The sequence below is a fragment of the Heptranchias perlo genome, chromosome 3 (genome assembly GCF_035084215.1).
Source record: "Heptranchias perlo isolate sHepPer1 chromosome 3, sHepPer1.hap1, whole genome shotgun sequence".
Taxonomy (NCBI): Eukaryota; Metazoa; Chordata; class Chondrichthyes; order Hexanchiformes; family Hexanchidae; genus Heptranchias; species Heptranchias perlo.
This window is the reverse complement of record NC_090327.1, coordinates 27,772,801-27,844,889: the sequence shown is the minus strand read 5'-3', so window position 1 is coordinate 27,844,889 and position 72,089 is coordinate 27,772,801.

Sequence of the window (72,089 nt, the reverse complement as noted above, 5' to 3'; positions counted from 1 at the left end):
CAAGGTGAGGACTGGAGTGGCAGAGGCTAGTAAATAAAAGTTGGGGATCGAAGGCTGGAGCAGCGGAGGCGGTAAATCTTCAGGATAAATTCAGTGGGATTGAAAAAAAAATCAAGGAGAGATGTCACAGGGCAGGACAGCAGGTAGAATTGATTGGTGAGTATTACTGTTTTTTTTTCTCTCTAAGTTAGGGCAGGGGTTTAACTAAGAGCTTAAATTAATAACTTAAACTAGATAAATTAATTAGTTAATAAAACTAAGAATAGCGAGAGATTAAAAACTCTAATGAAGTAAATAAATTCTGGTTCGACAAGCGATGGCAGGGCAGGTAGTATGTTGTAACTGCAGCATGTGGGAGTTTGTGGAGAGCAGTGTGATCCCCGGCAACCACATCTGCAGCTCGAGGAACTTCAGCTCAGAGTTGTTGAGCAGGAGTCCGAGCTGCAGACATTGCAATGCATCCGGGAGGAGGTGAGTTACCTGGACACTTTGATCCAGGAGGCAGTCACACCCCTTAGATTAGGTAGTAGTTTAGATTCGTTCAGTGGTCAGGGACAGAAGGGTGTGACTGTGAGTCAGGCAGGTATGGGGACCCAGGATCTAGTGATGGAGGAGCCTCAGCCCTTGACCTTGTTCAACAGGTATGAGATACTTGCTACCTGTATGGATGAGAACAAAGACTGCAGGGAGGATGGCAACCTGACCATGGCACTGTGGTACAGGAGGCCATTCAAGTGGGGGGAGTAAAAAGGAATGTGGTAGTGGTAGGGGATAGTATAGTCAGGGGATAGACACTGTTCTCTGCAGCCGCGACCGAGAGTCCAGAAGGCTGTGTTGGCTGCCCGGTGCCAGGGTTAAGGACATTTCCTCGCGGCTGGAAAAAAACTTGAAGCATGAGGAGGAGGATTCAGTTGCCGTGGTCCACGTAGGAACTAAGAATGAGGTTCTGCTGAGACAGTTTGAGGAGCTAGGGTCTAAATTAATAAGCAGAACCTCAAAGGTAATAAATAACCTCTAGATTACTACCTGATCCACGTGCGAATTGGCATAGGGACAAACAGATCAGAGAATTAAATGGGTGGCTCAAAGAGTGGTGTGGGAGACAGGGGTTTTGATTAATGTGGCACTAGCACCAGTACTGGGAAAAGAGGGAGCTGTTCCATTGGGACGGGCTCCACTTAAACCAGGCTGCAACCAATGTCCTGGCAAATCGAATAACTAGGACTGCAGACAGGGCTTTAAACTCAAAAGGGGAGGGGAGGGGTTAGGTGAGGGGAAATTTAGAAATCTAATGAGAAAAGTTAAGACAATAGAACAGTGTAGTGATTTGGGTAAAGATAAGCAGAGTGTGGCAGGAAGGGACAGAGAGTTTATCAATAATAGTGCAACAACAAGTAAGGTCTAAGCAGGAAAAAAAATGGTAAAAAGTCAAAATTAAAGGTTCTTTATCTGAATGCATGGAGCATTCGTAACAAGTTAAATGAATTAATTGTATAAATAGAGATAAATGGGTTTGAACTAATAGCCATTACAGAGACATGGTTGCAAAATGACCAAGGTTGGGAACTAAATATTCCAGAGTACATGACATTTAATAAAGACAGGCAGAATGGAAAGAGAGGGGGTGTAGCCCTAATAATAAAGGATGACATAGAATCATAGAATCATAGAAAATTTACGGCACAGAAGGAGGCCATTCAGGCAATCGTGTCCGCGCCGGCTGAGAAACGAGCCACCCAGCTAAATCCCACTTTTCTCCATTTGGTCTGTAGCCCTGCAGGTCATAAGGACAGTGGTGAGAAAGGATCTTGGCTCGGAAGATCAGGAAGTAGAATCAATATGGGTAGAAATTAAAAATAACAAGGGGCAGAAAATACTGGTGGGAGTAGTTTATGGGCCCCCTAATAGTAGTAATACTGTTGGACAGAGTATTTACCATGAAATAATAGGAGCTGTTAACAAAGGAAATGCAGTCATCATGGGGGACTTTAATCTGCATATAGACTGGGCAAATCAAATTGGCAAAGGTAGTTTGTAAGACGAGTTCATGGAATGTATTTGAGGTGGTTTCCTAGAACAATACATCATGGAACCAACCAGGGAACAGGCTATTTTAAATCTTGTATTATGTGATGTGATAGGGTTAATTAGTAATCTTGCAGTAAAAGAATCTCTGGGGAAGAGTGATCATAATATGATAAAATTTCACATTCAGTTTGAAGTCAGAGAATAGAGTCTTAAACTTAAATAAAGCCAATTACATAGGTATGAGGGGCGAATTGTCAAAGGTAGATTGGGAAATTAAATTGAAAGGTTTGACAGTTGAAAAGCAATGGCAAACATTTAAAGAAATATTTTAATATTCTCAATAAGTATACATTCCATTGTGAAATAAAAACTCCACGGGAAAAGTGATCCACCCGTGGCTAACTAAAAAAGTTAAGGTGAGTATTACATTGAAAGAAGAGGCCTATAATGTTGCCAAGAAGAGTGATAAGCCTGGGGATTGGGAGAGTTTTAAAAACCCACAAACGGCGACCAAAAAATTGATAAAAAGGGAGAAAATAGATTATTAAAGTAAACTAGCAAGAAATATAAAAACGGATTGTAAGAGCTTCTAACGAGTATGTAAAAAGGAAGAGAGTAGCAAAAGTAAACGTTGGTCCCTTAGAGGCTGAGACAGGAGAAATTATGATGGGGAATCAGGAAATGGCAGATGCCTTAAGCAAATATTTTGTATCTGTCTTCACAGTAGAAGATACAAAAAGCATATCAAAAATAGTGGGGAAGCAAGGGATAAATGAAAGTGAGGAACTTAAAACAATTAATATCACTAGAAAAAAAGCACTGGACAAACTAATAGGACTAAAATCCAACAAATCCCCTGGACCTGATGGCCCACATCCTAGGATTCTAAAAGAGGTGGCTGCAGAGATAGCGGATACATTGGTTATGATCTTCTAAAATTTTGTAGATTTTGGAACGGTCCCAGTGGACTGGAAGGTAGCAAATGTTACCCCGCTATTCAAGAAGGGAGGGAGAGAGAAAACAGAGAACTACAGAGTCAACATGATTTTATGAAAGGGAAATCATGTTTGACGAATTTATTAGAGTTTTTTGAGGATGTAACTAGTAGGGTAGATAAACGGGAACGAGTGGATGTAGTATATTTGGATTTTCAAAAGACATTTGATAAGGTGCCACATAAAAGGTTGTTACACACAAGGTAAGGGCTCATGGAGTTGGGGGTAATATATTAGCATGGATAGAGGATTGGTTAAAGGACAGAAAACAGAGAGTATGGATAAACAGATCATTTTCAGGTTGGCAGGCTGTAACTTGTGGAGTGCCGCAAGGATTGGTGCTTGGGCCTCAGCTATTTACAATCTATATTAATGACTTAGATGAAAGGACCGAGTGTAATGTATCCAAATTTGTTGACTATACAAAGCTAGGTGGAAGAGTAAACCGTGAGGAGGACGCAAAGAGTCATAGAGTCATAGAGTTATACAGCACGGATAGAGGCCCTTCGGCCCATCGTGTCCGCGCCGGCCATCAAGCCCTGTCTACTCTAATCCCATATTCCAGCATTTGGTCCGTAGCCTTGTATGCTATGGCATTTCAAGTGCTCATCCAAATGCTTCTTGAATGTTGTGAGGGTTCCTGCCTCCACAACCCTTTCAGGCAGTGAGTTCCAGACTCCAACCACCCTCTGGGTGAAAAAGTTCTTTCTCAAATCCCCTCTAAACCTCCCGCCTTTTACCTTGAATCTATGTCCCCTTGTTATAGAACCCTCAACTAAGGGAAAAAGCTCCTTAGTATCTATCCTATCTGTGCCCCTCATAATTTTGTACACCTCAATCATGTCCCCCCTCAGCCTCCTCTGCTCCAAGGAAAACAAACCCAATCTTCCCAGTCTCTCTTCATAGCTGAAGCGCTCCAGCCCTGGTAACATCCTGGTGAATCTCCTCTGCACCCTCTCCAAAGCGATCACATCCTTCCTGTAGTGTGGCGACCAGAACTGCACACAGTACTCCAGCTGTGGCCTAACCAGTGTTTTATACAGCTCCATCATAACCTCCTTGCCCTTATATTCTATGCCTCGGCTAATAAAGGCAAGTATCCCATATGCCTTCTTTACCACCTTATCTACCTGTTCCGCCACCTTCAGGGATCTGTGAACTTGCACACCAAGATCCCTCTGACCCTCTGTCTTGCCTAGGGTCCTCCCATTCATTGTGTATTCCCTTGCCTTGTTAGTCCCTCCAAAGTGCATCACCTCGCACTTTTCCGGGTTAAATTCCATTTGCCACTGTTCCGCCCATCTGACCAACCCATCTATATCGTCCTGCAGACTGAGGCTATCCTCCTCGCTATTTACCACCCTACCAATTTTTGTATCATCAGTGAACTTACTGATCATACCTTTTACATTCATATCCAAGTCATTAATGTAGACCACAAACAGCAAGGGACCCAGCACCGATCCCTGTGGTACCCCACTAGCCACAGGCTGCCAGTCACAAAAACAACCTTCGACCATCACCCTCTGCCTTCTGCCACTAAGCCAGTTTTGTATCCAAAGTGCCAAGGCACCCTGGATTCCATGGGCTCGTACCTTCTTGACCAGTCTCCTGTGGGGGACTTTATCGAAGGCCTTACTGAAATCCATGTCTGCAAAGGGATATAGACAGATTAAGTGAGTGGGCAAGAAGGGGCAGATGGAGTATAAAGTGGGGAAATGTGAGATTATTCACTTTGGTGAGAAGGATAGAAAAACAAAATATTTTTTAAATGGTGAGAAATGATTAAATGTTGGTGTTCAGAGAGACTTGGGTGTCCTCGTACAAGAAACACAAAAAGTTAGTATGCAGGTACAGCAGGCAATTAGAAAAGCAAATGGTATGTTGGCCTTTATTGCAAGGCTTTGGAGTACAAGAGTAGGGAAGTCTTACTGCAGTTGTACAGGGCTTTAGTGAGACCCTACCTGGAGTACTGCATGCAGTTTTGGTCTCCTTATCTAAGTAAGGATATACTTGCTTTGAAGGCGGTACAACAAAGGTTCACTAGATTAATTCCTTGGATGAGAGTGTTGTCCTATGAGGAGAGGTTGAGTAGAATTGGGCCTATTCGCTCTGGAGTTTAGAAGAATAAGAAGTGATCTCATTGAAACATATAAGATTATGAGGGGGCTTCACAGGGTAGATGCTGAGAGATTGTTTCCCCTGGCTAGAGAGTCTAGAACTAGGGGGCATAGTCTCAGGGTAAGGGGTCGGCCATTCAAGACTGAGTTGAGGAGGAATTTCTTCATACAGAGGGTTATGAATATTTGGAATTCTCTACCCCAAAGGGTTGTTGATGCCGAGTCATTGAATATATTCAAGGCTGAGATGGATAGATTTTTGGACTCGAGGGGAGTCAAGGGATATGGGGATCGGGCAGGAAAGTGCAGTTGAGGTCGAAGATCAGCCATGATCTGATTGAATGGAGGAGCAGGCTTGAGGAGCCATATGGCCTACTCCTGCTCCTATTTCTTATGTTCTTAAGTCATAACATTTCAAAGTGATTCATTGAATGTGACGTGTATAAGATGTTTCTGAGAGATGTGATAAAGCACTCTATAAATACAAGTCTCTTGTACTCCAAACCCTTGCAATAAAGGGAAATTAGTCGAATACTTGTGCACTTTTAAAATTCTGCTTCACACCAGTTGAAGTTAAATCAGCTGGATATGGTCTCAAACCTCAGGTGTGAATTTCTATGGGTGGAGGAGAGGGGATCACCTATTTGTCCGCTCTAACTTTGGCGGAGATGTAGAAACCCAGGGAAAACAGCATAAACGCTCAATTCCTATTCCTTCTGCGGCTCTTCCACAAAAATTACAGTGAATTAACAGGAGAACCCCCCCCTCACAGCAATTCACCTCCCTGACATCTAAGAGTGCTTGGTGTAATTCCACAACCATCTCATATCTCACAGCTTGCAATGATGCAAAACCGAAACCACTTTGTATTGACACAAATTGGTTTGTATATTTGGCCAAAGACATGGAGATAGAGTCGACAGCTCTTTCTGCAATGTAGCAACACAACCAGCTCATTTCTGCAAGCGAGTGAGTCATATGGTAACAGTTAATGCTGAAACTCAGGTTACTTGTGCTGTCATTTCATGCTTTACGATATAATTTCACGCTTCCTGGGAAAAGGATTGAGACTGACCAAACTCATTTGAGTGAGGTTTTTTTTTCTCTTCTCCCTATCTTTGTCTTTTTCTTACTTTTGCCAGTTCTGTTTGTCCAGGGTGATCCTCCAAGATTGTCACAACCTTTCCTGTTGATACATCCGAGATTCGGTGGACTGCAGTCAAGTAGGGGGTTTAATTCCTTCTTCAAATAAATAAGTTAGCGGCTGTACTAATAGTTATTGTGTCTGTCTTCACGGAAGAAGACACAAAAAACCTCCCAGAAATATTAGAGAACCAAGGGTCTGCGAGAATGAGGAACTGAAGGAAATTAGAATTAGTAAAAAAATAGTACTATAGAAATTAATGGGACTGAAAGTCGATAAATCCCAAGGACCTGATGATCTACATCCCAGGGTTTTGAAAGAGGTGGCTATAGAGATAGTGGATGCATTGGTTGTCATCTCCCAAAATTCTATAGATTCTGGAATGGTTCCTGCCGATTGGAGGGTAGCAAATGTAACTCCACTATTTAAGAAAGGAGGGAGAGAGAAAACAGGGAACTACAGACCTGTTAGCCTGACATCAGCAGTAGGGAAAATGCTAGAATCTATTATAAAGGATGTAATAATAGGATACTTAGAAAATAATAATAGGATTTGGCAGAGTCAACATGGATTTATGAAATGGAAATCATGTTTGACAAACCTACTGGAATTCTTTGAGGATGTAACTATTAGAATAGATAAGGGAGAAAAAGTGGATGTGGTGTATTTGGATTTTCAGAGGCTTTCAATAAGATCCCACAAAGTTAGAGCGCATGGAATTGGGGGTAATATACTGGCATGGATTGAGAATTGTTTAACAGACAGAAAACAGAGAGTAGGAATAAACGGGTCTTTTTCATGTTGGCAGATTGTGACAAGTGGGGTACCGCAGGGATCGATGCTTGGGCCCTAGCTATTCATAATCTAAATCAATGATTTGGATGAGGGGACCAAATGTGATATTTCCAAGTTTGCTGATGACACAAAACTAGGTGGGAATGTGAGTTGTGAGGAGGATGCAAAAAGGCTTCAAGGGGATATAGACAGGCTAAATGAGTAGGCAAGAAGATGGCAGATGGAATATAATGTGGAAAAATGTGAAGTTATCCACTTTGGTAGGAAAAACAGAAATGCAGAGTATTTTTTAAATGGTAAGAGATTGGGAAATGTTGATGTTCAAAGGGACCTGGGTGTCCTTGTACATGAGTCACTGAAAGCTAACATGCAGGTGCAGCAAGCAATTAGGAAGGCAAATGGTACGTTGGCCTTTATTAAAAGAGGATTTGAGTACGGGAATAAAGATGTCTTACTGCAATTATATAGGGCCTTAGTGAGACCGCACCTGGAGTATTGTGTACAATTTTGGTCTCCTTACCTAAGGAAGGATATACTTGCCATAGAGGGAATGCAACGAAGGTTCACCAGACTGATTCCTGGGATGGAGGGATTGTCGTATGAAGAGAGATTGAGTCTCTAGAGTTTAGACGAATGAGAGGTGATCTCATTGAAACATACAAAATTCTTACAGGACTCAACAGGGTAGATGCAAGGAGGATGTTTTCCCTGGCTGGGGAATCTAGAACCAGGGGTCACAGTCTCAGAATAAGGGGTAGGCCATTTTGGACTGAGAAGAGGAGAAATTTCTTCACTCAGGGGGTGGTGAATCTTTGGAATTCTCTACCCCAGAGGGCTGTGGAGGCTCAGTCATTGAGTACATTCAAAACAGAGATTGATAGATTTCTAGATATTAAAGGCATCAAGGGATATGGGGATAGTGCAGGAAAATGGCATTGAGGTAGAAGATCAGCCATGGTCTTGTTGAATGGCGGAGGCAGGCTCGAGGGGCCGTATGGCCTACTCCTGCTCCTATTTCTCATGTTCTTATGTTCTTAGTGTGCTCATTAAACCGTTGTGCCAAAAATAGCGTAGAGAGGAAATTAAATACCCGAAAGGGGAAAGGGATGTCTAAACAGAGGACTTTCTGACTAAAGTTCTTCCACATTTTATATTGAAAGTATACGCGTGGGGGCGCAGATTTGTTTGTTTCTTTCTGAGTGTACTGCAGTAATCACAGTAAAATCGATGGGGGAAGAGCGCACGGCCGTGAAGAAGCCAGCGGATTTTCCACTCGTTAATGTTAATGCCTTAATGATGTGCGCTCCTCCCTGCCCACTTTTCCTGTATTCACTGCACCCACATGATCCAGTAAATCCAGGTGCAGGAACGGGACAATTTACCTCAATCTTATGAAAATATTAATTGATGTCCCCTTCCAAAAAAAGGTAAATTTATCTTTACCTGAACATCGACCCTCCAGCCCGCTTCTCCTCATTGATAAACTGCTCTCATGTCATTGCCGAGGGAACTCTCCACATCCACTGAAAGATGGCATATCTCTTGTTAATGGTAAAATGGTATCATGTAGGTGCACCATGAATTATTCTGTTGATAAGGGTATCATTGTGTTTAACTGGGTGACGTAGCTAATGAGTAAATAGTAAATGGTTAGTATTCAAGGTTGAAGCAACTTCTCTTATGTTTGTATTATGAACCACCCCTGCCCTACCCCTCTCTTAACCCCCCCAACATAATATTTGGGGTTTGCTGCCATGTGCAGGCCCAGTAATTCTCGCAATTGTTTGAAGTTAGTGGGAAGTTTAAAACATTGGCAATTGTAATGAGTATGTTGTTTAGGGAAACAGGTACAGGCTGCATTGTTGCATTCAACCATTGGTATATACATCAGAAGGTAAATTTTATAAATGTACCTCCCAGCATTAGGGATGCCAACTCTGGTTGGACCACCCCGCCCAGTCAAACAGCCTTTTCCCCCCATTTTCAATATTTTTGTAACTAATGAACAAAAGTGTTCAAAGAAAATGAAAAAAAAATACACTTTTTTAATGCCCCTATGGCTTTTCACCCTGCTTCCAGGAGATTAATCTGGGAGTCACACAAAGTAAATGGTCACTGCATGTTCACCTTATGGCATCCAATCATTGAAATCCTCCAATCATTCACATTGTATTGACGATAGATTGGGGGACTTCTGTGAACTCTTTTTCACAGTTGACCTGGTGTTTGAGGGAACAGGTATGTCTGGGCTGTTCAGATCTTAGAGGAGCAGTCATGAGGTTTTGGTGAGGTCTTGGAAGGCAGGTCATGGAAAGGAGCAGGCAAGCCACCTTTAAGAGCACTGGAGTGTGACTTATTGGATAGCTCTTTCATAGAACCAACATAGGCACGATGGGCCAAATGGCCTCCTGTGCTGTATAATTCTATGATTCAATGTAAAATTACTGCTAAAGCAGAGTCCACATACTCAAATAGTTGAGACGGGCCTGGGATTAAGCAGTAAAGTCCAGAGCCTGTGACTATTGAAGAGAGTGACCCGTGAAGTCCTGAGTTGTGGTTGGAAGGGAGTGAACTACAAAGTCTGCGTCTGATGTTGGGAGGGAGAACATGGCAGGCTGTGTAATATCATAGCAGACTTGGAGGAAGCTGGGTGCAAAGTCATTGTTGAAAAGGAGCGACCAAGGTAGCTGGGAGCAGAGGTATTGCTACATCGATTACGGAGCCCAGATGTAGGCATTAGGACTGGAACACTAGTCCTGGGAGTTTAACATATTGTGTGGAGTATCCATAGGTTATTGAAGGGAAGGAACAAGGTCTGTGCAGGAATGGAGTGGGGCTTGTTGATGGAGCAAAGAAGGAGCAGGGCCCAACTGGAACACTTGGGCAACCTGGTAGGAGCATAGTAGAACCTGAGGTGCAGCACTAAGAATGGACATATGGAAAACTGAGGAGGGCAGAGTGGGATTTCAGGTGGCTTTAAGAGGGAGCATGGGGGTTGGGTGGGGAGTTGCAGATTAGAGCAAGGCTCTTTATAGAGCAATGAAGTAAGAGTTGGGATCAGGAGTGGGTTGAGAGATCTAAAGGATCAGGTGGGAGATCAGGTGGGAAGATGGATCAGAAGCTATAAGAATCAGGGGGAAGTGGGGTGAATGAGAAGGCTCAGGTGTGGAGGAGACATGCATGAGAATTACTGACTATAGATGAAGAGTGGATAAGACCCAAGTGAAGAAGCTCAGGAGAAAACTGTAAATTATTCAGTGAGTGGTTAAAGGAACTTGCAGTTTTTTCATTACTTTGCTAATTGTTTAAAAATGTCCCTGCATTTAAAAATAGCTTGCAGCACTTTGTTATGTCTGTTCTATATTTAAATTCAGGAACTAAAATCTCCATATGTGCTAATGAGGTGAAAGAAATTTGAATTGAGCTGGGACATATTTGAACATTTGAACATGAGCCAATCAGAAGAAATGTAGGTTTTTTGTTTATAACTAAGTGTGTCAGAACTGTGGTCAGAGAGTATAGTGTGATGGACAGCAAATATAAGGTCCATCTCTGCCCAGACGCTAAACAGGAGTAACAGCAGAATCACCTGGATTTCCTGTCTTGGGTCATTTCAATAGTCCAGGTACAGCCCTGGTGCATGCCTGACTCCTGGCTGGGCCTAGCACTGGTGATAGGGACAGGACAATCTGGGCAGCTGCATCAGAGATGGGTCTCTGTGGACTCTCCAGTCGCTGGGCATTTGGGCCCAGGCTGCAGCATTATCATCTCTAGACACCATAGAGGTTGGGAACACTCCCTCCTGCCTCATTGCTGCAGATATTTTAACTGTAGTTAAAGGATCTCCAGGCTCCTCGCGTTAACCATTGAGTTTGGAATGTTATGTTTTTTATTGTTTAGAGATTTTTGAATGAGCATTTGAGGACAATGATGGAATTCTAATGCATTCATGCCGCTAATTGCTTTGGTTGCAAACTAATTATTTGTGTGAAGTATCAAATGACGTGTGTAGTTGCAAAACATTTCAGTGCTTGATAAGCTGCTTTGCCTGGTTATTTAAATCTTAGATTGATAAGGATTTCATTAGAGAACTATGTAATGCCTGTGTCGACTAAATGCTTTGAAATAAATCAGACTCTTTGGGGGCAATTTTGACTTTGTGCGATAGTGTAAAATGGGCACTAGTGAAACAACAGCCCGTCTTACATCTTTCCTGATTTTCATTTCCATTGAAGTCACCGGGAGCTAAGCAAATGAGCTGAGACCAACTGGAAAACATGTTTAATGGTCTTAAAAACAGATCTTGGAGCAATAGATTATGCTGTTGTCAGGTCACCAGCACCATTATTTTTCAGGCTAAGTGGCAACAGCATTAAAACTGGCGTTAATCAAGGAAAATCACGATGTGGAGATGCCGGTGATGGACTGGGGTTGACAATTGTAAACATTTTTACAACACCAAGTTATAGTCCAACAAATTTATTTTAAATTCCACAAGCTTTCGGAGGTTTCCTCCTTCCTCAGGTGAACGGTGTGGAAATGAAATTTTCGAATCCTTCGCATTTGACAATCACAGAACAATGCCTGGTGATTACTGCCCGTTGCCAAGGCAATCACAGTGAGCAGACAGAAAGGTGTCACCTAAAAGGCCACCGAATATACAAACCTCCCCAAAAAAAAGAGAGAGAGAGAGAAGGAAGACAGTAAATGACCCGTTATATTAAAAACAGATAACATTTGTTCGCTGGTGGGGTTACGTGTAGTGTGACATGAACCCAAGATCCCGGTTGAGGCCGTCCTCATGGGTGCGGAACTTGGCTATCAATTTCTGCTCGACGATTTTGCGTTGTCGTATGTCTCGAAGGCCGCCTTGGAGTATGCTTACCCGAAGGTCGGTGGCTGAATGTCCATGACTGCTGAAGTGTTCCCCAACAGCGAGAGAACCCTCCTGTTTGGCGATAGTTGCGCGGTGTCCGTTCATCCGTTGTCGCAGCGTCTGCATGGTCTCGCCAATGTACCATGCTCTGGGGCATCCTTTCCTGCAACGTATGAGGTAGACAACATTGGCCGAGTCACAGGAGATTCTCCTCAGAATCAGTTTCTTTTTTGGACACCATGTACTACTCCTCAGAATCAGTTTCTTTCTTGGACACACGAATCTCCATCAAAGACGGGCACCTCAGCAACTCACTCTACCGCAAGCCCACGGACAACCTCCCGATGCTCCACTTTTCCAGCTTCCACCCTAACCACGTCAAAGAGGCCATCCCCTATGGACAGGCCCTGCGAATACACAGGGTCTGCTCAGACGAGGAGGAACGCGATGGACACCTACAGACGCTGAAAGACACCCTAGTAAGAACGGGATATGACGCTCGACTCATCGATCGACAGTCCCGACGGGCCACAGCGAAAAATCGCGTCGACCTCCTCAGAAGACCAACACGGGACGCAACCAACAGAGTACCCTTCGTCGTCCAGTACTTCCCCGGAGCGGAGAAACTACGCCATGTTCTCCGCAGCCTTCAACATGTCATCAATGATGACGAACACCTCGCTATGGCCATCCCCACACCTCCACTACTCGCCTTTAAACAGCCACCCAACCTCAAACAAACCATCGTTCGCAGCAAATTACCCAGCTTTCAGGAGAACAGCGTCCATGACACCACACAACCCTGCCACAGTAACCTCTGCAAGACATGCCAGATCATCGACACAGATACCACCATCACACGAGAGGACACCACCCACCAGGTGCACGGTTCATACTCCTGTGACTCGGCCAACATTGTCTACCTCATACGTTGCAGGAAAGGATGCCCCAGAGCATGGAACATTGGCGAGACCATGCAGACGCTGCGACAACGGATGAACGGACACCGCGCAACTATCGCCAAACAGGAGTGTTCTCTCCCTGTCGGGGAACACTTCAGCAGTCATGGACATTCAGCCACCGACCTTCGGGTAAGCATTCTCCAAGGCGGCCTTCGAGACACACGACAGCGCAAAATCGTCGAGCAGAAATTGATAGCCAAGTTCCGCACCCATGAGGACAGCCTCAACCAGGATCTTGGGTTCATGTCACACTACACGTAACCCCACCAGCGAACAAATGTTATCTGTTTTTAATATAACGGGTCATTGACTGTCTTCCTTCTCTCTCTCGCTTTTTTTTTGGGGGGTTTGTATATTCGGTGGCATTTTAGGTGACACCTTTCTGTCTGCTCACTGTGATTGCCTTGGCAACGGGCAGTAATCACCAGGCATTGTTCTGTGATTTTCAAATGCGAAGGATTCGAAAATTTCATTTCCACACCGTTCACCTGAAGGAGGAAGCCTCCGAAAGCTTGTGGAATTTAAAATAAATTTGTTGGACTATAACTTGGTGTTGTAAAATTGTTTACAAAAGGAAAATCACGAAGGCCACTCATTTTAATTGGAAGCAGAGCTATAATAATTACCTTAAATACTCTTTCGGTGAGAGCAATGGCAGAGCGGCCCAAAAGTACGAGGAAATTATGGCATTGAGTAAGTAATGGCATAAATTACTTGCCCATAATTTCCAGGGGCTATTGCACCATAAAATGGGCCCGGTGATGTAGATATGCCATTATAATGGTGTGAATCTCCAGGAAATTCATAGTATCATAGTGGATGCAGCACAGGAGGAGGCCATTCGGACCATTGTGCCTGTGCCGGCTCTTTGAAAGAGCTATCACATCAGTCCCATTCACCTGGTCTTTCCCCATAGCTCTGTGATTTTTTTTCCCTTCAAGTATTTATCCAATTCCCTTTTGAAAGTTACTATTGAATCTGCTCCCACCACCCTATCAGTCAGTGCATTTCAGATCATAACAACTTGCTGTGTAAAAAAGTGCTTCCTCATGTTGCTTCTGGTTCTTTTGCCGATCACTTTAAATCTGTGTCATAAGAACATAAGAACATAAGAAATAGGAGCAGAAGTAGGCCAATCGGCCCCTCGAGCCTGCTCCGCCATTCAATAAGATCATTGCTGATCTGATCCTAACCTCAAATCTAAATTCATGTCCAATTTCCTGCCCGTTCCCCATAACCCCTAATTCCCTTTACTTCTAGGAAACTGTCTATTTCTGTTTTAAATTTATTTAATGATGTAGCTTCCACAGCTTCCTGGGGCAGCAAATTCCACAGACCTACCACCCTCTGAGTGAAGAAGTTTCTCCTCATCTCAGTTTTGAAAGAGCAGCCTCTTATTCTAAGATTATGCCCCCTAGTTCTAGTTTCACCCATCCTTGGGAACATCCTTACCGCATCCACCCGATCAAGCCCCTTCACAATCTTATATGTTTCAATAAGATCGCCTCTCATTCTTCTGAACTCCAATGAGTAGAGTCCCAATCTACTCAACCTCTCCTCATATGTCCGCCCCCTCATCCCCGGGATTAACCGAGTGAACCTTCTTTGTACTGCCTCGAGAGCAAGTATGTCTTTTCTTAAGTATGGAGACCAAAACTGTATGCAGTATTCCAGGTGCGGTCTCACCAATACCTTATATAACTGCAGCAATACCTCCCTGTTTTTATATTCTATCCCCCCAGCAATAAAAGCCAACATTCCGTTGGCCTTCTTGATCACCTGCTGCACCTTCATACTAACTTTTTGATTTTCTTGCACTAGGACCCCCAGATCCCTTTGTACTGCAATACTTTCCAGTATCTCGCCATTAAGATAATAACTTGCTCTCTGATTTTTCCTGTCCTCTGGTTACCGACCCTTCTGCCACCTGGAAACAGTTTCTCCTTATTTACTCTATCAAATCTCCCCTTAACCTTCTCTGTTCTAAGGAAAACAACCCCAACTTCTCCAGTCTCTCCACATAACTGAAGTCCCTCATCCCTGGTACCATTCTAGTAAATCTCTTCTGCACCCTCTCTAAGGCCTTGACATCCTTCCTAAAATGTTGAATTGAACACAATATTCAAGCTGAGGCCTAACCAGTGTTTTATAAAGGTTTAGCATAAACTTCCTTGCTTTTGTAATCTATGCCTCTATTAATAAAACCCAGGATCCCATATGCTTTTTTAACAGACTACACAACTTGACCTGCCACCTTCAAGTATTCATGTATTCTGGGCCATTAAGCCTAATTGGAAAAGCTGGGAGGAGAGGGTGTTCCATCGAGAAGCTAGTGAGACCACTGGGTGTCTCATTTCCTCGTCCCTGCACAGCCAATTCATTCCAGTGAGAATCTTGGTGTCATTGTGTCCTCTGGCAACAACTATCTCATTACATCAGAAGTAGATTTTTGTCTTACACACATTTCATCCATTAAAATCAGCAAAATCATTTTTGATACTGCAGGCTTGTGGAAGAAGTTACCAGGGAATGCCATTGAACTGGAGTCAAGCAGCAACTAAATATGTTTCTGGAGAAAGAAGGAATACACTGAGGTGGGCTTGAAATCAATCAAAAATGGACAGGTTTGTTGAGCCCACTGGGTTTTTCCACTTCCTAAAAAAAATCTTACATTCTTTGCCTGGAATTTACTTGCGGGTTCTCCAACAGGAGATCGGTGGAACAATTCCCAGAGAAATGGTGTAAATGGCTAAAAACAGTTGTTCATGCTGAATCTCTGACCATCTTCCGCCGAAGTTACGGTTGGAGATTGGGAGAACCACATAGAAAATCAGGGTCCCTTGTTTATAATGATGACACTGAAGGGCTGATTTTCCAGATGTGCACTGTCAGCATGGGGTCCACCCACTGGGAGTGCATATTGGGAATAGTGGTGGGCTGCCTTCTTGAATCGCTCCATAGCGGTTTGATACAACCAAGTGGCTTACTAGGCCACTTCAGAGAGCATTTAAGATTCAAGCACATTAGCTAAGGGTATCAAGGGATATGGAGCAAAGGCAGATAAATGGCGTTGAGGTACAGATCAGCCATGATGTAAAGAAAAGAAAGAACTTGCATTTATTATAGTGCCTTTCACAACCGCAGGATGTCCCAAAGTGCTTTACAACCAATGAAGTACTTTTGAAGTGTAGTCACTGTTGTAATGTAGGAAACATGGCAGCAAGATCCCACAAATAGCAATGTGACAATGACCAGATAATCTGGTTTTAGTGATGTTGGTTGACGGATAAATATTGGTCAGGGAGAACACCCCTGCTCTTGTTTGAAATAGAGTGATGGATCTTCTACGTCCACTGAGACAGCAGACGGGACCTCAGTTTAACGTCTCATCTGAAAGACGGCACCTACGACAGCGCAGATGTTAGTGAAGTGATTGGATCTGTTGTTCAGGCTTCCTCTGGGATTACAAGCCTGCATCTGCATCGATCATCTACCAGTGTAAGATCTGGCTACCTGTAGGTCCTCTCTTCAACAACAACAGAAGGAAAAAATAGATCAAAAGAATGAAAGAACTGAGCCATGGTGTGATTGTTAGGACAGATGACTGAAAACTGGGTCAAAAAAATGAGACCTCCTGCGGCAGTGTTCACTGTGAGTCAGACAATATACTGCTTTATACTATACAATATAAAATACATCATCAGGAACACTGATTTACAATGAATGAATAGGTCACATGTGATTTGATTTTATTATAGACTATTGTAGGAGTGTTAGTGATATTTTTGGCCTCATTGGTATGATTATGTGCATATTTGCATGGAGACTGTAAATCACTGTCTTTAATTATCATTAGTAATTAGTTTAACTATGTAGTTAATTTTATCTCTTAGCTTTTCTTTAAAGTCCAGAATACAGTGCAATATGGGAGGAGATAGGCTGTATGAACTCGGTATAGCAGAGGTTGAGGGTTTATGTAGGTTGGTAGTGATGGAAGGGTAGTCCTAGGGTTTTGGGGTGGGATCAAAAGCTGTGGAGCATTGGCAGGGAAGTGAAAGAGTCTTGGAGAACTCGGAGGTGGTTAGCAGGATGTGCAAGCACTGGAAGGGACAGTCGTGGTTCCCAGGATCATTGGGAAGAGGTAGCAGAGTGGCAGGAATGGGAATGGGGTATTAGGCTGTGACTTGAAGAGTGTCAGGAATTGGGGTCTAATTGTAGTTGAGGGAAGAGGGTTTGGTTGCAGTGGGTTGTGAAGAGAGCTATGGGGATGGAGACACTTTCAGAGAGTAGTGACTGGGGAAAACCTGCATCATTTAAAATAAATAGTACTGCATATTTAAAATAATACTGCTAACACCCCTCTTAAGAAACCCCATACCCATGCATCTAGTCCACCATCTCCCTCCACTGACACTCCCCTCACTAGTACCGTGCCCCCTTGTGAGGGGACTGGATCCCAAACCAATCGCAAGATCATTGGGCGGTGATCGGTGCCACGTCTTGTTAGGGAGGGGGGTTCTGTTCAGTGGTGAGGGGATTGGCAGTGGTAGTATGGTAGTATTTATTGTAAAGATCCTAAAATAGTTGCAGACGGTTTCTGGTAAATCCTGTGTCCTCAGACCAGCTGCTTTTATAAGTTTTCAGCTTACACACCGTAACATTAAAACAAACATTAATATTACAGTAACAAAGCTATTCAAAAGTTAAAATAGTTTATATTAACCTCAACTATTAAGATAAATACTTAGAATATTAATAAAAAACAAAACATTAATCAACTTTAATTGTCATCCTTTCCCCCATTTCTTCTTTCCTATTCTCTGTCCCATTTTTATTGTAAGTACAATTTTACTTTCTCTTCTACCTGTCCTAGAACTAATTTCCTTAAAAAAAAAATCTAAGCTTGCAACACTTTGCTCGTGTTTTTGCTACCTCCTGATTACTATTGTCTACTTTGGAGGTGGTTTCACTTTTTGACCTTTTTGAGCTGTTTATCAAACAATTGTAAGATCAGAATGTAAAGACTGACCTGGATTGTCAACATTTGATTTATACAAATGTATCAATCATGGAAAGCATCCTGTGAGACAACTATACTCATCAGTGACTCCAAGAACCAGATAGAGTGATGGAAGGGTTAAAATATATTTTACATTACATATTGCTGGAAAATATATTTTAAAAATCTGCTGGAAGGTAATCAGTTGTAAATCATTCTTGAGTATACTGAGGGCGTATGGTGTAAATTTAGGTAATGGCCCCATTGTAAATCCAAACACTGTATTTTTATTTTGTAATTATGATCGTTATGAAAGTCAATTATCGAAGCTTTTAATTTATTTTACAGCATTTTTTTTATCATGTTTGCTGTTTATTTACCACAGTAGGAGGTTTGGAATCAGTCAGAGAGGATTAAAGATGCATTCCTTAATTGGTGCTGTTGAATTGCTAATTTTGTAATTTCTTTCACCAGCAATCTGCCAGTTTGAAATATAAAATTAAAAATGTTTTTTTTTGTTAATTTTCCCATATGATTTTGCATCTACTATGATGGAACTGACACTTTCCCTGATGCAATATTCTCCACTATTGTTCTCTTTTGAAGATGTTGATTCTTTGCTGAGCTATTGTTCCCCGGTTGTCAACTGATTAATCCGCACATGTAAATCCACACGGTGAGTTTTGACAAGCTATCGAACTTGTTCTCGTTCCATGTCCAGGCCATAGAGAGGGCGGAGAAGAGATTTACTAGAATGGTACCAGGAATGAGGGCCTTTAGTTATGTGGAGAGACTGGAGAAGCTGCGGTTGTTCTCCTTAGAACAGAGAAGATAAGAGGAGATTTGATAGAGGTGTTCAAAATCGTGAATGGTTTTGATAGAGTAAATAAGGAGAAACCATTTCCAGTGACAAAATGGTTGATAACCAGAGGAAACAGATTTAAGATGATTGGCAAAAGAACAAGAGGCGACATGAGGAAACATTATTTACGCAGCGAATTGTAATGATCTGGAATGCACTGCCTGAAAGGGTGGTGGAAGCAGATTCAACAGTAACGTTCAAATGAGAATTGGATAAATACTTGAAGGGAAAAAATTTACTGGGATATGGGAAAAAAGCAGGGGAATGGGACTAATTTGATAGCTCTCACAAAGAGCCAGCACAGGCACGATGGGCCGAATGACCTCCTTCTGTGCTGTATCATACTATGAAACTATGTACATATATTCTATAGAGGTCACAGGATATAGATCATTGGGTGGATTTTGATTTCAGGCGGCCGGTGGGCAGGGTGATCGAGCCGGTCACCCAATCATGTAAGCCTGACCAATTTTGATGGTCAAACCAAAATTTGTAACTCATTGGTGGGCTGCCCACATGTTTGCAGTGGTGATGAGCAGCCCGCCCAATTATGGGCTGAACTTTCACCGGGCCCCACACAAACTTTAAAGAGGGATATCGTTTCACCTATTGCTAATTGTAGCTGGTGCAGGGATTTCTGCACAGCAACATGCCAAAGGCAAGAGACATAGGTTAAGTGAGATAGCTTTGGAGGTGCTAATGAAGCAAGTAAGGACACGAAGGCAGCTCCTCTTCCCCTCCGATGGCATGAGGGTCCTTGAACAGACTCAGCAGCAAGCCTGGAGGGCGGTGACCAAAATAGAAAATGCCTTGACCATCATCCCATGGATATGGGTTCAGTGCTGCAAGTGGTTCAACGACCTGACAGTCAGCAAGGGTGAGATTGATGTCTTATTATCTCTATCTATCTGCATTAGACCTTGTCACAGCAGGTTTTACTCCTTCCCCAGCAATCCAAACTCTTCTTCTCCCCACTTCACATGCTGCTCCTCCAAATGCAGCAGGTCACTGAACCATCTCTCCTCATTACAATCACATACTCACCTGCTACCGATGCCCTCACAGCAGGCACAAGCAGCAGTCTGTGTTCACCTGGTCACAACCAGGAGGCCTTTCAGTCTTCTGCTAATTGCTTACACATTTCTCACTGGAGCCACTCTCTTGTACATGACCATCTCTCCATCCTTCTTCCAACTTGCTTCTCGCTCTCACTATGCACACCAAATGCCTCACAGCTGCACAATACTGTACAAGAACCACACACTATCCTTACTTCAACTATTTTTGCAGGACAAGTTGGCTCACAACAAGAGCGAAAGCCTCCATTCTGGTCATTAAGCAGATAGAGGGAGTAGCCATGCTCATCATTGGTGAAGACAGTTTGAAGAGCATCGTTGATGGTGAGGCTGAAGGCGACTCTCAGCAGGGTGGATGCTTTTTTACCTTACCTTCTCTCCGTCCTCTAGCAATCATACAAACAGTCAGCATGGCACCCTGGTGCTGTCTAATGTTGACAGTCATCTGCTGCTACCTATCCTTTTTCTGCCATGCTGACCTTTGTCCCTCTCCCCTTTCTTTAGGTTCTTCCCATCACTCAGACCCTACATGAGAAGACTTGGAGGGGACAACCCTCCAGAAGAAGCACTCACTCCATCCCTCCCGAGCACCAGCACAGAAGTTGACACTGCAGCTGGGACAGATAGTGAGCTAGGGGGGTATGCACAAGGTGATTCAGAGAGTACAATTAAGCAGGAGCAGGGGCTAGCGGAGAGGACAGCTCAGGAGATGGCTCACCGGAAAGCAAGTCTGGATCCTAGCTCTGCTATGGAGGATAGAAATGGCAAATTCAGAGGCCCAGCCTACAAAAGGAGACTACTTTATATGCACCATCAATTATTGAGGTACTGGACCACCTACTTAGGAGTTGCCGCAGCATGCCTGAGAGTATGGAGGAATTCAGTTCCAGCATGTGCGACATTCTGGCCACTGGCACTAGCTCTCTGCAGTCTACCATGGAGCATGTAATCACCTCTATGGATGCTGAAGCCAGGTCCTCTGCACAGAAGTCTATGTCACTAGCTCTTGCAGCTTTGATTGAAGATCAGACTTGTGTCATTCAGCCACTAGGCTCCACCATCTTCATCAGCTTCAAAGGCTGACGGACCCACATGGCTAGGGGCTTCATCCGCGTTTCAGATCTTCTAAAGTCTGCTCTCCCGCAGATCAGTGGGAGCGACGAGCCTCATCCCCATGGGTGTAGCAGTGGCTCAATGGGAGAAGCACATGTTGCCCTCTCTCACGATGAAAGCATATCAGCTCGCTTGTCAGCCAATCACTCGACGCCCGCTGTGGTGCAAGAAAATCAGCTGGGACAGGCTTCCCTAGTAGCAGCCAAGATGTTGCAGTCTGCAGCCAGATCCTCATGGCCATGTGCTCCTAAATGTGCAGACCACAAGCATCTTTAGGACCCTCATCTGAGAATTAGCAGCCTTTCACCACCCATACTCAAGCCACTGGGGAAGCACTTTGTAGGAGCAGTAGAATAGGCAGTAAATCACTTAAGAAAAGCAATGCAGTAATATACATAACGATTATCCATGTAGTCAGGAAGATGGCGACAATACATTCATACCTGTACTGGTCACCATAAACATAGAATCATAGAATTCCACAACACAGAAGGAGACCATTTGGCCCATCATGCCTGTGCCGGCTCCTTGAAAGAGCTATCCAATTAGTCCTACTCCCCTGCTCTTTCCCCGTGGCCCTGCAAACTTTTCCTTTTGAAGTATATATCCAAATCTCTTTTGAAAGTTACCATTGAATCTGCTTCCACCACCCTTTCAGGCAGTGCATTCCAGATCATAACAACTCTCTGTGTAAAAAAAAATGTCCTCAACACCCTCCTGGTTCTTTTACTGAGAAGTAGATACTAGAGTCTGCCCAGTGAGTAGGACCTGAGAACCTTGGTGGATGCCAATTTGAGCATGGGTACAATCCTTTAGGGCTGCAGAGGGGTCACGGCGAAGAGCACTTTAGTCTTTCTAGACTTACAGATAGGTTAGTGGAGGTGAAAATGATGCAATCATTTAAGAAACAATGGGGGACTTTTGAGTATTTCGGAATGGATGAATTAAAATAGGCCAAATGGCCTTCTTTACCATAATTACCTTGTGATCTAGTGAAGTATAGTCCCTGCATACTTCTGGTGGTAAACCTCCTATGGAGGAAAATCTAGGCCAACAGCAAAAACTTGTATTTCCAACACTATTCCAATGCTCTCCTGGCCGGCCTCCCATCTTCCACTCATCATAAACTTGAGCTCATCCAAAGCTCTGCTGCCGGTATCCTATCTCACACCAAGTCCCGTTCTCCCATCACTCCTGTGCTCGCTGACCTACATTGGCTTCCAGTCTGGCAACACCTGGATTTTAAAATTCTCATCTTTATTTTCAAATCGCTCCATGGCCTCGCCCCTTTCTATATCTGTAACCTCCTCCAGTCCTACAACCATCTGCGCTCCTCCAATTCTTGCCTCTTTTTTTTATTGGTCATGGGACATGGGCAATGCTGGCAAGGCCAGCATTTATTGCCATCCCTAATTGAGATTGTGGTGGTGAGCCACCTTCTTGAACCGCTACAGTCCGTGTGGTGAAGGTTCTCCCACAGTGCTGTTAGGTAGGGAGTTCCAGGATTTTGACCCAGCGACGATGAAGGAACGGCGATATATTTCCAAGTTGGGATGCTGTGTGACTTGGAGGGGGAACGTGAAGGTGGTGGTGTTCCCATGTGCCTGCTGCCCTTGTCCATCTAGGTGGTAGAGATCGCGGGTTTGGGAGGTGCTGTCGAAGAAGCCTTGGTGAGTTGCTGCAGAGCATCCTGTGGATGGTACACACTGCAGCCATGGTGCGCCGATGGTGAAGGGAGTGAATTTTTAGGGTGATGGATGGCGTGCCAATCAAGCGGGCTGCTTTGTCTGGATGCTGTCGAGCTTCTTGAGTGTTGTTGGAGCTGCATTCATCCAGGCAAGTGGAGAGTATTCCATCACACTCCTGACTTGTGCATTGTAGATGATGGAAAGTCTCTGGGAAGTCAGGAGATGAGTCACTCACTGCAGAATACGCAGCCTCTGACCTGCTCTTGTAGCCACAGTATTTATGTGGCTGGTCCAGTTAAGTTTCTGGTCAATGGTGACCCCCCAGGATGTTGATTGTGGGGGATTCGTTGATGGTAATGCCGTTGAAAGTCAAAGAGAGTTGGTTATACTCTCTCTTGTTGGAGATCATCATTGTCTGGCACTTGCCTGGCGCGAATGTTACATGATGCTTGCCAGCCCAAGCCTGGATGTTGTCCAGGTCTTGCTGCATGTGGGCACGGACTGCTTCATTATTTGAGGGGTTGCGAATGGAACTGAACACTGTGCAATCATCAGCAAACGTTCCCATTTCTGACCTTATGTTGGAGGGAAGGTCATTGATGAAGCAGCTGAAGATGGTTGGGTCTAGGACACTGCCCTGAGGAACTCCTACTGCAATGTCCTGGGGCTGAGATGATTGGCCTCCAACAACCACTACCATCTTCAATTGTGCTAGGTATGACTCCAGCCACTGGAGAGTTTTTCCCCTGATTCCCATTGATTTCAATTTTACTAGGGCTCCTTGGTTGGACCAAGGCTGTAATGAGGTCTGGAGCCGAGTGGTCCTGGCAGAACCCAAACTGAGCATCGGTGAGCAGGTTATTGGTGAGTAAGTGCTGCTTAATAGCACTGTCGATGATACCTTCCATCACTTTGCTGATGATTGAGAGTAGACTGATGGGGCGGTAATTGGCCCGATTGGATTTGTCCTGCTTTTTGTGGACAGGACATACCTGGGCAATTTTCCACATTGTCGGGTGGATGCCAGTGTTGTAGCTGTATTGGAACAGTTTGGCTAGAGGCGCGGCTAGTTCTGGAGCACAAGTCTTCAGCACTCCAGCAGGGATGTTGTCGGGCCCGTAGCCTTTGTTGTTACCAGTGCACTCAGCCGTTTCTTGATATCACCTGGAGTGAATCGAATTGGCTGAAGACTGGCTTCTGTGATGGTGGGGATATCGGGAGGAGGCCGAGATGGATCATTTACTTGGCACTTCTGGCTGAAGATAGTTGCAAACGCTTCAGCCTTGTATTTTGCACTCAAGTGCTGGGCTCTGTCATCGTTGAGGTTGGGGATGTTTACAGAGTTGTTTAATTGTCCACCATCATTCACAACTGGATATGGCAGGTCTGCAGAGCTTTGATCTGATCCGTTGGTTGTGGAATTGCTTAGCTTTGTCTATAGCATGTTGCTTCAGCTGTTTTGCATGCATGTCGTCCTGTGTTGCAGCTTCACCAGATTGGCACCTTATTTTTAGGTATGCCTGTTGCTGCTCCTGACAATCCTCTTGTCCATCCTTGATTTTAATCGCTCCAACATTGGCGGCCGTGCCTTCAGCTGCCTAGGCCCTAAGCGCTTGAATTACCTCCTGAAACCTTTCCACTTCTCTTCCCCTTTAAGATGCTCCTTAAGATGCTCCTTAAAACATATCTCTTTGACCAAGTTTATGGTCATCTGTCCTAATATTTCCTTATGTGGCTTGGTGTCAAATTTCGTTTGATAACGCTCCTGTGAAGTGCCTTGGTACGTTTTACTACTTTAATGGCACTACATAAATTAAAGTTGTTGTCGTTTTGCACCTTTAACATAATAAACCATCCCAAGGCACTTCACATGAGTGTAATCAGGCAAAAATTGACACCAATCCAAAGAAGGAGACATTAGGACTGGCAAACAAAAGCTTGGTCAAAGAGATAGATTTTAAGGCCAGTGAGTCATTTTGTTTCTTTGTTGCTACAAATGTATTAAAAACATCTAAAGTCAATGACATGAAGGAATATCGAACACTGCAGTTTTCAGCGTTTTTCAGCCGCAGTCAAGTACAGTTGGAATTTGAATGTTGCCTTCAAGGATCAAAGGTCCAGGTGGCTTCCAACTGCGCCATCTTAGTATCATAGTATATTACAGCATGGAATGAAGCCATTAGGCTCATCGTGCCCATGCTGGCTCTTTGAAAGAGCTATTCAATTACTCCCACTCCCTTACTCTTTCCTCATAGCCCTGTAATTTTTTTCCCTTCAAGGATTTATCGAATTCCCTTTTGAAAGTTATTATTGAATCTGCTTCCACCATCCTTTCAGGCAGTGCATTCCAGGTCTTAACAACTCACCGCATAGAAAAATATTTCCTCATGTCACCTCTGGTTCTTTTGCCAATCACCTTAAATCTGTGTCCTCTGGTTTACCGACCCTTCTGCCACTAGAAAGTTTCTCCTTATTTACTCTGTCAAAACCGTTCATGATTTTGAACACCTCTATCAAATCTCCCCTTAACCTTCTCTGCTCTAAGGAGAAGAAGCCCAGCATCTCCAGTCACTCCACATAACTGAAATCCCTCATCCCTGGTACCATTCTAGTAAATCTCTTCTGCACCCTCTCTAAGGCCTTGACATCCTTCCTAAAGTGTAGTGCTCAGAATTGAACACAATACTGCAGCTGGGGCCAAACCAGTGTTTTATAAAAGTTTAACAAAAGTTCCTTGCTTTTGTATTCTGTGCCTCTATTAATAAAGCCCAGGATCCTACACATTTTTTAAACAGCCTTCTCAACTTGTCCTGCTACTTTTAAGAATTTGTGTCCATACACTCCCAGGCCTTTCTGTTCATGTACTCCCTTTAAAATTGTACTATTTAGTTTATATTGCCTCTCCTCATTCTTCCTATCAAAATGTATCACTTCGCACTTCTCTGCATTGACTCTAATAGTTTCCCCACCACCAACATTAGGCTGACTGGCCTGTAATTGCCAGGTTTATCCTTCTCCCATTTTTTGAACAGGGGTGTAGCATGTGCAATCCTCCAGTTCTCTGGCATCGCCCCATATCTAAGGAGGATGGGAAGATTGTGGCCAGAGCTTCCGTAATTTCTACCCTTACTTCCCTCAGTAACCTAGGATGCATCCCACCTGGACCGGGTGACTTTTCCACTTTGAGTACTTCTATTCTTTTAAATACCTCCTCTTCATGCATTTTTACCCTATCCATTATCGGTACTACCTTCTCTTTTACTACTACATTGGCAGCATCCTCTTCTCTAGTGAAGACTGATGTGAAGTGTTCACTTAGTTCCTCAACCATACCCTCTGCCCCCACAAGTAGATCTCCTTTTTTGTCCCTAATCATCCCCACCCTTCCTTTGACTACCCTTTTACTATTTATATGTTTATAAAATACTTTTTGGTTCCCTTTTGTGTTAGCCGCTAATCTATTCCCATAATCTCTTTGCCCCTCTTATTCACTTTTTTAGATCTCTTCAGTACTTTCTGTGTTTAGTCTGGCTCTCTACTGTATTATGAATCTTACATTTGTCATAAGCCTCTGTTTCATTTTAATCTGTATATCTTTAATCATCCAGGGAACGCTAGCTTTGGATTTCCTTCCTTTCCCCTTTGCGTCTACTCTGTACCCGAACCATCTCCTTCTTGAAGGTAATTGTTCAATTATTGTTTTGCCTACCAATTTTGGATTCCAATCCACCTGGGCAGGATCCCTTTTTAACTCACTGAAATTAGCTCTCCTCCAGTGCAGTATTTTAATGCTTGTTTGTTCCTTGTCCTTTTCCATAACTATTCTAAATCTAATGATATTATGATCAATGTTCCCCAAATGCTCCCCCATTGAAACATGCTCCACTTGCCCCACTTCACTACGCAGTACTAGATCTAGCACAGTTTCCTTCCTTGTTGGGCTGGAAACACACTGATCAAGAAAGTTCTCTTGTATACATTTTAAGAATTCCTCCCCCTCTTTGCCCTTTACAGTGTTAATATCCCAGTCTAGATTAGGATAATTGACGTCCCCTATTATCACTATTCTATTGTTCTTGCACCTTTCTGTAATTTGTCTGGAAATTTGCTCCTCTATTTCCCTCCCACTATTTGGTGGCCTATAGTATACACCCAGCAGTGTAATACCTCTTCTATTGTTCCTTAATTCTAACCAAATAGATTCTTTCTTTGAGCCCTCAACTACATCATCCCTTTCCAGTGCTATAATAGGTTCTTTGATCAATATGCCACCCCCTCCTCCTTTCTTTCCTTCCCTATCTTACCAGAATACCTTGTCGCCTGGAATATTTAGTACCCAATCCTCCCCTTCTTTGAACCATGTCTCTGTTATTGCCACTATATCATAGTCCCATGTAGCGACTTGTGTCTGCGGTTCACCAAACTTATTTACCATGCTGTGTGCATTTACGCACATGCACTCGAAACTCATCTTAGATTGCCTCACATTTGTCCCCTGCTTGTTTCCTCCTTTTTCTGAACTATTCTTTACTCTAGTGCTACTTGTCTCTCCCAGTGCTCTGTGCACCTTGTTTCTCTATTCTCATGTTTCATTCTGATGCCCATCCCCCTGCCAAATTAGTTTAATCCCTCCCCTACAACATTAGTTAACCTTCCCACGAGGACATTGGCCCCAGCTCTGTTGAGGTGCAACCAGTCCATCTTGAAAAGATCCCTCCTGCCCCAGAACTGGTCCCAATGCCCCAGGAACCTGAAGCCTTCTCTCCTGCACCATTCCCACAGCCACGCATTACTCTGTCTTATCCTACTATTTGTATACTCACTGGCAAGTGGTACTGGGAGTAATCCAGAGATTACTGCCTTTGAGGTCTTGTTTTTTAACTTCCTTCCTGGCTCCTGAAGCTCTGACTGCAGGACCTCGACCCTTTTTCCTTCCTATGTCATTGGTTCCCACATGGGCCACAACTCCTGGCTTTACCCATTCTCCCCTCAAAATGTTCTGCACCTTCTCAGTGATGTCCTTTACCCTGACACCAGGGAGGGAACACATCATGCAGGACTCACATCGGCAGTTGCAGAAACACTTGTCATTCCCCCTGACTATCGAATCCCCTATAAAAACTGCATTTCTTGTGCCCCACCATGTGCAGCCAAGTCTCCCACGGTGCTGTGGATTTGCTCCTGACTGCACTCCCCCAAGGTGTCAATACTCTCACTGGTATTCAACACTTAATACTGGCTTGTGAGTGCCACACTCCATGGAGAGTCCTGCACTGCCTGCCTGCCTGTTCTTCCTCGTCTGCCTGGTGATCATCCACACCCTCTCCTCCTAAACTCTCCATGGCTGCGGGGTGACCACCTCCTGAAACATGCTATCCACGTCCTGAAACGTGCCAGCCACCTCCTGAAACATGCTATCCACGAAACTCTCAGCTTCTTGTATGCACTGTAGTGATGCCAGCCGCCCTTCAAGCTCAGAAAATCTGAGCTTGGGCTCGAGCTGTTGACGGCACTTCCTGCACATGTGGTTTTCCAGGACACACAAAGTGTTATGGAGTTCTCAAATGGCACAGGATGTGCATGCGATGGGCCCCAGCTGTCCTGCCATGTTATCTAACAGTTATTTAAAACTGTTTGTTTAGTTTTACTGCTATTCAACTGTTTAGCTAAAACGAAAACACCAGAAATCTAACCACTAAAAAAAACACTCACCACTATTAAAAACACTAACCAATCAACTAAATGCTTGCACTAACTTAACACTAACCAACAAAAACATTAACCAATAAACTAAATACTGATCTGTAAGTTATCCGCCGCTCCTGCTTGTGATGTCACTTTTTGCTTTATCTGTCTGTTTCAGACTCACCACTCACACTGCTTTATGGTCTCTCTCAGGTCCCAGTCTCACACTGCTTTATGGTCTCTCTCAGCTCCCAGTCTCACACTGCTTTATGGTCTCTCTCAGGTCCCAGTCTCACACTGCTTTATGGTCTCTCTCAGCTCCCAGTCTCACACTGCTTTATGGTCTCTCTCAGGTCCCAGTCTCACACTGCTTTATGGTCTCTCTCAGCTCCCAGTCTCACACTGCTTTATGGTCTCTCTCAGCTCCCAGTCTCACACTGCTTTATGGTCTCTCTCAGCTCCCAGTCTCACACTGCTTTATGGTCTCTCTCAGGTCCCAGTCTCACACTGCTTTATGGTCTCTCTCAGGTCCCAGTCTCACACTGCTTTATGGTCTCTCTCAGGTCCCACTCTCTCACTGCTTTATGGTCTCTCCCAGGACCCACTCTCTCACTGCTTTATGGTCGCTCTCAGGTCCCACTCTCTCACTGCTTTATGGTCTCTCCCAGGTCCCACTCTCTCACTGCTTTATGGTCTCTCCCAGGTCCCACTCTCTCATTGCTTTATGGTCTCTCCCAGGTCCCACTCTCTCATTGCTTTATGGTCTCTCCCAGGTCCCATTCTCTCACTGCTTTATGGTCTCTCTCAGGTCCCATTCTCTCACTGCTTTATGGTCGCTCTCAGGTCCCACTCTCTCACTGCTTTATGGTCTCTCTCAGGTCCCACTCTCTCACTGCTTTATGGTCGCTCTCAGGTCCCACTCTCTCACTGCTTTATGGTCGCTCTCAGGTCCCACTCTCTCACTGCTTTATGGTCTCTCCCAGGTCCCACTCTCTCACTGCTTTATGGTCTCTCCCAGGTCCCATTCTCTCACTGCTTTATGGTCGCTCTCAGGTCCCATTCTCTCACTGCTTTATGGTCTCTCCCAGGACCCACTCTCTCACTGCTTTATGGTCGCTCTCAGGTCCCACTCTCTCACTGCTTTATGGTCTCTCCAAGGTCCCACTCTCTCACTGCTTTATGGTCTCTCCCAGGTCCCACTCTCTCACTGCTTAATGGTCTCTCCCAGGTCCCACTCTCTCATTGCTTTATGGTCTCTCCCAGGTCCCACTCTCTCATTGCTTTATGGTCTCTCCCAGGTCCCACTCTCTCATTGCTTTATGGTCTCTCCCAGGTCCCACTCTCTCATTGCTTTATGGTCTCTCCCAGGTCCCACTCTCTCATTGCTTTATGGTCTCTCCCAGGTCCCACTCTCTCATTGCTTTATGGTCTCTCCCAGGTCCCACTCTCTCACTGCTTTATGGTCTCTCTCAGGTCCAGCTCTCCTCTCGCTTTATGGTCTCTCTCAGGTCCTGCTCTCGTACTGCTTAATGGTCTCTCTCAGGTCCCACTCTCTCACCGCTATATGGTCTCTCAGGTCCTGCTCTCGTACTGCTTTATGGTCACACAATTCTGCAACCATGTAGTGTTTGAGATTAAAGGCATCCCAGGACTTAAAAGATGACTTTGCCAGACTCATTCCCGAACTGTCATGTTTCAGTATTTGCCTAACTTTCCACAAAGCATCTCTGTCTATCTTCCCCTCTAATAAGGTACTCGTTTGCACTGGTTATTTACTCAACCTAATAGATATTGTATCCTTTTGAACTCTAGCAGTAACAATCAATATTATTACACAATGGAAGCATGTTCCCCTGCAGTTGAACTGATTGCTGTCATTGTGCAGGGATTTAAAGATCAAATTCTCTCTGATTAGGAGGGATAGTGGTGACTGTTAAATGGGTCATCCAATTGGCTGATCATTAAACTGGTTTAAAAAGGAGCTTTAAAATGTGAGCAACAACAGTCTTTAGATAGAGCTGAATTTCACCATGAAATGGATTTTATTCGAAGTATCACACTGCTGCAAAATCGGACCTTAGAGGGTAGGAAACAGGCAGGGCAATGCACTGAAATTTGACATTCAAAAAATAGACAGTTTACCTGTGCACACTTAAGCACTACATTAAACACAATACAAGGATTCTTTTTCCAGACAAATGTACAATCTCTTCCAGGACTTCAAAACTGTGGAACTCCTTAGCTCCATCTGCCTTCTAAAAGCTGCAAAAGCCCACTAAATTGCTATTTAACTTTCCTTGTCTTCTCTCCTATTCTTCTCAATCGTGGTAGTTCATAGAATTATAGAATCATAGAAAGGTTACAGCACGGAAGGAGGCCATTCGGCTCATTGAGTCCGCGCCAGCTCTATGCAAGAGCAATCCAGCTAGTCCCACTCCCCCGCCCTATCCCCGTAGCCCTGCATTTTTTTTCCTTTCAAGTACTTATCCAGTTTCCTTTTGAAGGCTATGATTGAATCTGCCTCCACCACTCCCTCGGGCAGTGCATTCCAGATCCTGACCCCTCGCTGTGTAAAAAAGTTTATCCTCATGTCACCTTCGGTTCTTTTGCCAATCACCTTAAATCTATGTCCTCTGGTTCTTGACCCTTCCGCCAATCGGAACAGTTTCTTTCTATCTACTCTGTCTAGACCCTTCATGATTTTGAATACCTCGATCAAATCTCCTCACAACTGTCTCTGTTCCAAGGAGAACAACCCCAGCTTCTCCAGTCTATCCACGTAACTAAAGTCCCTCATCCCTAGTAAATCTCTTCTGCACCCTCTCTGAGGCCTTTATATCTTTCCTAAAGTGCGGTGCCCAGAACTGGACACAATACTCCAGTTGTGACCGAACCAGTGTTTTATAAAGGTTCATCATGACTTCCATACTTTTGTACTCTATGCCTTTATTTATAAAGCCCAGGATCCCGTATGCTTTTTTAACCGCTTTCTCAAGCTACCCTGCCACCTTCAACGATTTGTGTACATATACCCCCAGGTCTCTCTGTTCCTGTACCCCTTTTAGAGTTGTGCCTTTAGTTTATATTGCCTCTCCTCATTCTACCTACCAAAATGTATCACTTCGCGTTTTTCTGCATTAAAATTCATCTGCCACATGTCTGCCCATGCCACCAGCCTATGTATATCCTTTTGAAGTCTATCACTGTACTCCTCACTGTTTACTACCCTTCCAAGTTTTGTGTCATCTGCAAATTTTGAAATTGTGCCCTGTACACCCAAGTACAAGTCATTAATATATATCAAGAAAAACAGCGGTCCCAGCACCGACCCCTGGGGAACACCACTGTACACCTCCCTCCAGTCCAAAAAACAACCGTTCACCACTACTGTCTGTTTCCTGTCACTTAGTCAATTCTGTACCTATGTTGCTACTGTCCCCTTTATTCCATGGGCTGCAATATTGATGATAAGCCTACCATGCGGCACTTTATCAAACACCTTTTGAAATTCCATAAACACCACATCAACTGCATTACCCTCATCTACCCTCTCTGTTACCTCATCAAAAAACTCTATCAGGTTAGTTAAACACAATTTGCCTTTAACAAATCCGTGCTGGCTTTCCCATATCAACCCATTCGTGACTGTTAATTCTGTCCCGGATTTAATCATTTCTAATAGTTTCCCCACCACTGAGGTTAAACTGACTGGCCTATAGTTGCTGGATTTATCCTTACACCCTTTTTTGAACAAGGGTGTAACATTTGCACCCATAGTTTCCTGAATATGGACCTTGGCCTTTCAACCAGGTTTCTAATTTTAAAAAATAAGAATTTTGGTGGGCCTCCATTAGATAATGCAAGAATAATTCTACATTAAATTTCATTCTGTCATATTGATTGTATTGTGCTTAATGTATTTCTCAAGCAGGCATAAATAAACTGGATATTTTTGAAAAACACATTTCAGTGCATTCCCTAACATTGTTCATATTCAGCAAATCTAGCACATCTATTCCCATTCCGGAGGAGAATTACAAGTGCAGTTATAATATTTATTCGCATTGGCCCAGAAATTACACAGCGTCCACAGCACAGAAACAGGCTATTCGGCCCATCTGGTCTATACCGGCGTTTAGGCTCCATACGAGCCTCCTCCTACCTTTCTTCATCTAACCCTATCAGCATATCTTTCTATTCCTTTCTCCTTCATGTGCTTATCGAGCATCCCCTTAAATGCATCTATGCTATTTGTCTCAACTGTGGGGCTGTGGGCCATCAGCAGCAGCAGAATTGTATTCCAGCACAATCTGTAACCTCATGGCCCGGAATATTCCTCAGTCTACCATTACCAACAAGCCAGGGGATTAACCCTGCTTCAATGAGGAGTGTAGAAGAGCATGCCAGGAGCAGCACCAGGAGTACCTAAAAATGAGGTGCCAACCTGGAGAAGCTACAACTCAGGACTACTTGCATGCCAAACAGCGGAATCAACATGCTATAGACAGAGCTAAGCGATTCCACAACCAACGGATCAGATCAAAGCTCTGCAGTCCTGCTACATCCAGTTGTGAATGGTGGTGGACAATTAAACAACTATTGGGAGGGAGAGGCTCTATAAACATCCCTATCCTCAATGGTGGCAGAGTCCAGCACATGAGTGCAAAAGACAAGGCTGTAGCGTTTGCAACCATCTTCAGCCAGAAGTGCCGAGTGGATGATTCATCTCGGCCTCCTCCCGATATCCCCACCATCACAGAAGCCAGTCTTCGGCCAATTCAATTCACTCCACGTGATATCAAGAAACGGCTGAGTGCACTGGATACAACAAGGGCTTTGGGCCCCGACAGCATACCGGCTGTAGTGCTGAAGGCTTGTGCTCCAGAACTGGCCACTTCTCTAGCCAAACTGTTCCAGTACAGCTACAACACTGATATCTACCCGACAATGTGGAAAATTGCTCAGGTATGTCCTGTCCACAAAAAATAGGACAAATCCAATCCGGCCAATTACCGCTCCATCAGTCTACTCTCAATCATCAGCAAAGTGATGGAAGGTGTCGTCAACAGTGCTGTCAAGCGGTACTTACTCACCAATAAGCTGCTCACAACGCTCAGTTTGGGTTCGGCCAGGACCACTCGGCTCCAGACCTCATTACAGCCTTGGTCCAAACATGGACAAAAGAGCTGAATTCCAGAGGTGTGGGGAGAGTGACTGCTCTTGACATCATGGCAGCATTTGACCGAGTGTGGCACCAAGGAGCCTGAGTAAAATTGAAGTCAATGGGAATCGGGGGAAAACTCTCCAGTGGCTGGAGTCATACCTAGCACAAAGGAAGATGGTAGTGGTTGTTGGAGGCCAATCATCTCAGCCCCAGGACATTGCAGCAGGAGTTCCTCAGGGCAGTGTCCTAGGCCCAACCATCTTCAGCTGCTTTATCAATGACCTTCGCTCCACCATAAGGTCAGAAATGGGGATGTTCGCTGATGATTGCACAGTGTTCAGTTCCATTCGCAACCCCTCAGGTAATGAAGCAGTCCATGCCCGCATGCAGCAAGACCTGGACAACATCCAGGCTTGGGCTGGTAAGTGGCATATAACATTCACGCCAGACAAGTGCCAGACAATGACCATCTCCAACAAGAGAGAGTCTAAGCACCTTCCCTTGACATTCAACGGCATTACCATCACCGAATTCCCCACCATCAACATCCCGGGAGTCACCATTGACCAGAAACTTAACTGGACCAGCCACATAAATACTGTGGCCACAAGAGCAGGTTAGAGGGTGGGTATTCTGCGGCAAGTGACTCACCCCCTGACTCCTCAAAATCTTTCCACCATCTACAATGCACAAGTCGGGAGTCTGATGGAATACTCTCCACTTGCCTGGATGAGTGCAGCTCCAACAACACTAAAGAAGCTCGACACTTTCCAGGACAAAGCAGTCCGCATGATTGGCACCCCATCCACCACCCTAAACATTCACTCCCTCCACCACTGGCGCACCGTGGCTGCAGTGTGTACCATCCACAGGATGCACTGCAGCAACTCGCCAAGGCTTCTGCGACAGCACCTCCCAAACCCTCTACCACTTAGAAGGACAAGAGCAGCAGGCATATGAGAACAGCACCACCTGCACTTTCCCCTTCAAGTCACACACCATCCTGGCTTGGAAATATATCGCTGTTCCTTCATCTCACTGGGTCAAAATCGAGGAACTCCCTACCGAACAGCACTTTGGAAGAACCCTCACTACACAGACTGCAGCGGTTCAAGAAGGCGGCTCACTACCACCTTCTCAAGGGCAATTAGGGATGGGCAATAAATGCTGGCCTTGCCAGTTACACCCACATCCCATGAACGAATAAAAAAAAACTACTCCTTTTGGTAAAATGTTCCACATTCTTACCACTGTTTGGGTAAACAAGTTTCTCCTGAATTCCCTATTGGATTTATTAGTGACTATTTTATATTTATGACCTCTAGTTTTGGAAACCCCCACAAGTGGAAACATTTTCTCTGCAGCTACCCTATGAAACACTTCCATTATCTTGAAGACCTCTATCAGGTTACCCCTTGGCCATTTCTTTTCTAGAGAAAAGAGCCCCTGCCTGTTCAGCCTTTCCTGATACGTATATCCTCTCTGTTCTGATATCATCCTTGTGAATCTTTTTTGCACCTTCTCCAATGCCTCTATATCCTTTTTATAATATGAAGGCCAGAACTGTGGTCTAACCAAGGTTCCATACAAATTAAACATAACTTCTCTGCTTTTCTATTCTATCCCTCTAGACATGAAGCCCAGTGCTTGGTTTGCCTTTTTTTATGGCCTTATTAATTTGCATCACTACTTTTAGTGATTTGTGTATTTGTACCCTTAGATTCCTTTGGTCCTCTACCCCATTTAAACTCTTATTTTCCAAGCAGTATGTGGCCTCTTTATTCTTCCTGCCAAAATGTACCACCTCACACTTATCTATATTGAAATGCATTTGCCATTTACACGCCCACTCTGCAAGTTTATTAATGTCTTTCTGTATTTTGTCGCATTCTTCCTTTGTATTAATTACATCTCCCTACTTGGTGTTGTCCTCAAATTTTGAAATTGTACTTCCAATTCCCGGGTCCAAATCATTAATTTAAATTGTAAACACCTGTGGTCCCAGCACCGATGCTTGTGGAACATCACTTCCCAACTTTTGCCAGTCTGAGTTGCTACCCTTAACCCCTGCTCTCTGTTTTGTAGCCAGCTTGTTATCCATTCTGCTGCTTGTCTCCTCACTCCATATGCTCTGATCTTAGTCATGAGTGTACAATGCAGTACCTTATCGAAGGCCTTTTGAAAATCCAAATATATTACATCTACTGTATCAGCTTTGTCTACTCTTTCTGTTAATTCTTCAAAGAATTCAATAAGTTTGGTCAAGCATGATCTTTCCTTTTGAAACCTGTGCTGACTATTCTTTATAATATTTTCAGTTTCTAGATGTTTTTCTGTTACATCTTTGAGTAAAGATTCCATTAACTTTCCTACCACCAACGTTAAGCTAACTGGTCTATAGTTCCCTGGATTTGTTCTATCTCACTTTTTAAATATAGGAATCACATTAGCTGTCAGCCAGTCCTCTGGCACTATTCCCTTTTCCAATCAATTTATATATATATATGTAATAGTGCCTATGCTATCTCTTTCCTAACTTCTTCTGATATGCGCAGAGGCAATCCATCTGGACCATGGGTTTTATCCACTCTAAGTTTGATTAGTTTATCAATTATCTCTCCCCTTTTAATGTTTTAATCTTAAATGTCTTTATATCTTTTTTGATCTCTTCTTCTAAAGTCATACCCACCTTCTGCCATTTTGCTGTCATTACCTGTGAGTTTATCTTATACATTCCTTAGTGTCCCTATCCTGATTTTTCTTTCGTTATTTATGTGTCTGTGGAATACTTTACTATTTATTTTTATCTAGTCTTGCTAATTTAACTTTGTAATTCCTCTTTGCTTTCCTAATTGCTTTTTTGACCTCTTTCCTAACCTCTTCGTATTCCCTTTTGTCACCCTCTCCTTTATTGTCTATGTACTTAGAGAATGCCTTCTTTTGGTTTCAATTTTACCCTTATCTCTTTATTCATCCATGGTGTTGTATTTTTGGCTAGTTTGTTCTTGTTTTTTAGAGGAATATATTTTTCCTGAACTCTATTGATCACCATTTTAAATATTTCCTAATCTGTTCTATCTCTTTGTCTGTCATTTTTTTTTCCAGATTACCTTCCCTAGTTCAATTCTCATCCCCTCAAAATTAGTTATTTTCCAATCTGTTACTTCGGTCTTTGTCTTACATATGTCTTTCTCAATCATTATTTTAAACCTTATTATGTTATGATCACTATTGCATATATGCTCCCCTACGCTTACTTCTCTTATTTGCTCTGTTTCATTTCCATCACTAGATCCAGTAGTGATTCCACTCTTGTTGGGCTTCTCACATACTGGGTATGAAAGAAATCATGTACACACTGTAAAAACTCCATTCCCTTTTCCTCTTTCCCTACCCCTTCTTGCCAGTTTATTTGGAGGTAGTTGAAATCTCCCATGATTATTATTCTATGTCTTTTAATCATTTCATAGATCTTCCTATATATATCTTCCTCCACTTCCCTCCCATTATTAGGTGATCTGCAGAATACCCCTTTTAATGTGATTGATCTCTTTTTATCCTTTGTCTCAATGCATAAGGATTCTGTTTCTGTCTTAATGTTATTTATGTCCCTTTTTTCTACTGCCATTATGTTATCTCACACTAGTACAGCTGCCCCAACCCCCGCCCCCCTTCTTCCTTCCCTAGCCTTTCTAAATACGTTACATCCTGCAATATTTAACCGCCAGTCCTGTTCTTTATGTAGCCATGTTTCAGTTATCCCTACTACATCTGGCTCCTCGCTACAAATTATTGCCTTCAGTTCCCTCGTTTTGTTTCAGATGCTGTACACATCGCTGTAGAGGCAATTTAATTTGTTTTTATTAATTGTTCCACTCACTTTATTTTTAACGATCATTTTATACTTATGTCCTATAACTGTATCTGTTCCCTGACTGTTTATGTTACCCTTATTCTTTACTTTGGTCTGACTTTTACTCTCATCTCCTATTTCTTTTACCAACAGGCTTATGTTATTGTGATATTTTCACCAGATCCTTCCCCCGCCTTACTAATTGCTGGAGCGCCGCATCTTGTGGCCAGCGACGTAAATTGGACTTTTTTCCTCAAACTTCAAATCATATTATTTTTGCACTGCAATTTGCTGGAAATGTGAATTGATAATGCCGCATTATAAAAACATTACATCTGGGACGTCATGTACGTTCTGCCCAATGGTCTATCATCTTAACCAATTAAATTTAAGGATAGAGAAAGAAAAAGAGCGAACGACAAAGAAGGAAATAGGGTGAACTAGAGTCAAGTTTTATTCAGAAAGAGAAATAAAGAGAGGGAAAGAAAGAGAGTGGATTAAGAGAGAGAGAGAAAGAGGAGACAGGTTTGAAAAGTAAGAAATAGTAAAAATAACTCGCCGGGCAGGAAACCCATGGGATTGGGTGGAAAGCTGGTTTTTCACACCGCCCATTGACTTCAATGGAGAGTAAAATCAGGCGGGATGTAAAACCAGCCTTCCACCTGATCTAGTCATTTTCCCGATGGGAGGGTTAGGTTAAAATTGGCCCCCGTGTCTTTCCAGTGACCAGTTTCAACCGGACTAACAAGTTTGCATTGGGGTGGCCTCCATTCACATTAGGACTTTGCAGCGCAAGCACTCATCCAAGGCTAATGTAAAGCCAGTTATTGATGGTCAGTGTAGTGTATCAATCCATTTCATGTCTTGTATCCCACAGTTGCTATAGTTTATTGATCCATTCTATGTTTTCTATTTGATACCAGCAGTTTGATCAGAGATAAGACCAATTTGAAGGAACTGGTTAGTACAGATTGTACAAGTGAAAGGTATTTTGAATTGTTTTTCCATATTACATTTGAACTGTAATGAACTCCTGAGCCTCGGAAGTGAAGCTACCAATGCAAGTTCTGCACTGGTGCAAGCAATGCAGCAGATTTAAAATAGGGAAAATACTTAGAAAGAACATAAGAACTTGCATTTATATTGCACCTTTCATGACCTCTGGACATCCTAAGTGCTTCACAGCTGATGAAGTACTTGTGAATGTAGTTACTATTGCAAATCAAAGAAATGTAGCAGCCTATTTGCCAAATGACCAATTAAACTGTGTTTTTTAGTGATGTTGGTTGAGGGATAAATATTGGCCTGAACACCAGGGAGAACTCGCCTGCTCTTCGGATAGTGCTGAGAGGGCAGATGGGGCCTCAGTTTAATACCTCATCTAAAAGATGGCACCTCTAACAAGGCAACCTCCCTAAGTACTGCACTAGGTTGTTAACCAAAATGATGTGCTCAAGTTTCTAGACCGATACTTTTTGTGATTTATATTGCAAAAAACTTTTATAAGTATCTTTCACCTACTTTAAATGTAATGTTTTATGCTGGGAGAGAGTCACAAGAACCATGCATAATTGTTTGTGACACAACAGACTCCGCTAGTGCCTCAGTTAATAAGTGAACTACTTTATGTTGTAAACAATTTTACAACACCAAGTTATAGTCCAGCAATTTTATTTTAAATTCACAAGCTTTCGGAGATTTTCTCCTTCCTTCAACTTTATGTTGAACTGAGCCATACTAGCAAAGACCCAGGTTCAATCCCTGTTTTGCTGAATTACCTGATCTTGAATCCAATGATTCCTATTGAAAAGAAAAATTCATGTACCTGTACTTCAGTGGAGGATAGGATTGGGTTTAACTGCAATGTTGCCCACGGGTGAATAGTTCACTGACACAGTGCAGATTCACAAATGAAGAATCGCCATTTGAATGGGTGCTGGAGGGCAGCGAGTGCGTGCAATCCTGGCACAAATCAGCAACTTCGGGGGTGGGAGAAGGGGAGATAGGAAAATTGGCGGGGGAGGTGGAAATAATGGTGATATTTTCAACATTTTGTGTCCACTGAGAGGAAAACAGAATTCAACAGCATTTTAACCTCTAAGTCCTCAGCTTGTCAAGTATTGCCAAACCATGGAAGGGGGGAAACAAGGGATTTGTCGTGGCACAACATCCTGTGACAAATCCTGCAAATCGCGACACTTACCGCTTGTCATGCCTTTTGTAGGCCCAGTATTGTAACTTTGCACAAAAAGCCGTAGAGTCAGTGAAAATACAAAGTGGTAACAAATCGCTTGGTCAAACTATGGGCTAAGTTTGCCTATGGTCAGCAGGTCCTGTTAGAGCTCATGTCTTCAGACCCCTCTATTCCCTTTTAGAAAAGCTCTGTTTTGTCACAGAAAGTAAAAGTCCTTCATGTTTCAATGAGCATGTTAATCGGATTGGTTCCAGAAAATTCTGCACGTACTCGTTGGAGGGATGGATCAGCTTTGTTGATCTGAAAGCGAAGCAACTTCCTTGCTTTCTGATTAAAACTAACACAAGCAGTGCTCAACCCCAGAAAATCCAGCACCGACACAGATAAATATAACATTAGTGAGCATGTGAAGGGTTATGTTCGGGGTTATTATCTGAGATGCTGCATTACATAGGAACATAGAAATAGGAGTAAGCCATTCAGCCCCTTGAGCCTGTTCTGCCATTCAGTTAGATCATGGCTGATCTGTATCTCAACCCCATTTACCCACCTTTGCTCCATATCCCTTCATACCCTTGCCTAACAAAAATCTATCGATCTCAGTCTTGAAAGCTTCAAATGGCCCAACATCAACAGCCTTTTAGGGGAGAGAGTTCTAGATTTCTACTACCCTTTATGTGAAGAAATACTTCCTGATTTCACTCCTGAATGGTCTGGCTCTAACTTTAAGATTATGCCCCCTTGTTCGGTATTCCCCCACAAGTTTCTTCTAGGAACATAGGAACATGAGTAGGCCATTCAGCCCCTCTTGCCTGCTCCGCCATTTGATAAGATCATGGCTGATCTGTGATCTAACTCCATATACCTGCCTTTGGCCCATATCCCTTAATACCTTTGGTTGCCATAAAGCTATCTATATCAGATTTAAATTTAGCAATTGAGCTAGTATCTCATCTACCCTATTGAATCCGTTTATCATTTTAAACACCTTGATTAGATCACCTCTCAATCTTCTATAGTCAAGGGATTACAAGCCATGTTTATGCAACCTGTCCTCATAACTTAACATTTTAAGCCCCAGTATCATTCTGGTGAATCTGCATTGCACCCCCTCCAAGGCCAGTATATCCTTCCTGAGGTGTAGTGCCCAGAACTGAATGCAGTATTCCAGATGGGGTCTGACCAAGGCTTTATACAACTGAAACATCACTTCCTCCCCTTTATATTCCAGCCTCTTTGAGATAGAGGCCAACATTCCATTAGCTTTTTTGATTGCTTTTTGTATCAGTCCACTAGCTTTTAATGGTTTGTCAGAATGGGCACCCAAATCTCTTTGTTCCTCCTCAGCTCCTAGTTTCTCACCATTTAGAAAATGTTCCCATTTGTCTTTCTTTGATCCAAAGTGGATAACCTCACATTTGCCCACATTGAATTCCATTTGCCACAGTTTTGCCCATTCATTTAATCTGTCTATAACCCTTTGTAAGTTCCTGCTCCCAGCTGTACTACTTACTGTGCCTCCCAACTTAGTGTCATCTGCAAACCTGGATATACAACATATTTTATTTTAAATCCAATGAGGACAAACAAACTTAAGTAGCTATAATTGTATATTGTAAATGAATCCCTGGTAGTAGACTTGGTTCAAATCACTTTTTGATTTTTTTTGATTTCATTAAACATTAACAGGAGGCCTCAGGCAAAAGATTAATCTACTGTTTGTATAATCAAAATGTTACACCAGGCCAATATAAATCAAAGAACTACATCTTTGTATGAAAAGGGTAAATATTTTTGACATTTAAAGTCGGCCATATCTCTGATTACTTTGTACGCTCAGTGACAGAGATGAATTAGCTCTCTGGTATTAACTTGTTATCAAATATCCATTTAAGTTAATAGGGGTCTTTCAAAATTACATATACGGGGTCTTTGAAATTAAAAGTATATACAGTGGAGTTCTTATCAAATGTTTTCCTTAAGAATGGCTTATGGAGACGCTCAATTAGATGTCAATTTTTTTTACACTTTGTTTCATTGACATTTTTGTGTTTTATCCCTGAGTTAACAACAAAAACAACAACTTATATTTATATAGCTCCTTTAACGTAGAAGAAACGTCCCAAATGTTCCGCCGAAGAAACGCCAATCAGAGGAGTACCCCGCTGAAATCCACCCGAGTGCCAGCAGGTTATTTGCCTCTGGGAGTGTATCACACCAAGCTTGATTCCATCCATCGGAAACAACAACAATTGTATTTATATAGCGCCTTTAACAGAGGCAAATGAACCATTCGGAGGGGTGACTAAGAACTCGGTGAAAGAGGTAGGTGTTAAGGAGGGACTTAAAGAGGTGGAGAGGAAGAGCAGTTTAGGGAGGGAATTCCAGAGTTTAGGGCCTAGATGGCTGAAGGCATGGCTGCCAATGTTGGGGTGAAGGGAGTGGGGGATGCACAAGAGGCCACAGTTGAAGGAATACAGAGTTCTCAAATGGTTGTGGGTCTGGAGGAGGTTACAGAGATAAGGAGGGGTAAGGCCATGAAGAAATTTGAACACAAGGATGACAATTGGACGTACTGGGGGACTAGGAACCAATGAAGGTCAGCAAGCACAGGGGTGATGGGTGAATGGGAGCAGAGTTTTGGATGAGCTGAAGTTTATGGAGGGTGGAGGATGGTAGACCAGCCAGGAGAGCATTGGAATAGTCTAGTCTGGAGGTGACAGAGGCATGGATGAGGGTTTCGGCAGCTGATGGGCTGAGGCAAGGGCAGAGATAGGTGATATTATGGAGGTGAAAGTAGGTGGTCTTTGTGATGGAGAAGATATGGAGTCGAAAGCACAGCTTTGCATCAAATAGGACACTGAGGTCGTGAACAGTTTGCTTCAGCCTGAGGCAGTGGCCAGGGAGTGGGATGGAATTGGTAGTATGGGTATGACGTTTATGCTGGGGGCCAAAGACAATGGCCCCGATATTAGCGGGGAGGCGGGATGGCAGCGGGGCGGGGCGGGGGGCTGGGGTGGTTGGGCGCGTGGGTAACCCGCCTAATAGGATCTGTCCATTCCCCACGCGATTGTGGGTCAATTGGAGCTACTTAAAGTGGCTTCTGGGTTTGCCGTCCGAAATCTGTGCAGCGGGCGGACTGCACACCTGCATCACAGGCTGTCAGCTGGAGGAACTCTATTTAAAGGGGCAGTCCTCCAATGGCTGCTCCTGGAGCAAATACCCACACAGCACAATGGAGCAGCACAGGGGAAAGGCTGCTCCTAGATTTAGTGATGCCTCACTCCAGATGCTACTGGATGGGGTGAGGAGGAGGAGGGGTGTCTTCTACCCAGCGGACGGGAGGAAGTATCCTGCCTCTGCCACCAAGAAGGCCTGGCTTGAGGTGGCAGTGGAGGTCACCAGCAGCAGCAACATCTCCTGCACCTGGATCCAGTGCAGGAAATGCTTCATTGACCTAACTAGGTCAGCAAAAGTGAGTACACTTACTCATTGTCCTACATTCCGTCTTCCACATCAGCGCCCCCACCCCCCCAACTCATTCTGCACTGCCAACACTGCTCTATCACATCACTCCTCACACCTACTCAAAGCATATCCTCAACTTACCTGCACTTCCTCAGCATTTCCTCACCTCCCCATTGGTCACCCATCACTACCACTCAACCCAATCCTCATACAATGTGATGTCTCAGTCTCATACTCACCCTCTGATGTATCTCTTTCACTGTCAGCTGGATCTAAATCAATGCATTAATCGGTTGGCCACTTCACCATCACTCACTCACACGTCTGTACTTTCTCCCCTTATAGGAGAAGAGAGCCCAGAATGCATGGGAGAGGGCGAGGACCGAAGGGGGGGGCCACAACAAATTGTCGTCCTCACAGATGTGGAGCAGGAGGCGCTGGAGCTGAGCCACACCCTCGAGTGCCTGTCCGTCGGGGACACCGAGACTGGCACCCGACAAACACCTGGTGAACAGAACTTTAACATTCAGCACACACAATATGAATTGATGTTTACATGACTCACCATCTTCAGCACCTCAGTATGCTCATCGCAACATGACACATCTGTGATCATGCTTAAAATTGCCTTCTGTTCTCTTACAGGGCCTTCAGCGACCGCTGTGACGGTGGAGGGCGATTCCTCAGAGGACCTGCCGGCCTCTGAGGGTGCAGCATCACATCTGAGTGAGCCATCGGTGCAGATACACACACCTCGGTGGGTCCCAGTTTGCAGTTAGTTGGGGTTGCACATGGTGAGCTACCACACACGTGAGCATGAGCAGACATTGGTGGCAGGGGCAGCTGTGGAGAGTCCGCGTCGGTGGCCGCACTCCTCTCCAGGCTCTGCTCAGCTGGACACAAGTGCTGAACCATAGGAGCCGTCCTTTAAAAGGAGAACGATCGAGGGGCAGCAGCACATTTGCGAGGTGCTGGAACAGTTGCCATGCGAACTCTCCACAATCGCGCAGAGGATGGAGGAGTCCAACTCCTGCATGAGTAGAATGGTGGCACAGGTACAGGAGGGAATCTCTGAGATAGCGTCACAGGGACGTGAGGGCATCTCTGAGATAGTGTCGTGGGTAAGTGCAGGAATGTCTGCGATGGAGGGAAGGCTAGCCTCCGTTGAGCTTCAAGCACGGCTCACAAATGAGTCCATTCAGGCCCTGACAACGGCCCTTCAGACTCAGGGTGAACAACATTCTGCCACCTTAAAGAGACAGACAGATACATTACAAGGCTTCACACATGTCCTCCAAACTGTCGTCCAGCAGACTGGTAGGAGTGGTGTGGGCCTGGCCCAGGGGAGGGAAGATGGCAAAAGGGGACATGGAAGTGGGGATGCCACTCAAAGCGCCTCCACGTCTCACCCGTTGCCCCCCTCTCAACCAGTACCCGCAATGCCGCCTCCTCTCCAGGTGGCCGAGTCTGCCCCTGCACAGGTGCAGGTGGAGCAGTTTTTGGAGGGGTCTTCACGGGCTCCAAAACCCAGAGGGTGTCCGCCCAAAGCGTCTAATCAGTCAGGGCATGAACAAGAGCAACCTGCCACTACCTCTGCTGCAGCCACAGGGGTTGCACCACGTAGAAGGAGTCGGAAGCGAAAGGCGAAGGTTTTGTAAGCACAAAGGGGATGCACAAGGGTGTTTAATGGTTGGTCATGTTTTTTATTTATATTTATTTGTTTTTAAACTCACATTAAATATTATTATTGTCACCACTATTGCCACGTCTTGGCTGTGCTTGGCTGTGCTTGACTGGCTTCCTTAATAAGGCCCTTTTATGAGGTTCTCCATAAATGCTGACACTTGATGCCTCCCATTGGGTCACTTTACAGTGGGTCTATGTGTAGTTGCAGGACTGTTTTGTGCAGGGAAGAGGCAGGGGTGCTGGTGTGGGTGCTGCTCTATCCAGGTAGTGTGAGGACTGGACTCTTCACACTGTCTAATGTTAGGAGAACCGTTCACATAGCTAGCAGCTCAAAACTGGGCATCCATGAGGCGCTGTGGGCCATCAGCAGCAGCAGAATTGTATTCCAGCACAATCTGTAACCTCATGGCCTGGCATGCTCCTCACTCAACCATTACCAACAAGCCAGGGGATCAACCCTGGTTCAATGAGGAGTGTAGAAGAGCATTCCAGCAGCAGCACCAGGAGTACCTAAAAATGAGGTGCCAACTTGGTGAAGCTACAACTCAGGACGACATGCAGGCTAAACAGCAGAAGCAACATGCTGTAGACAGAGCTAAGCGATTCCACAACCAACGGATCAGATCAAAGCTCTGCAGTCCTGCCACATCCAGTCATGAATGGTGGTGGACAATTAAATAACTAACGGGAGGAGGAGGCTCTGTAAACATCCCCATCCTCAATCATGGTGGAGTCTAGCACGTGAGTGAAAACGACAAGGCTGAAGCGTTGCAACAATCTTCAGCCAGAAGTGCTGAGTGGAAGATCCATCTCGGCCTCCTCCCGATATCCCCACCATCACAGAAGCCAGCCTTCAGCCAATTTGATTCAACTCCACGTGATATCAAGAAACGCCTGAGTGCACTGGATATAGCAAAGGTTATGGGCCCTGACAACATCCCAGCCGTAGTGCTGAAGACTTGATCTCCAGAACTAGCCGCACCTCTAGCCAAACTGTTCTAGTACAGCTATAACACTGGCATCTACCCGACAATGTGGAAAATTGCCCAGGTATGTCCTGTCCACAAAAAGCAGGACAAATCCAATCAGCCAATTATCACCCCATCAGTTTGCTCTCAATCATCAGCAAGGTGATAGAGTCATAGAGTCATAGAGTCATCGAGTTATACAGCACGGATAGAGGACCTTCGGCCCATCATGTCCGCGCCGGCCATCAAGCCATGTCTAATCTAATCCCATATTCCAGCATTTGGTCCGTAGCCTTGTATGCTATGGCATTTCAAGTGCTCATCCAAATGCTTGATGGAAGGTGTTGACTTCAGTGCTATCAAACGTCACGTACTCACCAATAACCTGCTCACCGATGCTCAGTTTGGGTTCCGCCAGGACCACTCAGCTCCAGACCTCATTACAGCCTTGGTCCAAATATGAAAAAAAAGAGCTGAATTCCAGAGGTGAGGTGAGAGTGACTGCCCTTGACTTCAAGGCAGCATTTGATCGAGTGTGGCACCAAGGAGCCCGAGTAAAATTGAAGTCAATGGGAATCAGGGGGAAAACTCTCCAGTGGCTGGAGTCATAACTAGCACAAAGGAAGATGGTAGTGGTTGTTGGAGGCCAATCATCTCAGCTCCAGGACATTGCTGCAGGAGTTCCTCAGGGCACTGTCCTAGGCCCAACCATCTTCAGCTGCTTCATCAATGACCTTCCCTCCATTATAAGGTCAGAAATGGGGATGTTCGCTGATGATTGCACAGTGTTCAGTTCGATTCGCAACCCCTCAGATAATGAAGCAGTCTGTGCCCGCATGCTGCAAGACATGGACAACATCCAGGCTTGGGCTGATAAGTGGCAAGTAACATTCGCGCCAGACAAGTGCCAGGCAATGACCATCTCCAACAAGAGAGAGTCTAACCACCTCCCCTTGACATTCAACGGCATTACCATCGCCGAATCCCCCACAATCAACATCCTGGGGGTCACCATTGACCAGAAACTTAACTGGACCAGCCATATAAATACTGTGGCTACAAGAACAGGTATTCTTGCGGCATGTGACTCACCTCCTGACTCCCCAAAGCCTTCCCACCATCTACAAGGCACAAGTCAGGAGTGTGATGGAATACTCTCCACTTGCCTGGATGAGTGCAGCTCCAACAACACTCAAGAAGCTCGACACCATCCAGGACAAAGCAGCCCACTTGATTGGCACCCCATCCACCACCCTAAACATTCACTTCCTTCACCACCGGCGCACAGTGGCTGCAATGTGTACCATCCACAGGATGCACTGCAGCATCTCGCCAAGGCTTCTTAGACAGCACCTCCCAAACCCACACCCTCTACCACCTAGAAGAACAAGGGCAGCAGGTACATGGGAGCAACACCACCTGCACGTTCCCCTCCAAGTCACACACCATCCCGACTTGGAAATATATCGCCGCTCCTTTATCGTCGCTGGATCAAAATCCTGGAACTCCCTACCTAACAGCACTGTGGGAGAACCTTCACTACACAAACTGCAGCGGTTCAAGAAGGCGGCTCACCACCACCTTCTCAACGGCAATTAGGAATGGGCAATAAATACTGGCCTCGCCAGCAACGCCCACATCCCATGAACGAATAAAAAAAATATCAGTAACTCCCTGGCCTCACAAGCAGCCAGTTGAGCTGCTGTTCTGCCCATGGGTTGCTCCTCCTGCTCCTGGGGAGAATGAAGCATCAGCATAACGATTAAGGGCAGTGGTGACCTTGCCAACCATTGGAAGTGTTGCCCCTTTATTACAAGTTTTGTTGCAGATGACAGAGTTCTGTTTTGCTGACAGGAAGCGAACTGAAGCAATTTGTGCAATTGGCAAGTGGGCATGCAGAATGGACTTGGGCCTGTTGATCTCCCTAGCATGTCCTCTTTCATCTTCTACCGCCTCTACCATAAAGTGCCTTAAAAGCAAACTTAACTTTGTGACTAAAATGGTCACCAACATTAAGAACATAAGAACATAAGAAATAGGAGCAGGAGTGGGCCATTCGGTCCCTCGAGCCTGCTCCGCCATTCAATCAGATCATGGATGATCTTCGACTCGACTCCACTTTCCTGCCCAATGCCCATATCCCTTAATTCCCTTTCCCCCCAAATTAATAGTTTCGTAACAAATTCAGAAGTACAAAAAAAATCTTACGGAAACACTGCTCTACAAAGGTACTGTAAACATGATTTTAAAAAGCCCTTCCATAGGCTATTTATGGCTTCTGATGCCTATGGTGCTTCCAATGACCACACAAAGAAAAAAGAACACATTTTTTTACACAGTGTTGTCATGATTTGGAATGCATTGCCTGAAAGGGTGGTGGAATCAGATTCAATAGCATCTTTCAAAAGAGAATATACTTAAAAAGCAAAAAATTGCAGTGCTATGGGGAAAGAACTGGGGGAATGGGACTAATTGGATAGTTCTTTCAAAGAGCCGACACAGGCAAGATGGGCTGAATGACCTCCTTCAGTGCTATATGGTACTAAGTCCCAGAGAGTGGAGAGTGGTGTTCATTTAAATATTTTGCATCATCTGTAAGACCTTAGTGAGGCTTGCACATGAAACGTGGACAAGCGCTGTAGCTCACTAATGAAAGGAGATTGGGGAATTGCAGCCCTAAAAGGAATAAAAGCTCCATGGGAAAAGTGACCCAACCATGGCTAACTGGAGAGGTTAAGGATAGTGTTAGATTAAAAGAAGAGGCTTACAATGTTGCCAAAAAGAGATTGAGGATTGGGAGGGTTTTAGAAATCAGCAAAGGATGACCAAAAATTGATAGAGGGAGAAAATTTAATATGTGAGTAAACTAGCAAGAAATATAAAAACAGATTGTAAGAGCTTTTATAAGTATGTAAAAAGGAAGAGATTAGCGAAAGTAAACATGGGTCCCTTAGAGGCAGAGACAAGAGAAATTATAATGGGGAATCAGGAAATGGCAGAGACGTTAAACAAATATTTTGTATCTGTCTTCACAGTAGATGACACAAAAATCATACCAGAAATAATGAGGTACCATGGGTCTAATGAGAGTGAGGAACTTACTGTAGAAGTAATTAATATTAGTATAGAAAATGTACTGGAGAAATTAATGGGACTAAAAGCCAACAAATCCCCTGGACCTGATGGCCTACATTGTAGGGTTTTAAAAGAGGTGGCTGCAGAGATAATGGATGCATTGGTTTTGATCTTCCAGAATTCCCTAGATTCTCGAACGGTCCCTGTGGATTGGAAGGTAGCAAATGTAACCTTGCTATTCAAGAAAGGAGGGAGAGAGAAAACAGGGAACTGCAGGCCAGCTAGCCTGACATCAGTAGTAGGGAAACTGCTAGAATCTATTATTAAGGACGTGGCACTTAGAAAATCATAATATAATTAGGCAGAGTCAATATGGTTTTATGAAAGGGAAATTGTGTTTGACAAATCTATTAGAGTTTTCTGAGGATGTAACTTGCAGGGTAGATAAAGGGGAACCAGTGGATGTCGTATAATTGGATTTTCAAAAGGCATTCGATAAGATGTCACGCAGAGGTTGTTACACAAGATTAGGGCTCGGGTTGGCGGTAATATATTAGCATGGATTGAGGATTGGTTAACGGACAGAAAACAGAGAGTAGGAATAAATGGGTCATTTTCGGGTTGTCAGGTTGTAACTAGTGGGTGCTGCAAGGATCAGTGCTTGGGCCTCAGCTGTTTACAATATATATCAATGACTTAGATGAGGGGACTGAGTGTAATATATCCAAGTTTGCTGATGATACAAAGCTAGTTGGGAAAGTAAGCTGTGAAGAGGACACAAAGAGGCTGCAAAAGGTTAAGGTGGCAGAAGGAGTATAATGTGTAGAAATGTGAAATTATCAATTTTGGTAGGAAGATCAGCCGTGATCTCATTGAATGGCAGAGCAGGCTCGAGGGGCCGAATGGCCTACTCCTGATCCAGCTCTTATGGTTTTTTACGGTCTCTTATGGACCCCGATCTTCCCCCTTCGACCCCGATCAGCCTCCCCCGATCGTCCCCCTCTGACCCGATCCTCTGACCCCGATCCTCCCCCTCTGACTCCCGACCCCCGATCGCCCGACCCTGATCTTCTGACCTCCATCTCCCGACTCCGATCCTCCCCCTCCAACCCTGATCCCGATCCTCTGACCCTCCCCCTCAACGGTCGCGGACCCCCGCGATGACCCCTGATCCCGGCCCCCCACCCGGTCACTGACCCCCGATCCCATTCCCCATGACTTGCAACCCCGTGCCCACCTATGGCCACCCATGCCCCTTGTCCACCCATGGCCCTATGCCCACCCATGCCCCCGTGCCCACCCATGCTCTCCCATCCAGACAAACAAAGACCTACCTGCAGACTTACCTGAAGACATCCTCTCCCTAGCTGATCTCCCATCCGACTGAGACCAGCCTGTCAATCAGTCGGGAAACCGACAAAAAAATAAATAAAAAACGTCAAAATCGTAAGGATGTCCGAGAAAACAGTACTAATGGGTTTCCCGACCTCAAATTGACCCTCCCGCCCCCTTCTTGGCTCCGTTTTAAAATTCAGCCCATAGACAAAGGCAGAATGAGAAAGACAAACAGAGAGACACTGCGGGGCAATTTTCATCGTTACCGTTCCGATGGCGCTCAACGCACCCACTTACTCCTTTTATGTTTGAGTCGATTTTCAGGCAGAGATGAATCCTTCTGGGCAGAGCTCCTGTCCGAAACAGTCAGGGGGCCTCATGAATACATGCAATAGGTGAAGTGACATTTAGATCCCAACACAGTTTTCTGCCCTCACCACCTGACTACCACCAGTTCCTACTCTCTTCCACCAACCAAGGGTGGTACAAGTTGAGAAGTGACCATTTGAAGCGATTTTACAGGGATCCTCAGCTGCTTTCAGGTAAAGCTGTTTAGAGCTTTTGGAGACATTTTTTCTGCAGTAGGTTGTGGGCTTTTACCCCTTAAAGGATTTGAAAGGGCTTGTAGTTGCTACTGTAAGTTCTGAACTCATGTTGCCCATTGCTCCGCCGACTCCTTTCCACAGCTGCCACTCTTGCCCCATCTGCTGCCATCCGTTTACTGCACGGAGACAGAAATTGCCCCCAGATGAAATGGGAGACAGAGACATGGGGAGAGAAACAGGGTCACAGAGAGGTAAATGCTGATAATATATTTTTTCCCAACCTTCTCCCCTCTTGCCTTAAGGGTTCTTCCATCAGCCCTCAATTGCCTTACACATAAAACCATTCTTTGTCTGTGTGACGGACAGTGTTGGCAGGCCATTCAACTGAAGTGGGCATTACAGCTAAGCCCAACCTTGGACTCACCTGATGTCTAATAACATGTACTTTCCAGCAGGGATAGCCGTATGGAAGTTTGGAGTTGAAACTTCAGGCTAATTTCTCCCCACCCCAAGATAGAGGTACTGAAACCAATTGTAGTGGTGCTACTTTAATATCAGTGATTGAACCTAGTTTGGATTTTTATTTTTCTGATTATGTCTCTGTGAAGCTCCTCGGGACATTTTTTCTACATTAAAGGCACTATATGAATGCATGTTGTTCCTTTGTGCTGCAGCAGGTAGTGACTTTACCAATCGGCCATCAGAACTCTATGCTGTTACTATTAGCAACAGCACGGTCCAACACAGGTGGACGAATGTGACCTTGTCTTTCATATGATTATTTTTCTGAAAGGATTATACTGTTGGGCCTGATAATAAAATGGCCGCACACCGAGACCGCAGTGCTGCTTAACCTCAGAAACCAGAGCACTGTCGAAAGAATTTGCAGCAGATTAGCAGCCTAACACATCATATCAGCTTGTGCCAAGTGAGCACAGTCTGTTTACATCTTGAATTTCTGACTTGCAAGCCAGAGATGGCAATGCATACAGCAAATCTCTACAGACTGTGGATCCCATACGATTATCACTTTGTTTCTAGCACCCTCAGTTTGACAGGAACTCACTGTTTGTTTTTTGCTTTTCTGTTGAGATATGCTTTGCTATTGGACCAATGTTCAGCTCATAATACTTTTTAACCCAATTCACGCAGCTTGGCTTTTAAGTGTAGTTTACAGCACATGACAAGCTTAGAGCATAAACTTATTCTTCATGCCTTAGGCCATTGCTAACGTTGAATATTTTTTTCAGATATTTAAATTCAAGTCATTCAAATAACGAAAGCTTCAAAGAGTATATTATAGGCTGTGCACTGAATTCACTTCACCTTATACTGTGATTCCCTTAAGTTAGTTTCCTTTCAGCATTGAAAATTTATTTTTCTGTTGTGCTTTTTGTAAGATGAATGGTGCCCTACTGAGGAGTGAAACATTAAACTCAGTCTCAGTATCGATCATTTCCAGGTCAGACATAAACCACTCCCAAGCAACAACAACTGTAATCCACTTCCATGTGCTGGGAGGCATCTCAGAGCACTTTAGATTAAGAGAAAGGTTTTGAGAAAGTTTTTGAAAGCGGAGAGGATGATGACGAGGTGAAGGGACCTAGGCAGGGAGTTCCAGAGGGTCGGAGTGTAGTGTTTGAAGACAAGACACCAAGGAGTAGCCTATTGTTAGAGAAGCAGTGGGTATGTGCGGGGATGTAAAGCTAGAGAAGATCACTAAGGCGGGGTGAGTCTGTAGAGAGATCTGAAAGCAAGGATGAGAATTTTGAAGTTAACTCACTGGGGCTTGGGGAAGGTGAGGGTGATGGGAGTGTGGGACTGTGCAGGCGATGATGCTGCCTGAGGCATTTTAAATAATTTGTGCAGGGCTGAGATTGGCTAGGAGACTGTTAGATAAGTCGAGCCTCAGTGCGATGAAGGCATGGACTAAGTATTCAGTGACTGTGGGGGAGAGATAGGATTGGACGTGGGGAATGTCGTGTAGTCACAAAAACGCGAGGATGGGATTTAACCCTGAGTGGGTGGGAGTGGGGCAAGTGCAAAATGCACTCGTTGCCATAAATTTCGGGCCTGGGATATTTTAACTCCCGGGCCTCATTTACATGCTGGCAGTCAGCTGCTCACCTAAAATGGGTAGAAACTCACAGCTGCCCGGCAAGTGGAAGAGAAAGTTCAAGTGGCCCGGAGGCCGCCTGTCAGCACTAAGGGAAGATTTGTCGTCACGGAGGTAAGTCGCACTTGGGGGGCAGGTAGGGTTCGGCTGAGTCTAACGGGTGGGGAAGGGCAGCGGGGCAGCATAGGTCCAGAATTTCCTGTGGAGCCCAGAAGAGCAGTCCTGCATCTTCTGGCCCAAGTAAGGAATATATTTTATTTACCTTGGAGAGCATCCGCTGCCTTCAGGCCAGTTGTCACTGAGGGAAATACATCTAAAAAAGCTAATTTCTCAGCCAGTGTTAACTTTTTTTCAATCTTGACTACTGCTTTTCCCTCTATCCTTCTGCGTTCTTCTGCCGGGTTCATCTGCGGCCACAATGGGCTTCCAATTGGGGAAATCCCCAGTATCTTGTTTTTTTGGATGAAGACAAGGAGGAGCAACAGAGGGAGAGAAAGTTGGTTGGGAAGCATAAAATGCACATGGCACCCTCCATTGGTATCCCTACACCAAAATATACAGGCCGCAGTGCTCTTACTTCCACTCAACAAAGGTACAGTACTCACAGAGGCTGAGCTTCACAAAGGACCCAAAGAGTCATGCCTGATCTAGAGCCTATTCCACCCCAAGCACTGCACTGCCAGTGACTGTGAAAATCACAACGGCCCTGAACTTTTGTGGAATGGCACCATTCCAGGAGGCCTGGAGACATCAGTAACATTAGCCAAGCAGCTGTGCACAGATGGATAAAACAAGTCACAGATGCATAGTTTGCTAGAACTAGCCAATTCATCACCTTCTCCATGAACAATTGGCAGCAGCAGGATAGGGCACTATACTGCCACTGAAAGTTGCAGAAATCCCCACAGTCCAAGGAGCCATCGGTAACACATGACCTCCGCTTCCGTCATCAATGTTATCATGTACATCAACAGGAAAGGATTCCACTCTTTTAATGCCTTGCTCATCTACAAACAGCAATCTGCCGTCATGCAAGTTAATGTTTGCTTTCCTTGCAGCAGACTTTGAGTGGATGCCATCCTGAGAGACAGCAGCATCATGTGAGCACATACCTGGCATGCCACTAGTACCAAGCACTGGCTCAGTATGACCACTGATCAGTGGTAGCACAGCCCATGATGTCTAATAAGATCAGTGAAGCTCTGTGAAACACTCTATACAGTCCCAATTGCTTCAAAGTTGGAAGAGACAGACCTCTCCAATCTGTAGCCCAAAGTCTCTATGGCAGCAGTCTGAGCATCATTGGCAGAATTTAATATTCAGGAAGCAGTCCGAGGGTGGGAGGGGGAGGGGGAGGAGACGAATAGAAAGCTTTTGGTTACAGGAGATTTGATAATTAGGGGGATAGATAGCGTCCTCTGCAGTCGTGACCGAGAGTCCAGGAGGGTCTATTGCCTACCTGGTGCAAGGGTAAAGAACATAAGAACATAAGAACATAAGAAATTGGAGCAGGAGTAGGCCAATCGGCCCCTCGAGCCTGCTCCGCCATTCAATAAGATCATGGCTGATCTGATCCCAACCACAAATCTAAAGAACACAAGAAGTAGGAGCAGGACCCGACCACACAGCCCCTGGGCCCTCTCCGCCACCCACAGGGCATTGACCGATCCGAACTGAGCTTCATGTCCAATTTCCTGCCCGCTCCCCATAACCCCTAATTCCCTTTACTTCTAGAAAACTGTCTATTTCTGTTTTAAATTTATCTAATGATGTAGCTTCCACAGCTTCCTGGGGCAGCAAATTCCACAGACCTACCACCCTCTGAGTGAAGAAGTTTCTCCTCATCTCAGTTTTGAAAGAGCAGCCCCTTATTCTAAGATTATGCCCCCTAGTTCTAGTTTCACCCATCTTTGGGAACATCCTTACTGCATCCACCCGATCAAGCCCCTTCACAATCTTATATGTTTCAATAAGATCGCCTCTCATTCTTCTGAACTCCAATGAGTAGAGTCCCAATCTACTCAACCTCTCCTCATATGTCCGCCCCCTCATCCCCGGGATTAACCGAGTGAACCTTCTTTGTACTGCCTCGAGAGCAAGTATGTCTTTTCTTAAGTATGGAGACCAAAACTGTATGCAGTATTCCAGGTGCGGTCTCACCAATACCCTATGTAACTGCAGCAATACCTCCCTGTTTTTATATTCTATCCCCCTAGCAATAAAAGCCAACATTCCGTTGGCTTTCTTGATCACCTGCTGCACCTGCATACCAACTTTTTGATTTTCTTGCACGAGGACCCCCAGATCCCTTTGTACTGCAGTACTTTCCAGTCTCTCGCCATTAAGAAAATAACTTGCTCTCTGATGTTTCCTGCCAAAGTGCATAACCTCACATTTTCCAATATTATATTGCATCTGCCAAATCTCCGCCCACTCACCCAGCCTGTCTATATCCCCCTGCAGGTTTTTTATGTCCTCCTCACTCTCTACTTTCCCTCCCATCTTTGTATCATCTGCAAATTTTGATATGTTGCACTCGGTCCCCTCCTCCAAATCGTTAATATAGATTGTAAAGAGTTGGGGACCCAGCACCGACCCCTGTGGAACACCACTGGTTACTGGTTGCCAGTCCGAAAATGAACCATTTATCCCAACTCTCTGCTTCCTGTTCGATAACCAATCCTCCACCCATGCCAGAATGTTACCCCCAATCCCGTGATTTTTTATCTTAAGTAATAATCTTTTATGTGGCACCTTGTCGAATGCCTTCTGGAAGTCTAAATACACTATGTCCACTGGTTCCCCTTTATCCACCCTGTACGTTATATCCTCAAAGAACTCAAGCAAATTTGTCAGACATGACTTCCCCTTCATAAAGCCATGCTGACTTTGTCCTATTAAATTATGCTTATCTAAATGTTCCGTTACTGTCTCCTTAATAATAGACTCCAAAATTTTACCCACCACAGATGTTAAGCTAACTGGCCTATAATTTCCAGCCTTCTGCCTACTACACTTTTTAAATAACGGTGTTACATTAGCAGTTTTCCAATCTGCCGGGACCTCTCCTGAGTCCAGGGAATTTTGGAAAACTATCACCAAAGCATCCACAATCCCTACTGCCACTTCCCTCAAGACCCTAGGATGGAAGCCATCAGGTCCAGGGGATTTATCCGCTTTGAGTCCCATTATTTTACTGAGTACCATCTCCTGAGTGATTTTAATCGTATTTAGCTCCTCCCCCCGTAGAGTCCCCTGTTTGTCCAGTGTTGGGATATTCTTAGTGTCCTCTACTGTAAAGACTGAAACAAAATATTTGTTCAGCATTTTTGCCATCTCCATGTTTCCCACCATTAATTTCCCGGTCTCATCCTCTAAGGGACGTACGTTTGCCTTAGCCACCCTTTTTCTTTTTATATAACTATAGAAACTCTTGCTATCTGTTTTTATATTTTTTGCTAATTTCTTTTCATAATCTAACTTCCCTTTCTTAATCAATCCTTTAGTTACTTTTTGCTGTCTTTTGAAGAATTCCCAATCTTCTATCCTCCCACTAAGTTTGGCTACCTTATATGTCCTTGTTTTTAGTCGGATACTATCATTGATTTCTTTACTTAGCCACGGATGGCTGTCATTTCTTTTACACCCTTTTTTCCTCAGTGGAATATATTTATTTTGAAAGTTGTAAAATAACTCCCTAAATGAACACCACTGCTCATGTACCGTCTTACCCTTTAATCTATTTTCCCAGTCCACTTTAATCAATTCCGCTCTCATACCATCATAGTCTCCTTTATTCAAGCTCAGTACGCTTGTTTGAGAATCAACCTTCTCACCCTCTAATTGGATATTGAATTCAACCATGTTGTGGTCGCTCGTTCCAAGGGGATCCTTAACTAGGACATTATTAATTAATCCTGACTCATTACACAGGACCAGGTCCAAGGTTGCCTGCCCCCTTGTAGGATCAGTTACATACTGCTCAAGAAATCCATCCCTGATGCACTCAATGAACTCGTCCTCAAGGCTGCTCTGCCCAATTTGATTTGTCCAGTTAATATGATAATTAAAATCCCCCATAATTATGGCTGTTCCCTTATTACATGCCCCGACTATTTCCTGATTAATACTTCTTCCAGCAGAGTTGCAACTATTAGGAGGCCTATATACTACGCCCACTAATGTTTTTTTCCCCTTATTATTCCTTATCTCCACCCAAACTGTTTCATTATCTTGATGCTTTGTCCCAATATCATTTATCTGTATTACAGTGATTCCTTCCTTTATTAACATAGCCACCCCACCTCCCCTTCCTTCCTGCCTGTCCTTCCTGATTGTTAAATACCCTGGCATATTTAATTCCCAGTCGTTGTCACCCTGCAGCCATGTTTCTGTAATGGCCACAAGATCATACCCATACGTAGTTATTTGTGCCGTTAACTCGTCCATTTTGTTACGAATGCTACGTGCATTCAGATAAAGAACTTTCAAATCTGTTTTGTGACGCTTAGTTCCTGCTTTTTCCTTTTTTAACACTTTACCTATTACTCCATACCTTCTGTCCCTTCCTGTTACGCTTTCCTCTCTCTCCCTGCTCAGGTTCCCATCCCCCTGCCACTTTAGTTTAAACCCTCCCCAACAGCACTAGCAAACACTCCTCCTAGGACAGCGGTCCCGGCCCTGCCAAGGTGCAGACCGTCCGGTTTGTACTGGTCCCACCTCCCCCAGAACCGTTTCCAGTGTCCCAGGAATTTGAATCCCTCCCCCTAGCACCATTCCTCTAGCCACGTATTCATTTGAAATATCCTCCTATTTCTACTCTGACTAGCACGTGGCACTGGCAGCAATCCTGAGATTACTACCTTTGAGGTCCTATTTTTTAATTTACCTCCTAACTCCCTATATTCTGCTTTTAGGACCTCATCCCCTTTTTTACCTATATCGTTGGTGCCTATGTGCACCACGACAGCTGGCTGTTCGCCCTCCCCCTCCAAAATGTTCTGTAGCCGCTCCGAGACGTCCTTGACCCTTGCACCAGGGAGGCAACACACCATCCTGGAGTCTCGGTTGCGGCCGCAGAAACGCCTGTCTATTCCCCTTACAATTGAGTCCCCTATCACTATAGTTCTTTCACTCTTTTTCCTCCCAGCCTGTGCAGCAGAGCTCCCCGTGGTGCCAGGAAGTTGGCTGCTGCTGCCTTCCCCTGATAAGTCATCCCCCACAACAGCATCCAAAGTGGCATATATGTTTGAGAGGGGGATGGCCACAGGGGACCCCTGCACTACCTGCCTGCATCTCTTACTCTTCCTGGTGGTCACCCATTCACTTCCTGCCTGTATACCCTTTACCTGCGGTGTGACCAACTCGCTAAACGTGCTATCCACGAGTTTCTCTGCATCGCGGATGCTCCACAGTGAGTCCACCCGCAGCTCCAGCTCCGAGATACGATCGGTCAGTAGCTGCAGGTGGACACACTTCCCGCACACATGGTCGGCAGGGACACTGGTAGTGTCCATGACTTCCCACATCTTGCAGGAGGAGCATATCACGGGTGCGAGGTCTGCTGCCATGACTTGCCTTAGCTGAGTTACCCCCTTTAAATTACGTTGAAATTAGAAAATGTTAACTATACTAGGGACCTAGGTTCACTAAAAAAAAACACTATCTGCTATAAAACCTGCAGATCTTCCCTTTCTTATTTCTTTACTTACAGTAAAATGGTAGAAATACTCACCTGAACCTACTCACCAATCAGCTGCCTCCCCTGTGCCGCGTCACTTTCTGACTGGTGACGTCACCCCGAACTGCCGCTGGTCTCAGAGTCTCGCTCTCAGAGTAAGCTCTGGTCTCGCTCTCTCCGCGCTGTTTATATCCCCGCTCTGGTCTCGCTCTCTCCCGCCGCTCACCGACTGAACTCTCGCTCTCTCCGCGCTGTTTTTATCCCCGCTCTGGTCTCGCTCTCTCCCGCCGCTCACCGACTGGACTCTCGCTCTCTCCGCGCTGTTTTTATCCCCGCTCTGGTCTCGCTCTCTCCCGCCGCTCACCGACTGAACTCTCGCTCTCTCCGCGCTGTTTTTATCCCCGCTCTGGTCTCGCTCTCTCCCGCCGCTCACCGACTGAACTCTCGCTCTCTCCGCGCTGTTTATATCCCCGCTCTGGTCTCGCTCTCTCCCGCCGCTCACCGAGGATATCTCGGAGCAACTGAAGAGGAACTTGGAAAGTGAGGGGGAAGATCCAGTTGTCATGGTCCATGTCGGGACTGATGACAGAGGGAAGAAAAGGGAAGAGGTCCTGCTAAGGGAATATCAGAAGTTAGGAACTAAATTAAAAAAACAGAACCTCACGGTTGGTAATCTCGGGGTTACTACCAAGCCACATGCTAATTAGCATAGGGATAAACAGATCAGGAAGGTGAATGCGTGGCTGAAAGACTGATGTGCAACGGAGGGATTCCATTTCATGGGACACTGGCACCTGTACTGGGACAGGAAGGAGCTGTACTGCTGGGATGGGCTCCACCTGAACCCGAGTGGGACCAGTGTCCTAGCGGAAAGGATAAATAGGGCGGTGGATAGGACTTCAAACTAGTAAGATGGGGGAGAGATCTGGTGAAATTAACATAAGCCTGAAGATAGAAGAAATAGGAGATGAGAGTAAAGGTCAGACCAAGTTAAAGAATGAGGGTAACATAAACGGTCAGGGAACAGATACAGTTATAGAACATAAGTATAAAATGACTATTAAAAATAAAATGAGTGGAACAATTAATAAAATTAAATTGCCACTACAGCAATGTGCACAGTATCTGAAACAAAACGAGGGAACTGAAGGCAACAATTCATAGCGAGAAACCAGATGTGGTAGGGATAACTGAAACATGGCTCGATAAGAACAGGACTGGCAGGTAAATATTGCAGGATGTAACATATTTAGAAAGGATAGGGAAGGAAGGGAGGTTTGGGGTAGCTGTATTAGTTAGAGTTCACAAATTAGCAGTAGAAAAAAGGGACATAAATAACATTAAGATAGAAACAGAATCCATATGGATTGAGACAAAGGATAAGAAGGAATCAATCATGTTAATAGGTATATTCTACAGACCTCCAAATAGTGGAAGGGAAATGGAGAAAGAAATATGTAGGCAAATCTATGAAATGAGTAAAAAATATTGAATAATAATCATGGGTGATTTCAACTACCTCCAAATAAACTGGCAAGAAGAGGTAGGGATAGGGGAAAAGGAATGGAATTTTTACAGTGTGTACAGGACTCCTTTCTTACCCAGTGCATAAGAATCTCAACAAGACAGGAATCACTGCTGGGTCTAGTAATGGGAAATGAAACAGAGGAGGTAAGAGAAGCAAGCGTAGGAGAACATCTAGGTAATAGCAATCAAAATGTAATAAGGTTTAAAATAATGATTGAGAAAGACATAAGTACGATAAAGACCAAAGTAATAGATTGGAAAACAACTAATTTTGAGGGGATGAGAATGGAACTAGAGAAGGTAAACGGGGAAAAATAATTGACAGACAAAGAGAACAGCAGTGGGAAATATTTAAAATGGTGATAATTAGAGTTCAGGAGAAATATATTCCTCTAAAAAAATAAGAACAAACTAGCCAATAATGTAACGCCATAGATGAATAAAGTGATAAGGGTAAAATTGAAACTAAAAATAAAAAGCATACACGAAGTACATAGACAATAAAGGAGAGGATGACAAAAGGGAGTATGAAGAGGTTAAGAAAGAAGTCAGAAAACAATTAGGAAAGCAAAGAACTACAAAACTAAATTATTGAGGAATATAAAGAGAAAGATGCATGAAAAAAAGAAAAATCAGGATTGGGATAGGGTCATTAAAGGATGCACAAGATAAACTCACACATAATGACAGCAAAATGACAGAAATATTGAATAGTTATTTTGCCTCAGTATTTACCAGGGAGACTAACAAGGTGGGTATGACATTAGAAGAAGAGATCAAAAAAGATAAAGACATTTAAGATAGAAATTGGAGAGATAATTGATAAACTAATCAAACTTCGAGAGGATAAAACCCCAGGTCCGGATGGATTGCATCCGTGCATATTAGAAGAAGTTAGGGAAGAGATAGTAGAGGTACTATTACATATATATAGACGCTTGGTTAGACCACACTTGGAGTATTGTGCACAGTTCTGATCTCCATATTATAAAAAGGATATAGAGGCATTGGAGAAGGAGCAAAAAAGATTCATAAGGATGATACAAGAAGTGAGAGCGTATAATTATCAGGGAAGGCTGAACAAGCTGGGGCTCTTTTCTATAGAAAAGAGAAGACTAAGGGGTGACCTGATAGAGATCTTTAAGATAATGAAAGGTTTGATAGGGTAGATGTAGAGAAAATGTTTTCACTTGTGGGGGTGTCCAAAACTAGGAGGTCATAAATATAAAATACTCACTAATAAATCCAATAGCAAATTCAGGAGAAACTTCTTTACCCAAAGAGTGGTAAGAATGTGGATGCGCTACTACAAGGAGTAGTTGAGGCAAATACCATAGATGCATTTATGGGGAAACCAGATAAGCACGTGAGGGAGAAAGAAATAGAAGGTGTTGTCGACAGTGCTGTCAAGCAACACTTACTCACCAATAACCTGCTCACCGATGCTCAGTTTGGGTTCCGCCAGGACCACTCGGCTCCAGACCTCATTACAGCCTTGGTCCAGACCACATTACAGCCTTGGCTCAAACATGGACAAAAGAGCTGAATTCCAGAGGTGAGGTGAGAGTGACTGCCCTTGACATCAAGGCACCATTTGACAGAGTGTGGCACCAAGGAGCCCTAATAAAATTGAAGTCAATGGGAATCAGGGGGAAAAGTCTCCAGTGACTGGAGTCATACCTAGCACAAAGGAAGATGGTAGTGGTTGTTGGAGGCCAATAATCTCAGCACCAGGACATTGCTGCAGGAGTTTCTGAGGGCAGTGTCCTAGGCCCAACCATCTTCAGCTGCTTCATCAATGACCTTTCCTCCATCATAAGGTCAAAAATGTGATTGTTAGCTGATGATTGCACAGTGTTCAGTTCCATTCGCAACCCCTCAAATAATGAAGCAGTCCGAGCCCGCATGCAGCAAGACCTGGACAACATCCAGGCTTGGGCTCATAAGTGGCAAGTAACATTCGCGCCAGACAAGTGCCAGGCAATGACCATCTCCAACAAGAGAGAGTCTAATCACCTCCCCTTGACATTCAACGGCATTAACATCGCCGAATCCCCCACCATCAACATCCTAGGGGTCACTATTGACCAGAAACTTAATTGGATCAGCCATATAAATACCGTGGCTACAAGAGCAGGTCAGAGGTTGGGGATTCTGTGGCAAGTGACTCACCTCCTGATTCCCAAAGCCTTTCCACCATCTACAGGGCATAAGACAGGAGTGTGATGGAATACTCTCCACTTGCCTGGATGAGTGCAGCTCCAACAACACTCAAGAACCTCGACACCATCCAGGACAAAGCAGCCCGTTTGATTGGCACCCCATCCACCACCCTAAACATTCTCTCCCTTCACCACCGGTGTACTGTGGCTGCAGTGTGTACCATCTACAGGATGCACTGCAGCAACTCGACAAGGCTTCTTCGACAGCACCTCACAAATCCGCGACCTCTACCACCTAGAAGGACAAGAGCAGCAGGCACATGGGAACACCACCACCTGCATGTTCCCTTCCAAGTCACACACCATCCCGACTTGGAAATATATCGCCGTTCCTTCATCGTCGCTGGGTCAAAATCCTGGAACTCCCTTCCTAACAGCACTGTGGGAGAACCTTCACCACACGGACTACAGCGGTTCAAGAAGGCGGCTCACCACCACCTTCTCAAGGGCAATTAGGGATGGGCAATAAATGCTGGCTTTGCCAACGACGCCCACATCCTATGAACGAATAAAAGAAAATATATATATACTGATAGGGTTAGATGAAGCAGGGTGGGAGGAGGTTCGTGTGGAGCATAAATGCCAGCATAGACAAGTTGGGACGAATGGTCTGTTTCCATGCTGTAGATTCTATGTTACTCTATGTAATATTGTCCTGTGGTGGGAGCCTCTGTTGCAGGCTGGCCTGGAGTTGCCACATTCTCCAGGGTGGACAATGGTGCTGTGAAACCATCCATCATGGTACTACAGATGCAGGTAGTGGATTCTTCCAATTACTGTTCCTGAAGACCATCCCCAGTGCCTACACGTATATGTGATGATTTGCAAGCAGGACTGAGCAGGTCTGAGATCTGGATCCTGAGGCTCTTCAACCAAAGAACAAAAGTCTCCTGACCCTCTGATGAGCAATGTCTTCCTCCTCATCTTCTACCATCCAGCTCCTCTTGTCTACATGTGCTGTGTGTATCACCCTGTGCACTCTCCTCAGCCTCACTTTCTTATTCCTCCCGGGTGAATGTCTTTAGGCTGGTGTTTGACAGGGAAAGAGTGAGTGTTAGAAGGAGATAGCATGTGCTCCTATGTGCTGGCAGGCCCAATACAGAGGGACCTGCTCCTGATTCCTCCTCCATTTCTTCCAGTTTGTGAGGCAGATCTAGAAAAAGAAAAGTTAAAATGAGTTGTTGAGGAGCTGAGTTCACGTTACTTTTAGTAGCAGTGACAGGAAGGCTTTATGATCTAGTTGTAGACAGATAATGTGTGGTACAGTAGCATGAAATGGAAGAGAAACAGAAAGTCCTGATGAATCTGCAACTGATGGATCTCCAACTTTACAGATTCCCACTTCCTCTAGAGCCTCCCTCCATAGAACTCCAATACCTCCCCATCATACAGGAGGAAGAAGTTGTAGGTTCGGGCTCTACCTGGGGCATTTCTCACTTTATACGTCTTGCGGAGAAATTTAGAATTCGCTTTGGGAACCTAGAGAGGAACCAAAATCCAGATGTCAGCAAGCATCCCATGGGGTTTTAGTGGGATGTTTGCATGTAAGGCTGTGAAGGAAGGAACACCTCGAGGTGAAGCCTGGGGTTATGAAGTGCAACTTGCTGCCTCTTTGGTATTGAATTGTAAACAATTCTTTCTCTTTGACAAAGATTGAAGGGAGGTGACTGTAAGTGCCTGACATGCTTTGTGCAGTGAATTCTTGCTAAGTGCTGCTCACTCCCTTCATTTTGCCTGCTCCGCTAAAGCCATTAAACATTTTGCGGTAATGTTGGCACTCACTAACCATTCCACCTCATGCCAATCTCCTCTCCTTTGGGCCCTGCGTCTCTCCAACCCAAACAATGTCGCCTTCCAATGCCGAATTTTATAGAGAAGGGGGTTTAGCGTGGCTGAGGGACCCCAGTTCCTTGCTGAACCAGGGGGCTCTCAGCCTCACTGAACTAGTCCTCCTGTAGACCTGAGGTAAGTTTAAAAGAAAGGAAATAGGGAGAAAACTGTCTGCAAAGTTATTCTCTGTCAATTCTTTCATCCAGAAACAAACTACTGATTTCCAAATTTAACTCGAATTTTTTTTTAAATCAAAAAAGCTGACACTCCAGAGTGTGCAACTTCTGAACCTCGAGTCCCCAAACAATTTTTCCTGTCGTGCCAACTTTAAGCTGCTGGCGGCCTTTCAATCCTGCGGCAACGTGCAGTTTGCCACCCTGCCCAATAGGTGAGCTCTCAATCACAGGCAGGGCCACCTAGGAACTTGCTCCCAAAATTAAAATCAGACTGACCCCGCAAAATGCCGCAGATCCAGTCCACTTCATTTTGTGGCAAGCACGATTCGCGTTCTTCCATTATTCTGCTCAGATTTTTTCCCCTGGTCATGCTCGCACATGAAAAATGGCCACTTTAAAGGGGTAGCAGAAGCCTTCTGGCATCTGTGAAACCGGACCTTACCATCAGCCTTTAGAGGAGATGTGCAGAAAAAAAAGAGCCTAAAAAAATTGTTAGACTGGAACTGACACATGTCTACAGCTTCTTTAACTCACACTGCCAAGCACAATGCCACTGAAAAAAATCCTAAAAATGTATTGATACATCTACAACACATTATTAATAACAGGCAGAAGAGATTCAACTACAAGACTGTTATACAATCCCACGGGTCAGGTTACGTTCAGACTCTTACATCCTTCCTGCGGTTTATGATGACACCTGATCCTCTTAATTTGATCTGTCAATCATCATTCTACATCTAATCTGTTCTTTTCACTCACAGTTTGTTGTCCTACCCACCACAATTTTCCATTCTGTCCTTTCTCCTTCTGCTGCATGGTTGTGAGAATGTCAAAAGCACTGGCCATTCAATTGAATGAATTGAATCAATGTAAAGGTGTTGAAAAGGGAGGTGGATACTTACTTGGATAGTAAGGGTGTTACAGGCATGTTAAGAATCATAGAATCATAGAATCATAGAAGTTTACAACATGGAAACAGACCCTTCGGCCCAACATGTTTATACCACTAAGCTAGTCCCAATTGCCTGCACTTGGCCCATATCCCTCTATACCCATCTTACCCATGTAACTGTCCAAATGCTTTTTAAAAGACAAATGTCTACTTTTCACTTGAATAGTCATTGTTTTGCAATGTCCATTTGACTGAGCTTGTGATTGACAGTCCATTCTGCCCCCAGTCTTATCCCTCAGCATCACTCCCACCACTTGTTAAATTTAGTAGAGTGCTGCTGAGCCACAAGTAAAGCGACTGAACACCTGTCACCTCAAGTTAACCTTCAGCTACCCTCAACCTCATTACCAGAAGTATGGATGTGAAAGTGAAAATATCCATGTGACTTCATTCTGTCACATAGAAGGTCCATGTAGGACTACACTTTCCTCCTTTTTACCTCCTGTTTGCAGGCAGGGCAGATGGGGGCAGGGAAATCATCTGAAGAGCCACTCTACAGATTTGCAGCCAGTCCCCGCCACTTGTGGGGATTGTCTTCCGGGCGTGGACAGCGGGTGCATTTGAGGTTAATGAAGGCAACAAGTCATCCAATGTATTTTCCTTCATTAACACTGGTCCACAGGAAGGGTGTTGTGTTCCAATGTCTATTGTTTCCGAGGAGATGGAGGGGAGTTTTTAAAATTTAACCAAGGCGGGTAGATGGAGTTAAAGTACAAATCAGCCATGATCTAATTGAATGGCAGAACAGGCTCAAGGCGCTGAATGGCCTACTCCTGTTCCTATGTCCTACATTAAAGCCCTGTTTTGACTAATGCAATTGATCCCAGATCCTTCGTCAAAGCAGGAGATTTCCCAACAAGTCGTTAATCCTCAGACGGCTCTGCCCGCCATGCGGCAGGCATCGCAGCGACTTCCCACCTCCTCACCCACCTGAGGCACATGCTCCGGCAGTGCCATCAATGGCCTCAGTGTCCATCTTCATGGGTAAATTACCCTGACCCCCAGGAAATGGACCAGGGTGAGGAATGCAGGCAAGAGGGAGGCGGAGTATCGCCCCACCAAAGATCTACCAGCATTGCAGCAGAAGAGGAAAATCCACCCCTCTTTGCTTGTAGGAAAAGTCATTGGGGGTTAAATTGGACAAGGCCAATAATCGGGAGCGGGTCATACGGTCCATGACTAACTCGCGCCCGGTGCTTCCTGTGCAGGAAAGACGAGACATTCGTCCGGCCTCAGTACTTATCTTAAGCAGCGCTAAAAACTAGGCCTAACACGAAGATTCAAGGAAATGCGCACTTTCCACCAGCAGGGGGAGCCCGGATCTCTTATAGGGAGGATGTCTCTTAAAGGTAGCCGGTACCTGTTATTTGCTGAAAATAACAGCCTGCTGTCTGCACGGAGTCTGAATGGACATCAGACATCGCACACGTAAAACACAGATGCAGGTCCCGTCCCTATGTTTACAAACGGATGAGTTATGTTAAAACATTGAATAAAGGTTGCGCACTATTAAATCCCACATCCTCCAATCTGCATGTCAGACCTCACCAATCTGCCGATCTGTGTTTGTACCAGGCCTGCGAGAGTGCGTACACCAAGGTTCTCTGCTAATGCATTAGCGGTCTTAGTGCAAAAGGTGGACAGAAGGAGGGGCATCCTATATCCGCAGGGGGAGCGGGGGGGGGGGGCAAGAAGCCTTCCAGACATATACTCAAAAGGCAGTGGCAGGCAGCAGGGGATGAAGTCAATGCCAGGCGCACAGTACGACGAACATGGATACAGTGCAGGAAGTTCAATGCTTTGACACGAGTGGTCAAGGTGAGTGAGGTCAACTGTCAAGTGGCATCTCCTACCAACTGCACCACTAGCCGCATCCACTGCTCCACGCACTACACCGCCCATCACCCACAAACTCTATTCCTTCAGTACTCAACTCTGCCGATCAGATGCTTCCTCTCACCCTTAACGTTACCAGTGTTGCAAGCCGCCCACCCACAACTCACAGGTCACACACACTGGCAGCTATTCAACCATGACAGGCACATCATCCAGACACACATCCCGCTTTCTTGCAGGAGAAAGTGGCGCATAACAGGAGGCAGCAAGTGGCAGTGGCATTGAGCCCCTCGAGCCTGTTCCGCCATTCAATGAGATCATGGTGGACCTGTGACCTAACTCCATATACCCGCCATATCCCCATATCCCTTAATAACCTTGGTTCACAGAAATCTATCAATCTCAGATTTAAAATTCACAATTGAGCTAGCATCAACTGTCGTCTGCAGAAGAGTGTTCCAAACTTCTCCCATCCTTTGCGTTTAGAAGCCTTTCCTAACTTCACTCCTGCATGTCCTGGCTCTAAATGTTAGGCTATCTCCCCTCATCCTAGTATTCAAGTATAGGAGACCTCCAAAAACAGTTACAACTGCATCAGCAGCCAGAAGCAATAATCCAGCAACTAACCTGTAAATCCTGCATTGCCCCTTTAAATAGTACTGGTGGGGGGTGGGTCCTCGAGGCACTCTAAGACATGTTCAGATGGTCACGGATAAGACTGTGCGTTGAGTTGAGCGTTAAGTCCCAAAATGGTGTCTATCACTTTAAATCAGCGTTGCACACCGATTGTATCCATTTTCTCCTTACTATACATGCTGCCGATGTTCGCTCTTTGCACATGCGCTAAACCCTATACCAAGATGGCATCAGGCGCACGTCACGCTAGAGATGTGCGTGCACAGCCAAGACGCCATCTTGGCACTTTGAGAGGCCATGTAGCGCTGAAACAACGGGTGCCAAATGGCCCAATTTCTAGCCCATTCTGTTTAGTTTCTCTTGCAAGGCTTCATCCACTCAGAGTATGTTCCTGGCATCAAAATGAACCCACAAGTAATTAGCTTGGGGCCCACTTTCCAATCCTAGTGATCTTATGAAGTTTGCTTTTCTCAAATTATTATTGAGCTTGTCCATGACACACAGTCACCAGTGCACACAAAAAAAAACAGTTTTAAATTAAATTCAACTCCAATCTGCAAACCAGAGGCTCATTTTATCTACAAATTTATATTCTTGTCTCGTCTATCTACTTAAAGCTATTTTCATCCTCATTTTTCTATCTGCTTATTTTATCAGTATAATCCATTCCATTCCTTAATTTTATTTTTAAATATTTATTTGTATTATTGGCCATCAAATTGACCTTTCATTGAACATTTTACAAATGCTGTTACAAACAGACTTGCTGTACACATAGATGAAAAGAAAAACTGATTGCTTGAAATCTGCTGTGCTTTTTAATGAGGTATTATAGTTGCCATAGTTACTGCAGAGCTAATTAGTGTGATGTGTTGCTTGTGCATTGTTTCCATTTTAAAGATTAATACATTATATATTTACAAATGTTTAATAAAGTAACCTAATTATTTCACTAGGACAATAATGCCCCTTTAAGTTTGCAGATCTTAAGATAATGGTTCTCATTAGAGCAGAAAAGATTAAGGGAAGATTTAATAGAGGTGGTCAAAATTATGAAGGCTTTTGAAACATGGGGGAGGTGAGGAGAAATTCTTAAAAAAACAGCCGGCGCGGACACGATGGGCCGAAGGGCCTCTATCCGTGCTGTATAACTCTATGACTCTAGTTCCTCATTCCACCTTTCTCTGCTGTAACAATATTATTGAAAACATCTTTACCAGTACAGAGCCAAATGAAATGACCAATATAACAAGCTGCTGTTTGGACTTGTACCTTCACTGTGTCTCAGTTGTAGCCATAGCTACTCACTTATGACCCGAATGTTTAGATGAGAAAATTAGTGAGCATTTAGCGATGCATGGGACAATCAAGGACAGTCAGCACAGATTTGTTAAAGGCAAGTCATGTTTAACAAATTTAATAAAGTTTCTTGAAGTGATTTATTGTGTAGCTAGAGGAAATTAAGTAGATATAGCCCTAACACTTTGTTTTGTGTCCGTCAAATAGCTTTGTATCCATGCTGCAATGTTTCCTTCTATACTATACAGCAGAATTTTTATAATAGGAAGGTTGTGAGTAAAGAGTGAAAAGAGAGGTTAGGAGAAATTTAGTGATGCAGAGAGTTATTCGAACACGGGCTGCTTTGCCGCATGGAGTATTTGAGGAAGAGACTATTGCATCTTTTAAGGGAAGAGTAGATAAACATTTGAAGCAGAGGGCTATAGGGAGAGAGCAGAGAAGTGGGATTAGTTTTGGATTGCTCTAGCATAGAGCCAGCACAGACACAATGGGCTGAATGACCTCCATCTGTGCTGTAAACTTCTATGGTTCTGTGAATGCTTTTACCTCAGTGGTTGGCTATTCCAAGGAATCTCATCAGATCACTCATCAATTATTGTACAAACAGTATGATTTTCATGTAATAAAATTATCAGTGTATGTGCGGGAATGCCAGTTTTACCACCTTCAAGACATAGCAGCTATTTTCGGTCAGCCTGTCAGAGAATTGGCACATCTTCTGGCCCACCTCATGGGATATAAAATGGCAGCAGACATAAATTGAAGTTACTTATATTGAGACTGATGGGAGTGTCATCTTCATATGGATCAATTCAAGAGGGATTGACACTTTATTGTATTCTGAGGGCACTTTATGCCATAGAATCATAGAATAATAGAATCGTTACAGCACAAAAGGAGGCCATTCAGCCCATCGAGCCTCTGCCGGCTCTTTGTAAGAGCAATCCAGTTAGTCCCATTCATAGGATCATAAAAAATAGGAGCAGGAGTAGGCCCCTGCTCTTTCCCCGTAGCACTGCAAATTTTTTCTCTTCAAATATTTATCCAATTCCTTTTTGAAAGCCACGATTGAATCTGCATTCATCACCCTTTCAGGCAGCGCATTCCAGATCATAACTACTCGCTGCATAAAATAGTTTTTCCTCATGTCGCCTTTGGTTCTTCTGCTAATCACCTTAAATCTTTATCCTCTGGTTCTCGACCCTTCCGCCAATGGGAATGGTTTCTCTTCATTTACTTTATCTGAACCCATCATGATTTTGAACACTTCTATCAAATCTCCTCTCAACCTTCTCTGCTCTAAGGAGAACAACCCCAGCTTCTCCAGTCTATCCACATAACTGAACTCATCCCTGGAATCATTCTAGCAAATCTTTTCTGCACCCTCTCTTTGGCCTTCACATCCTTCCTAAAGTGCGATGCCCAGCAATGGATACAACACTCCAGTTGTGGCCAAACTAGTGTTTTATAAAGTTTCAACATAACTTCCTTGCTTTTGTACTCTATGCCGCGATTTACAAAGCATAGGCTCTTGTATGCCTTTTTAACCGTTTTCTCAACCTGTCCTGCCACCTTCAAAGATTTAAGAACATAAGAACATAAGAAATTGGAGCAGGAGTAGGCCAATCGGCCCCTCGAGCCTGCTCCGCCATTCAATAAGATCATGGCTGATCTGATCCCAACCACAAATCTAAAGAACACAAGAAGTAGGAGCAGGACCCGGCCACACAGCCCCTGGGCCCTCTCCGCCACCCACAGGGCATTGACCGATCCGAACTGAGCTTCATGTCCAATTTCCTGCCCGCTCCCCATAACCCCTAATTCCCTTTACTTCTAGAAAACTGTCTATTTCTGTTTTAAATTTATCTATTGATTTGCTTCCACAGCTTCCTGGGGCAGCAAATTCCACAGACCTACCACCCTCTGAGTGAAGAAGTTTCTCCTCATCTCAGTTTTGAAAGAGCAGCCCCTTATTCTAAGATTATGCCCCCTAGTTCTAGTTTCACCCATCTTTGGGAACATCCTTACTGCATCCACCCGATCAAGCCCCTTCACAATCTTATATGTTTCAATAAGATCGCCTCTCATTCTTCTGAACTCCAATGAGTAGAGTCCCAATCGACTCAACCTCTCCTCATATGTCCGCCCCCTCATCCCCGGGATTAACCGAGTGAACCTTCTTTGTACTGCCTCGAGAGCAAGTATGTCTTTTCTTAAGTATGGAGACCAAAACTGTATGCAGTATTCCAGGTGTGGTCTCACCAATACCCTATATAACTGCAGCAATACCTCCCTGTTTTTATATTCTATCCCCCTAGCAATAAAAGCCAACATTCCGTTGGCTTTCTTGATCACCTGCTGCACCTGCATACCAACTTTTTGATTTTCTTGCACTAGGACCCCCAGATCCCTTTGTACTGCAGTACTTTCCAGTCTCTCGCCATTAAGAAAATAACTTGCTCTCTGATTTTTCCTGCCAAAGTGCATAACCTCACATTTTCCAATATTATATTGCATCTGCCAAATCTCCGCCCACTCACCCAGCTTGTCTATATCCCCCTGCAGGTTTTTTATGTCCTCCTCACTCTCTACTTTCCCTCCCATCTTTGTATCATCTGCAAATTTTGATATGTTGCACTCGGTCCCCTCCTCCAAATCATTAATATAGATTGTAAAGAGTTGGGGACCCAGCACCGACCCCTGTGGAACACCACTGGTTACTGGTTGCCAGTCCGAAAATGAACCATTTATCCCAACTCTCTGCTTCCTGTTCGATAACCAATCCTCCACCCATGCCAGAATGTTACCCCCATTCCCGTGATTTTTTATCTTAAGTAATAATCTTTTATGTGGCACCTTGTCGAATGCCTTCTGGAAGTCTAAATACACTATGTCCACTGGTTCCCCTTTATCCACCCTGTACGTTATATCCTCAAAGAACTCAAGCAAATTTGACATGACTTCCCCTTCATAAAGCCATGCTGACTTTGTCCTATTAAATTATGCTTATCTATTTGTGCACATATATCCCAAGTCTCTCTGTTCCTGCACCACCTTTAGAATTGTACCATTTAGTTCATATTGCCTCTCCTCGGTCTTCCTGCCAAAACGTATCACTTCACACTTCTCTGCATTAAATTTCATCTGCTGTCCGCTCATTGCGCCAGCCTGTCTATGTCCT